The sequence below is a fragment of the Psittacula echo genome (assembly GCF_963264785.1).
Source record: "Psittacula echo genome assembly, chromosome: 1".
NCBI classification, from domain to species: Eukaryota; Metazoa; Chordata; class Aves; order Psittaciformes; family Psittacidae; genus Psittacula; species Psittacula echo.
This window is the reverse complement of record NC_137735.1, coordinates 57,842,966-57,915,054: the sequence shown is the minus strand read 5'-3', so window position 1 is coordinate 57,915,054 and position 72,089 is coordinate 57,842,966. Positions and strand designations below refer to the sequence as shown.

General features: G+C 40.8%; 1 protein-coding gene across 1 annotated transcript; it reads right to left on the bottom strand.

Annotated features, from left to right (window-relative positions):
• Positions 1-25,858: 25,858 nt before the first annotated feature.
• ENPEP (glutamyl aminopeptidase) lies at positions 25,859-59,976 on the bottom strand (the record flags this gene model as incomplete). Its single annotated transcript, XM_080626130.1, has 20 exons — positions 25,859-26,017; positions 26,258-26,336; positions 27,157-27,297; positions 28,146-28,316; positions 28,426-28,527; positions 28,644-28,717; positions 29,470-29,620; positions 30,409-30,464; positions 30,568-30,695; positions 31,753-31,832; positions 35,138-35,289; positions 36,763-36,828; positions 38,162-38,227; positions 42,480-42,614; positions 44,297-44,410; positions 45,025-45,179; positions 47,250-47,370; positions 51,544-51,675; positions 54,299-54,440; positions 59,363-59,976. 20 exons carry the CDS (start codon positions 59,974-59,976, stop codon positions 25,868-25,870), a joined length of 2,829 nt encoding a protein of 942 aa, XP_080482256.1. The 3' UTR covers positions 25,859-25,867.
• Between the last annotated feature and the right edge of the window lie 12,113 nt (positions 59,977-72,089).

Genomic DNA, 72,089 nt, shown 5'->3' with positions numbered 1-72,089 from the left:
ATCTTCCAGGGTGTTTCCTTTTAATTGTCGAGGGCACAGGGAATGTTGCATTTTTCTGTCTTCTTAACAAAAAGGCTTCTGAAACTGGAGCACAGATCTAACAATTCTCTCCATGACAATGGAGATGGCCAGGCATTGCCATTAGAGGCCACTCAAATCCCCTCTGGTGAAGCTGGCAATTCTGGGGACATAAATAATACAGCTTGGGAACCTTAATGAGCATTGTTTAAGTGGAAATATTAGGGACCTACACTGGTCAGTGTAGTGTTTTCCTCCTTTTGCTGGAAGAAGAAGCCATGACGTGCTCATTGATCCAATGGGGCATGTATGCATATGCTTAAATCCCATCAGCTTCCAAGGAAAAATTAGCACATACTCATCTTCATGATGAGTATGACTTCACGACCAGAAAATACTTAATCTCCTGCCACAGAAATCAGTCAGCTGTTTGAGACCAGGGTATGTCTGATGTTTAGGGAAATGGATGCATTAAAATTGGAGGAACTCTTCTGAAGGAGCTCTTTGAAGGCTTTTCATGGAGTGAGGAAGAGAACCTACAGCCCAGTCTACAAAGACCAAGCTGGCCTTGCCAGGACACTGTGGGCATGAGCAGGCACCACTGCAGTCTCCTGTTAGAAACGCATTGTATTAGAAATCACATCATTAGGGCAGTTCTTTCACTTTTCTCTTCTGGCTGGAGAAATGAAGCCAAAGAAGAAGAAAGAAGAAAAGATGGAGCAGGTTGAGAAGAAAAGAGATCTTATTTCTGGTTCCTGTGAGACACCTTGTGCAGAAACTGTCACAAGAATAAACCTTACTCAAATATAATGCCACCAAAGCCAATGTGTAGTCATATTAAGAGATGTCTATGTGCATTTTAGATCAGCTCAGGGGTGGTATGTTATAGGAGTGATAATTCTGAATTTTATTCTTTGGTTATGTTTCCCAAGCAATTATGTTTTACTGGTTTACTTTAATGGCACACTTTCACTTTCTTAAAAGAAACATAGTTGAAATAAGCTTGCAGAGGGAAAATGGGACAATTAAGTCAGTAATCTTGATGCAGTTTCTATAAAGGTAATGACGATTCTCATAATTTATTCTTTGTTATTCTTCACGGCATCTGATTAATTTCATTGCAAAATTTAGTTTACACATACATGCAAGCAAAGCACGTGGAGAGTTGTGGGCAGAATGCCCACCCTGATGATCCCAGAGGATTATGAATGCCAAGCTGTAACAAATAGAATAGCAGAGCTTAGCATAAGCCTTAAGAAGAAATCCACAGGTCCTGTCCTGCCACTGTTTCCATTGGAGGGAACTGTGGGGTGCTTCCTGTTGAGAAGGTACCTGCTTGAGTGCAGTAAAGTGTCTCAGCAGGGCAAAGAAACTCTTGCTGTGTCATTAGGAGATGCCTGATTTGAGGCTGTGAACATGGACTTTAGCCAAATGAGTGAAAAGTATAAAATCACAAAAAGCAGTTTTGATATCCTGGCAAGAAATCCAAGACTGCATCTGACACTCATCTATGCATAATGCTATGGTCCAACACTACTTAACTCTTAAGGGCATGACATTAGATACGTAATCCTGGCTCTGTGGCCTCTGTGATTAAAATGCTGTCATGCAATCTAGCTTAGTAACTGGTGCTGGAAATGCTTACAGTACCCCGAGGGGCTCTTCATGGTTTAGACTATAGCCAAAAGACTCCTGTGAGAGTTGCTGTGGACTGGAGATACTGTACTAACCAGTCTTTCAGATGCTTCCCACTCTCCCATTTGCCCTGTGAAGTGTGTATGGATGGGATCTCTCTTTTTTCAGAGACTGAACTTTTCTCTCCCAACTCCCACTGCCAGCAAACAATAAAACCCCAAGGGAGTTGGGGGCTAAGTTGGGTTTAGGCCCCCAGCACCAAGAGGATGAGGCTGTTGCTGGACACTATGCATGTGAGTGCAGAACAAACTTACGCCTTTAGCACAGAGGATCAGACAGACATACCATGTCTCCTCATCCTTTCTACACACAGGGCCCTGGGCTGTGGTGTTACCAACCCATCCTGCAAAATGGCAGCTCTCAAAGCTGAGCCTAGCTAACAAGGTGTCAAATTGGCCGTGCATCTGCTGAACTCAGCAAAATGCAGGACACTAGCGCTAGTTCATGTTTCAGGGACATGGACAAGGTCAAGCTGCTAAGACTCTGTTTAAACTGATGGATCTGGGATGTTTCCAGGCGTTCAGATCCAGGTGCATATCCTGGCAGTCTGGCTTGGTGTAAGGCTTTAAGCAGTGAAAATGATGTTGAAGAGTTAACCAGTTAACAGTTAAGGAAACCAGGCATGCAAGAGAGGTAAGAAGTGTTGTCAGGCCCTTGCTGTGTGCCAGAGGAGACAGGCACCTGGAAAGCCCTGTGCGTTTCATGTGCCATGCAGGCTTAGTTCAGACGTACTTTGTCAGGTACCACTTTCGGCTGCTCTTACCTGAACTACAGCAACAATTCTTTCCCCTTTGGTGTGAAGATAAAAACGTGTTGGTGGTTTTGAAAGACTCAGCTAACATGATGAGGAAGATCATTTCAGTATATGGACAGCAGACTAAATCCCTAACTTCTACCTAGCAATGAGTACTTACTGGGCATAATGCACACATTCATTTTTGTTATTATTATTTTATTTTCATATATAAGATTAGCAGTTCCAAATCCAGGCCTTTTATTCTGTGAAGAGAATAATCTTCACAAAAGTCTCTGGAGACAAAGCGGCTTGTTGGCCTATAAACTGGAAATAGCCTACCTCCACTGAGCGCCACAAAAGGTTTCAATCTAAGACAAGCGTAGCTACAAGAGAAACTGACTCAGAACGAAGCAGCCACCTCACTGCAACATCATTAAAGAAAGACTTTAATAGGCTGGGACAGATTTATAACAATTAATACAACTTGCCCATTATCTCAGACAAGACATCTATAGCACATAGCATGTCTCTGTGTGAAATTGTAGACTTATTTGCACAAGTGTGGGCTGATTACATTACACGTAAGTAGCGGAGTGAAGCAGGACATTTGGTCCAAATACACGTAAATAGAATACCTAATAGTTTAGAAAAAGTCATGTCATGGGTGATTTATACCTCCCTACTTTGTCAAATCCCTTTGGCTGTGTTAGACATCTTCATTTCATCTCCCCAGGGAAAAGAGCACAGCATTTTAGGGACTTGTCTCCAGAAAAAGTGCCACAGTGGTAGAGATGCCAAATTTTCATTTCCCTAGTGGGTGGTCTGCTGTGAAATCCCCAAAGGGTGAAGGATCTAGAGCTAGCCAGGGCCTCCCTTAAGCTGAAGCATTTAAGAGATTTTTATGTGTAATTTAAGATGTTTGCTGAGAAATAGAGACTCTGATTTAACTATTTGCAGCTTATGATTTTTCCATTAGAAAATATTAAGGAACCATCAGCACATTCCGCATTTGACTGACCACAAAATCACAATTTTTTCCCTCAAATCTGTTTTCCCACAGCAGTGCCCTTTGTTCTTCTCCTCCTCACTCATTTGGCTTATTTGGAAATTGTCGGAGAAGACACTCACTCACTGTTATTCACACTAAGCAATATGAGCCTCTAAAAAATTGCCACTGGCTTCTTTTGAGGCAATTTGCAAAGCAGATTTCATCTGGAAGGCTGGGTGGACTGACATTGCTGCTTAATGTTTAATGCAATTGTCCCAAACGTTCGCTCAGCCCTTTCTGTGCAGACGCCCCTCTTTAATACCCTGGGAGTTCAAACTGAGGAGAAGAGCTGTACACAGCATTCTCACATGTAAACCTCCCAGTCATCCTGAAGATGTTGAAGTTGCATTGCAACAGGCAAATGTAACTACATCTAATTGTCTCCCTTATTTAAGTGTTTTATTTTTTGGAGGAAATATATAACTTCTGTTTGACAGCGCAACAGGGTGGTCCTCTTTAAGTAGTCAGAAGAACCTGGAGCCAGTTTCCCCTCTAGTTCCCCTCCAGTAAGCTCTTTCTAGGGAAGTAGATGTGTGAAGGAGCGGCAGACAAGATAGAGACCAGAGCCAGATGTTCCTCCGAGAGCTGCCTCCTGACTGGGATAGAATCCCAGCTGTTTGCTGACTCAGGGGGATCCCAGGCAGAAAGCTCTGGGATTTGCCATGTGTGCAAGAAAGAAAAGCGCAGCCTGCGCTGCCCTATGCTCACTCTCGCCAGCTTGCAGATGCAGGAGACAAGCGTGTGCTTGGCTGGGGAAAGGATGCTGTGAAGATGGTGAGCTGAACAATCCTTTTGGGAGAAAGCCTCAGCTCCCAAAATCATGCCAAAGAGGTAGGTAGGCGCATTTCTCCTGGGACCTGCATTGAGAAACCCTGCTCTGTGAAGTGAACCACTGGTCATTTGTCTATTTTATAGAAAAAATGCTAAGGAAATGGCTCTGCTGTGGATGTGTTGCAGGCTGACAGCTTGCACCTGGCTTGTAAAATGTATTAGACATTTCTGAGCATATTTACAAACATCTCCTAGTTAGGATAATCAGCTACTTAGCCAAAGTCAACACAAGCTGCAGCACATATTATATCCCCAACCAAAACATACTTTCCATGCAAAAAATCGTGGTTCAGCCACAGAAAACCTCCCCACTCCAACCTGTGTTTAATGCTGTTTATTCTGGGGAAGGCAGTTTCTTTGCATCATTGGTCCATAGATCACAGCGTCTAACCAAGGGTCTGGCAGTATATGGCTCCATGGGCTGTACAGGTTACTTGCTCAGAGATGCTGACAGATAATGTGCCATGAAGGTGGAAGAAAAGCCTGTCCTTAGGGTGGTTTTATTTTATACTTTTTCCAGTCTTCAGGAACAGATGTCACACATGCAAATGCCTTCCTAGATGGGTATGTAAGACTATTGTATATAAATTCTGGAGAGGTCCTCTGTTATCCAGGACGCTGAAGGTGTGCAAGGCAACTCTTTGTACACTATGCCTGTTCTTATTCATGGTGTGTTCCATTATGAGACATGGCCACTGACAATTATTCACACCAGAAAAACTGAACACCAGGCATGCTTTTCAGCTGCGTCTAAACTACTTCCTTAGACACATAGGTCTTGGTGGGCTGCGAACCACTGGAGCTACCTGTCCTTTGTCACTTGAAGCTGGATGAGCAGGTAAAGGGAGAGAGGCTTGCTCTTTGTGGCTCAGCAGGGCCGTGTTGCCTGTGAGCCTGACCCTCCTTGGAGTTGGCCACTGCAGGCGGTACCCAGCTCCTGGAACAATGCATACTGCCAGCCTGGGTCTGCGAGTGTGGATGGCTGAGACCCAGCACCACAGCCAGAGGAAAACCTTGGCAGCTTCGCAGGCTCACTTTCACTCACAGCCAGGATTAGGAGCACCTCTCGTCCTCCTTGATAAAGCCCAGCATGGGAGCGGATTTGACCTGCTCCTAAGCCAAGTGTGGCTCAGCAGCCACAGCTCGGCCAGTTCTGCTTCACACTGCTGCACCCCACGTCTTCATGGTTTTGAGGCTTGGCTCCAGAAACTTGACTGTAAAGTGGCAGTGTTGGTGATGCTATGTCACAGCTTCAGCTTTCAGGTAGGAAGAGCAGCAGAAGTGAAGTACTGAAGACAGGGGCATTACTGCTCCTCTGGCTGCACTAAGATCCTCTGAAAATATAGCTTATTAGTATTTTATATCAATGCTTTTAATTGGTAATGTTACTTGCCAGCTTTGCAATACAATAATCCCAAGGAAGATGGGTTAGCATTCAGCTCAGCGCTGCTAGCTAACACAAGGTGAGAAATTCCCCGCTCAGAAAGGCTGCCATTTAAATAGATAAGGCAAACTGTAGGAGGAGAAACAGAGCTAGAGAAAAGTGAAAAGACTTGCTCAAGGTCACATGGCAGATCAGTGGCAGATCAACAAAACTGTCTGGTTGTCTGAACTGCCAGTCTACTGTCCTGACAAGTCTTTGCAAAAATGTCTCTAGTAGTTGTAGCTCTTCCCATGCCCATAGTCAGCCTTGGCAAATAATATACCGTAACTCAAACTCTGGCATCCCAGAAATAAGAATTCCATATTTTATGCACTCAGAATATGATCCCCTAAGGTGGCTAATTTGAAAGTGAAACAGTTCGTAGGATTGGTCATTTGTTTTTGAAAATTAACTTTTGGAAAGCATAGACTGAAGTCTATTTTTTTCTGTGGTAAGAGGAACACGCTGGTGACCATAATCTTGGCTAAAATATAGGATAAGGAACTCTTTGTCCTTCCCCTCATGTGCTATTTTGAGTTGGCATGTGTTTACAGAGATAACATTTGATGTCATAGTTGCCACATTTGACAGAGAAAAGCCTGAGAGAACCATTAACTTTAGGACAAGTCAGCAATCTATGGTATCTTTGTCCTTTGCTAAATGATTAGCTCAAAGTAATGTCTCTTCTGAAGTTTCCAGCCCAAGAAAATCCTACAAACAAACATTCTAATAGCTATTATAAAATAGAGGATCCTTTATACATAATAGAATTTTACAGCTGTGCAAAATCAACTGATCTTTATTGCCTACAAGAAAAAATATTTATTTGTATTAATTTCTAAATGCATTATAACAACGTTAACCACAGATTTGAAAGCATCAGTGAATGAGAGAATAGAAAGTAGAGACAAATATGGAGTCAGGATGCCAGATTTCTTTTTCTGCTCTAGCATTTGGTTGCTTTGTAACCCTGGGTATGTCACTTAATGTCCCAACCTCAGTGCAGCCATATGCAAAAAGCAGAAAGATGCTCTCCTTCTGCTGTAGACCCAGGCCCATTACCCTCCCAGGGATGTGCTTGTGAAGATTTTGGGAGAAGCTTTTTTCTTAGTGAATCTAGGTAATTCCCAATGAGCTGTGAATTCCATGTGATAATATTATTCAACAGATTAGACACTGCTGTCAAAAAGAACTGCATGGAAACTACATTCCTAGGACACTGTTGGTCACAGCTGCTTTGAAGGCCCTTGAGGGGGAGGACGATGCTGGTCCCATGGTGAAGCCCTAGACCACACTTTATTCTCTTAGACACATCCAAGCAAGCAGAGGAGCCACTGATATTTTGCCTGCAGCTCTGTATCTGGACTGTAAAACTCCCTTGCCACAATTGTGAGAAGGAGAAGATGGAAATAGGATAAGGACAGCTTAATTTGCCTCTGAAGGAGAGGGGAAGACAGCACATAGGAGGTCCTTTGGATAACAGGACCTAAGCAGCTTGGGGAAGATCCCATGCTGAAGCATACTTAATTTCACTGCTAATAGGTTAAGAAGAGTGGGATCATTTTTAACACTACTTGTGAAACATTTTTCCTGTTCCTTGAAGAAGTACTTTGGCAAAAGGCGTGGCAGAGATGTCTATAATAGTAAATGCTGCTATTAGGAAGCATGGCACTACATTTCATCCATAAAAATGTAAAATTGTCTTTTGTAAAAGACTATTTTAGGCACTTAATTTTTTTTCATACTTTCCTTCATACTAAAAACATCCATGAAGGACAAGTATCTTTGCTTGATGACTTGTTTGTTTTTTGGTTAAATATTCAGCACAAATGGCTAAGCCGGTATTTCCATGCATAATGAAATTAATCTGTCATTTGATTCATTTTCTAAAGAGAGAAAAACCCTTCCATCCCGCTGCAAAGCACTGGCTTGTATGCACTTGGGGAACAGGGATGCAAATTTGTTGACAGGGTTACTCTGATGTCAGGAACATGCCTTTCCTAAATAATATCAGCCAAATTTGTGAAATTCTAGTTTGGACATACTCTGGAGAGACTTGCTAGGGTTGTGCAGATAAATTCTCTGAAGCTTACACATGCTGTAGGCCCCGCCAGCTCTCATCAGACTATGGCTGCTGTAGGAAATGTGCATCAATGTGTTACAAAGCCAAAACACTGCAGCACTTCCCAGCTGGTTCCCTGCAATGATGGGAGGTAGGGGCTGCTGCTTGCTTCACTTTCCAGAACCAGCCAGTCATCTGCCAAGCAGACCCACAGGCTGGTTTTTTGAAGCCCAGCTCTCCAGGCCAGGCTTCACCAGGCTGAACAGGCTCGTCCTTGGCCAGCCTGAAAGATATGAAGGAGAGTTTGTGGCCAGGTGGTGGCTGGAATCACCATTTTTTGCAAAGCAGACTTGCCAAAAGAATTAAGTCATCCTGACTACACTGAAATTTAGGGAGGGATGAGCACTTTCTCTGATGGAAAGCTAAAGATTACGTGAGACAGAAGGGCATGACTAGCTGGAGGCCACGAGAGACAGAATGGACAAGGGTGCTGTGGCATTACGAAGAACTGCAATGGCTTGTATCCTCTCTGGAGTTTCCAAGTGTGGTCAGGGGGCAATTGACATGGATAAGGAAGGCGACAACAGTGGCTGGGGTTAGAGTTCATTATTGGCATGTTGAAGAGCATGCAGTGGAAAGCAGCTCAGCCTCCTGCCTGCTCACCTCTCCCATGGCCGTGCAAAGCCAGGTGGCTGCTGCTTCCACTGAGGAAGGGCTCAGGGCTAAGGTGGCAGCAGCTGAGGCTGGCAAGGAAGCAGGGCTGTCACCATCAGCCAGCCTGGGAGTGGCATGCCTCCATCCCCAGGATTTTGCACACAGGGACTCAGTTCCAGCCCATTCCATTTTCTCTTCCCTACATCTGGCAAAGTGGGCGGCCTCTGCCTTTGTTTTCTTAACCCAGGAGAAGAAACCAGTGGTTTGCTGCACAGCTGAAAAGCCTCAAGCTGAATCTTTACTCATAGATGGGGACAGGGGACCAAAAAGCAGGTCTGATGTGCAGCCTTCAGCTCCCAGGACAGTGCCTATGTGTTTGGGACTGGCAGCATTTCAGACTTCCACAGTGCATGTACATGTCCCAATGTCCCAAATGTCCTCAGCCCATGTCAGAGTAGGACCTTCCCGTGTAATATTCCCCACACCTGCCATAGAGCTGCAATAGGCCGCAGAATGGAGACCTGAGGGCACACAGTGGCTCTGCTGCATTGTCAGTTAGTAGCTTGTATCTATACATAAGCAGTTTTATGCTTATACATGGAGAGTTCTACTTGCTGTCATGATGGCTAGAGAAGGGAGATGGGGGGAGTAGGAGGTTATCAATCAGAAGTGTTTGCTCTAAGGTAACACTGAACAACACAATTTTCTGCACAATCCTTCTTCAAGCCGTATTCCGTCCAATGGAAATAATTGCTAGTCATGTTACAGGCAAATAAGGCCAGTGGGATTTGTACCATGTAATGGTGAGTACCTGAAGAATAAAGTGTCACCTCTGAGGTATCCCAGTTTTGTGGAAACATCTAGCCTCTCTGTGCTCATTTCACCATGCTAAATATGAGACTATACTTTTCCTTTTCATCTTCCCTAGGAAAATTTTATTCACCCTCGGGAAAATAGGGACAGGAACAAACGAAAAAAGGAAACACAAAATAAGCAAACATACGCAAACAGAATTAGATTGGTTTTTCCTTAAAAACTTTGAACATTTTAAAAACCAAACATTTTTCACAAAAGCCCCTCACATCTGTTATTTATAAAATTCAATTTTTATGTGATTTTTTTTTCCAACTGATTCCCATTCAGACGCCAACAAAGCAAATTAGACACATGTATTACATGTTGTACCAGTAAGTGCTGGAGTCCCTGGAAGAATATAGCAGTGATTATTTTTTTTTCCTAAAGATTTGGCAAGGGAGGTGTGTTTGGAGGAGAGATAGAAGAACAGAGGTAGCTTGAGAACAAAGAGAACGGTGATTAATAGAGTACAAACCTCTTTATCTTCTTTGTCACTAGATACCAAAAATATTCAGGTAAGTAAGGAAAATGGCAAGTGAGCTTTACATCCCTGATGAGAACCTCAGGCAAATGAAATGGACTTTCAGATAAATCCATTTTCTTCTTCAGATGAATATATTAAAAAAGGCACAAGCTTGTCAGCTTGGGCACTAGACTTATTTTTAAACGTTTATCTAGTCAGCATGCCAAGCTCCTAGATATGCTCACAAGCAAAATTCTTAAGCCCAGTGCTTTATAACTGCAGAATGGTGCTGTTGTCTTTCTTAGGAAACACATTATTTCAGCTAAGTCTGCACACAGAAGCTGTGCTGCTTCGACCACTCAGGCATAAGAACACCAATACAACCTTTCCTGTCTCCCCCATGTCGTGTCTGCCATTACACCAGTATAAAGACCCCATACTGATATTATTATTCCTTACTAGGAAAAGGAATGAATTGCAAGCACCATCCCACCCCTGTAAGTGAATTGATACCAGGAGCTGTAGATGCAGTTAAAAGACCTCCCTCGTGCTTCTCCCCTCAGGTCTCCCACACAACCGACACAGTTACACTTGTACAAAATCTAGCTATAGAGCAGGCTTTCATGGACCAGGAGTCTTTACCCTTTTTTAATCCACTTAGATTAACAGCAGTGCACTGCTAATTCACATGGCAAAGGGCAAAGTGCATTTTGCAAAGCACAACTTTTTCTTGTAGCAAAAATAGATGAACCCACTTTCCTCCAAAGAATTGATTACTGGATGCCTTTGTGGGTTTTGTACAGCACTCTGGTTGCATGAAGTAGGTGTAGTTTAGTGAATAAGAAAGCTTAACCCCCCTTCCTCCAGCCATATGTGGGGAAGGAATTTGTGTTTAAGTCTAGGATTGTAAAAAATACAACAGCTCTCTCTCTTTTTTTTTTTTTTAAACATAACATTTTTGGTTTTACATGTGATACCAAGCTTTTTAAAATAACTTCAGAGCCCTCTGAAGTTTTCCTAAAATGTCTGTTATGCTAAAAATCTCAATCTCTAGTAAACCAGCAACACATTTTAATGGGAAACAAAATCACAAATTTTTTATGTTAAAGGGCTAACTTTGTCCTCTTAACATCACTGCTAGGCCAAAGGAGCCTTTGTCCACAGAGAAGTTTCCTATGAGATGGACAACTCAATGTCATGGATTTATTAAATATAAATGGATTGCATACATTTTACATACATGACTTGTTTAGACTGGTTTTTAGGCTACTCAGGATTTTTGCTAATAGAAATCAAGCAATTCAGAATTGAGGCTATTGCTGCTGCCTCAGTTGAGCTAAGCTGCTAAAGGCATTTTTAGATATGACACTGTCTCCTATGTACTACATACCATTTGACCCAACATGATAAAGATAGGTGCTGCAAGAATTCTAAGAGAACAGAAATATATATACACATACAGAGGCAGGTGTCACCAGCCATGATTCTAAGCTGGAGGGGAGGCACAGGAAGGCAATTTGCACCGCTGTTAGTTTAATTTTTTAAATCTCCTTTAGTATTCAGAATTTTCTTTCCAGAAATTTTCTCAAAGCAGTGGGAGATCCCTCAGCAATTAAATGAACATGCAAATATTTTATGATTTCTAACACTGGATCTACTTATATGAACTCAGTCAGTGACATTATTCCCTTAGTTAAAGTTCGGCTTCTGCTTCACTACTTTGCTGAAAGAACCAAACAGTTTTTTTCCTGCTCGCTCAGCAAAGGAGTTACATTGGTGTTAACAAAAAGACTTTCTGTATGAACTGGTTATTAGTCACGTTCTCTTGGTCTGTCAGATTTTGCTTCTTGCCTCACACCACTTCTACTAAATCTCCATCCATCTATAAAGTAAGGAAAGTAGAATAAACCGGGACTTGATTTTTTTTTGCATAAAGTATTACTAGAAAATCTCAGTCTGGGAACAAAAATAAAAAGCCTGGTGGATTAGTAGAGATTAAAACTACAGAAAGTTATTTTCTTCCACTATTCAATCATGTTTGAGGGTAGTAGACCTAAATCTGCACTTGCTTGTGCTTGCTATTCTTTTAAAATCTTCTAGCAAAAATTGAGATTTGATTTCCTTGACAGTAAAATGTCAGCAGCAGCAGGAAAAGTCAGCAGCTGCAGGAAAAGAAAGGCTGTTCTTCCAGGCTGTGACAGAGATGAAGATTGCACGTCTCTTCTTTTCCTCTTCCCGTCCTCAGGCTCTGTTTCAGTTTCTCACCCTGTGATAAATGGTACTTAGATCCAGGTGGATCTTGCTGTATCGCAAGCACGGCTTTCTTAAACATAACACTGTGCTTTCTGTACCAGCATGTGGACAGAGCCGCGTAGTCTGTGTATGGAGCACATACCTCCATCCAGCCTCCTGAAATTACAGTGAGGATATGGGTGTAATCTGTCCTCTGTTAGGTCAGATCTGGAAAGTAAAACCTGATTTTTGTTTGTGTAAAGCACAGAGCCAACATTGTCACCCAACATGACTGTGATTCTGACAATTTCTGCTAATATCTGCTAATAACGATATCTTTTGTCTAATACATATCATGGGGTGCAGTGATGTTATCTTGCTTAATACCATTTAGACCTTTTCAGCTCCCTTTCTGCAAACTATATGATGCATTTAGAGCTCCATGGAGAGAAGGTTCCTCTTTAGTGGACCAGATGGCAGATTTAGGACTTTTAAAGTCTGTATCCAAAACCCACTGGAACAAACAGACTCGATCATTTTGCATCCAGCGACTCTTTGCTGAGCACATGAAACAAAGAGCTAGTTTCTGCATTCACAAAGATGCACAAAGCTGATCATTTCAGCTTTGTGAGGAGGGCTTAATTCCTGGTGGCTGTGTTTTGCCTGTGGGACAGGGGTGCTCCATGTTACCACACCCTGTGGAAGTCACTCTAGTTCCCTCCTAGCCCACAGATCCCCTTTCCTCTCTCCAGATTAGGCAGATGGCAAAGCAGAGGGATTGCATTTCCATATTTCACCCCAACACAGAGTCAAGACATAGCTGAGTTAGATGGCAAAACCTGGGAGCTAAGCAGTGCTCAGGGTCAGACTGCATAAATACAGTCAGTATTAAATTTGTATTATTTACTTTCACTGCAGTGCCTCGGGTCTCTGAGAACCTTCCTGTGCCAGGCACAGTACAAGTCCAGAACAAACTTATCCCGATATAGATTTGAATAAGGACAGTATTGAACCATGACAGATTTAGAACACAGCCTTTAAAGATATCATTAAAATATTTTAAAACACTGGGGGTTTTTTGAGCAACATCCTCCCCCACCCCTTTAGAGGGAAGACCTTGTAGGCACTAAATAAATGTTTACAGAAAGGTGTTTATGACTCAACATTAAATAATGATTTAAGGTGGAAATGTTGACAGAGCCTGAGTGCTAGCAGTATTTCTAAGAATCTCAATGCATCTGGGAATTTATTTCTTTTTACAGCCTATGATAAAGAATAGCTTTATCTATGTTTTAAAATAAAAGCAAAATTTCACATCAAGGGCCAACCAAAATGATCTATAATCTCTGGAAAAAAGGAACCTCTACTGGAAACAGGGGCAAAGTCTCTACTGTAGATGTTTTAGCAGGAAAAACAGCATAAAAAATCATCTCCATATGTCAAGTAATTGTTTCAGAAGTTCGGATTTTTAAGCAGTGCTGTCTTTTCATTTCTCTATTCCCTTTGTCTTTTTATCTTAAAATGTGTATTTGCTTCAGAAAGCCTTCTTAATTTTGACCCACTGGCGGCCTCGCTAAGCACTGAGCTAATATTGACCAATATTTCAAAATAAATTGCTCCCTCTAGTGAGATCACAGCAGTACTGATGTCTAGCAGATGTGACTGAAAACTGCTTGAATGTGTTTTTCTGCACCACTCGATTAAGTGGTTTGCTCATTATGAATTTGATTCTGCGTTCTTTACTCAATAAAAACTCTAGATGATCTCAAGGAGACTTGCCTGAGCAAGGAATGCATGATAAGGCCTTCTGCATTTAAGATAATATTATTTACAAAGGCTTATGCCTCCTATGCCATTAAAACCTTCCCTTAAACAACACGCCAATTAACCAGCAGACCTTTGGAGAAGCATGCTAGCTTGCAGAATGCTAAAGCCTTTGCTATGAATAGGTTTCATACAAACAGTACTGTTATCACTGTCTCCTTCATTTCTTTCAGCTCCACGTTGTTTGACAAAAAACCCCAAAACTAATTACAGGTAGACCTCACACCAAACATGAGTTGGATGCTTCAGGGTGCTCCTCTACATCCAGCAGGTTTTAAAGTAAAAAAGATATTAATATGACATATTTTGTGGTGTCTTCAAAAGGCTCCTGAGCAAAAAGACATTAAAAAGGAACAGCATTAGCATTCCTTTCAGCACCTTCTACCATGCTACTACTACTGGCATGGTAGAATCAGGACTAAAGCATTTCATAAGGAAATGGGTACCCTTTTTCTTTTTGACTAATAGGCCCACTCTGGGAATACTCAGTAATAACTCCTAGAGAGGAAAGGACTAGAGCCCTGGGATGTCTCTCTGCTAATTTGTGTCAGCTACTCTTTAGCAGCATTACCCTGAAGCTGGCTATGCAGTGACTACAAGTGCTGCAGACATCACCTCCCTCCCCAAGCCATGTACCACGCAGCCGTAGGAGGCCATCGCCCATGGAAGTCTCAGTGCAGGCAATGGACTTCTGTCCCCGCATATGTAGGCAGCAGCGTCCTGACCAAAACCGGCCCAGCAGAGAAGTGGAAAACCAGTAATCAGAGTCTTGTTACCAGCCATCCTACTCCCTGCTGTCTGTGGGGCCAGGCATAGGCTACTGCTTGTGGAGGGCTTGAGGTTGTCTTGCCATAGTGGCTGGTGCTGGACCTGGTGCCTCTCCCACCAGCCAGTATAGGGGCCTCTTGGCAGAGGTTACCTGCCAGCATTGCCAACCCGACACTGACAGCAGCAGCACTAAGAAGCAACGCTGGCTGCCGCAGGGTGATTTCATTAGCAGCACAGCCTGATTTCATTAGTGGGATGATTGGATTAGCGTAGATGAGTGGCTGTAACAAGAGTGGCCTCAGCCCTCACCTCTCACACGCCGGCAGTGGGGACACTTAACCTGCCCAAGGTTTGAGTGTTGCCAGCCTTGTGCAGAGAGGATGGGGTGCTGCAGACCACACAGAAGGCGGCAGGGTGTTTTTTCTTTCTTTTTCCATCTTGCAGCCCTGCCTGCTCTGTGGAGAAGATACAAACACTTGGCTGGCTCCTGGACCCCTGAGAGAGGTCACTCTCATGACGGTGGCCTCCAGACTGCCTGGAACATGTTGTGCTGGTAGGGGACATCACTACCCTTGAGCTGAGCTTGTCCCCAAGCACCACCACTATCTGCCTGAGGTGAGAATGCAGAGTGGGCAGTGAACGACACTGATGGGAGAGCCCACGAGGGGAGCTGTGGCAGTGGTGTGTTTGCCGGCTGTGAAGGAAGCTCAGTGCCCAGTGGCTGGCATGAGGTGAAGCCAGAGCTACCCTGGCCACCCGTGGGGGGACAGCTGCAGGAGGCTGCCATGCTGTGGAGGTCCAATGCAGCTGTCATTCAGAGCCCAGCAGCAGGGCAGAGCTCCCACACATGCTTTTAGGGACAGGCTTTTCAGTGGAAAAGGGAAAAATGTCGGCTCAGCTGGCATGAGCGTCTGGAAGAGGCCTCAGCCTCCTCATCTGCATGAGAGTAAGGCCACCCCACCGGAGGAGGCAGGTGTGAGGAGAGGCAGGAGACAAGCCAGAATACCTCGTGCTCCAAACTTCCTTCAGTCAGGGCAAACTTTGCCCCACCACTGGGCATGAGGCTTTGATCTCCATAGCCTGTGGATAATAGGCAACACCAGGGAGGCTTGCCCCTCTGGCAGCTTCTCCTCTTGGCCTGGCTGCCTGCGGGAGAGCGGCTGCACCGCCTGTGTCAGGTGCTGCCCTTCCAGGACAGATCCCCACCACCTGGCTGCTGTCCTGCCTAGGACGCCATTTCCTGGCCTTGCTCTTGCTCTCCAGCCTTCCTTTTTAACACCGTGAAAGTGCCACTGAATGACTGAGACTACAAACACAGCCATAACCACGAGCCCAGGTCCATTTTCTGTAAGCAAAGCTTGACTGGCCAGTGCAGCTCTCTGGAGGTCTGAGCAGACCCATGTGTGCAGGAGGTCAGCTGCCACAGGCAGCAGTGGATGATTCGTTCTTCTGTGAATGAAGTGATGACTTAAAGGCAGGTACTAAGGTTTCTTAAACAAATATTTCCTAACTTCTTTTCAGCGAGGAATAAAAGAGCATATGACTCCCAAAAGCAATGGATTAAAAAAACCAAACACAAGCCCATTTTGGAAATGTCGAGGGCTTTGTTGTGGGCTACTCGTAGGCCTGAGGGGAGAACTGCCTCTGGGGGGAAGCAGCTCTGCAGCAGCGGCCCTGCTGTTCCCTGCCACACCTCCGTCGGCGAGAGCTTGTTCCTGTCTGCAGCACGGGTCCTGCCATGGCCCCTCAGCATTCTGCTGAGCACAGCGAGTTGCTTGGCATGGTAACGGGCAGATGCTTGTTCCCACAACCCCTCAAAGCGCAAGTGTGTGTGTGTTCATAAAGAAAGGCAAGTTTCAAGAGGTAATATCTTTTTAATGCCTCGGTTGCTATAGGTTGAAAAAGCTAACAAATGCCTGGCTTCGGATAGTGTAAGGGAGTTTATGGGCATTTATGATTATTGCAAATTACACATGTCTGTTTTTGCTGGGGAAACTGGCATGTGTAATTTGCATTTTGCTGGGAAAACAGGCATGTGTAATATTTCTTTTAATTTCTAAACAACTGCTTGAGGTAACATAGCCATCACACCAGAGTCCAGTGTGCCTGTTGCATACAGGCATGTATACAAGCACTTCTCAACTGTCTCGAGTTCCGAATGTCTGGCTTCTTGGTCCTTCGTAGCAATGCCCACTGCTTTTTTAAATGTAACTTGCATTTCCAGCATTTTTTGATGCTGAGTGGCATTCCTCAGGGGTTAGTGTTGGGACTGATGCTGTTTAACATCTTTGTCGGCAGCATGGACGCTGGGATTGAGTGTGCCCTTAGCAAGTTTGCTGATGACACCAAGCTGTGTGGTTTGGTTGGTACACTGGAGGGAAGGAATGCCATCCAGAAGGACCTCGACACGCTTGTGAGGTGAAACAGTGCAAACCTGATGAAGTTCAACAAGACCAAGGGCAAGGTCCTGCACCTGGGTCAGGGCAGTCCCAAGCAGAACTATAGGCTGGGCAGAGAACGGGCTGAGAGAAGCCCTGAGGAGAAAGGCTTGGGGATGTTGGTTGATGAGAAGCTCAACATGAGCTGGCTTCAGTGTGTGCTCACAGCGCAGAAAGCCAGCTGTATGCTGGGGTGCATCAAAAGTATTGTGACTCAAAGGAGCTGATCCTGCCCTGCTGCCCCTGTGAGATTACACCTGAAATACTGCATCCAGTTCTGGGGCCCCCAATACAAGAAGGACGTGGACCTGTTGGAGCAATTCTGGATGAAGACAGGCTGAGACAGTTCGGATTCTTCATCCTCAAGAAGAGAAGGCTCTGGAGACGCCTTATAGCAGCCTTCAACTACCTGAAGGGGGCCTGCAAGGAATCTGGAGAGGGCCTTTTTACAAGGGCATGTAGTGACAGGACAAGATTAGACATTAGGAAGAAATTCTTCACTGTGATGGTCTTGAGGCACTGGAACAGGTTGCCCAGAGAAGTGTCCAAGGCCAGGTTGGATGGGGCTTTGAGCAACCTGCTCTAGTGGAAGCTGATCCTGCCTGTGACATGGGGGTTGGAACTAGATGATCTTTAAGATCCCTTCCGACCTAAGCCATGCTATGATTCTGCGACTCAAAGGGTTAAATTTAATTTTCAAAAGTGACATAGAAGCTTATTTTATGGGTTGGATTGTTTTGGTTTTTTTCATGCCAACAAATTTTAGCCTTAATGATTGCCATGGTTAAGTAGTCTTACTCACTGTTACTTAGAAGCACTCTTTATGCTTAGAAGCGTAAAGCTTAATGACTGGTGCTGTCATAGGATCTTTAAGGCAAGATATATTACAAACAGTTAAGGAAGTTTTTCCGTAAGCATGCTTGCTGTGTTAAAAGCTTGTACAATTACATGTAATGGCTACCAACTGTCACTAGAGGCTGCTCTTAATACACTGTGGAGAAATAAAACCGGGAAAACTTCGCTGCAGGTACTCCATCTCCCATAAAGGAGACTTTTCTTTCCTTCTTTCTTGTACGAGAGGAAAGTAAGTTAATCACCATGATGCATCTGCATGGTTATCCTATTTGCTTCCATTGGTAAAGCATTCGTTTAACTGTAAAATCATTCTAGCTATTACAACCCTTTGAGATTAGGCAATATGTGGACAAACCACGTTTCCCAGACCACCAATATTCATTGCTTTCTAGTGCACACAGAAAATACATCATTTTTTTTGAATTACATTTTAAGAAGTATCTGAGCAATAAGTCCTAATTATAGTAGGATGTTTTACTTTAACATATGTTTTTGAAGTAATACATTTCCCATAGTAAAATCTTTTCTGATGCTTGTTGTCTTCTGTCCTTAATCTTCCCCATCTGCTTGTCCTTGACAAACTTCATTCATCTCCTATGTAAGGACTCCTAGCTAAAATAATAAATATCCTTTCAATATTTTTCAAAGAACTCTTAAAAACTCTGTGCAGAATTGTTAGCATTTAAATCAGGTGTGTTTAAATAAACAAAACACAGGCTGTTTGTGTCACTAAGACATGGATGTCAACCTGCTTTTGGCAACTCAACTTCCTCTGTATTCCCCTGTCCCACACATTGTTTCTATGTTCATTTGGACAGCCTGGAAGGTACACCAAAGATGTATTTTTCTTGAATAAACCCACCCACCCATCGTATCAGAATGAACAGTTTGTTTTGGCCAAATAAGGTGTTCTCTGTTATTTCAAAATGCAAAGGTGGTCAAACATTTATTGCCCTTCTCTGTTTTCCTCTAGCCGTGCATCTGCAGACATGAGTAGGGGATGTGGGGAGCAGTCTGACTGGGGGTCAGGGCAGAGCACAAGGCACCGTATCAGCATGTTAGCATAGCATCATGCTTGCATGAATAATGTCCTTCATCCTAGCTCTGGCTTTTCTGACTGGACCACTCTACTTCCAGCAAAGACATGTGATACATGATGTTTGGCATCGTACCTGGGTTTCCCCTCCTGCAATCCAACCTTAGTCGTAGCTGACCTTCCCCTCCATCACGTTGTTTCAATGCTAATTACGCATTCTTGGCTCTGCTGGCTGTTCTGTTTTTGTAATGCGAGGTGACTGCCTCAGTGTTCATTAAAACCAGTCCCTGCTTGCATCAGCCTTTCTCAAATTGTGCAACCATGCTTCTGTTTTGTGGCTAAAGTAATACCTGAGGGTGTAGTTTGCTCTCATTCACCTCCTAGTTTGTACTGGTTCACTTTCATGCCTGGAACTTGTCTTTCCTCTGTTGCAGTCTGGTGGGGAGCTCAGCAGCCCTATGTGAAGCCAACAGTCGTGTTATTTTGGGGCATTTGCTGTGGGGGCACATTTTTGTTTGTTTGTTTTTCTCCTGAACTAGAGAGGAGGGGAGTGAGTCTGTACAGCTCAGAATGAAGCTTTGTTTTCTGCTGAGGAAATGAAAAGCTGAAATCTTGTCTCGCCTGACACAGAAATGTTCCGTTTCACAGGTCTGAGATTTTTGGTTTGGAGTCCATGAGGTGATAAAGTAAAAGAAGGGCTGCATTTACAAGAGCACTGGAGGAGAGGAATGCCTCTTATGTACAGTGGTTGGAGACCTTGTGCAGGAGGTTGAAGACTTGGTGAGTTATTGTTTCTGCTGCAGGGAATTTTAAACCACATGTCTGCCCTTTCAGGCTATCACTCAAACCACTGTACTATGCAGTGGTGCTCCTCTACATTTCTAGTTACTTAGGGCCTATTAATGCAGATCTCAGCTTATTATCATTTATTATCAGCTTATTATTATTATTAAAAACACCCATCTTTACTTAAAGTAGTAATAAAATATAAGGGTCTGTCGATCATGTTCTCAGGTGCTCATGTAAAGTACCCAAACTAGAAAGTTACTAATTTGTCTGGCTATTATTTAAGTACAATGGTAGAATTTGGAAGACAAGGCCCAGTACAGTCATGTGGAAGAGTTCACATGCATTTCTGTGGAGGAGGCAGAACAGAGCCTTGGTCTGCTTGCCCAAGAAAAAGTGGGGGTGATGACTCTTCATCAGTGGTTTTGTAACTTCAGGTCTGTAGTGTTTTCTCCAGCTGAAAATGCTTAACGAACCTGGGTGGGCTATAATTTCAGTTTGCTGAAAGCGACTACTTGCTAAAATAAATGGATTAAATCAGGTTTTGCCTGCCCAACATACACGTGGAAAATCTGCTTCTCAGACTGCCGCAGCAACTCTTTTGGCTCATAAGAACCTGACCTATGGCTTAACACCTTTTTTGCCCTAGCATTGTGTGATTTTTGCTCTGGCTTCTGCTCTGGAGCCTCTTGGAGAGGTTTCTTCTCTGACCTCTGGTACATGAATGCATTTGACAGCAGGCAGTACAGAATGGGAACTCTGGAATGACAGAACCTCATGATCTGTGCTTGGCCTTGCACTCCTTGGAAGAAATCATGTCAGTGACCAGTCTCTTGTTTGCTGCAAACAGTTAAAAAATTCGAGTGCTGGGAAGGGTATCTTTCCAACCATCTTTCATCCATCTGCAAAGGAAAACTAACAATGATGATTTAAGCTAGGGTGAAGGTTGCATAGTGGGTATCACATATATAGCTGCAACATCCATTTCGAATTAACTTTTGATTCTTACTAAGAACAATGACTCTGTATCACAAGCCTTCCTTTTGAAGAGTTAGGCTCCAGTCCTCTCTCGTGCCTGGATCTCTTTTCCCTGACCTCCCGGTTCTTGAGGCCATCCGTAGACATTGTTTCAGCATCATTAAACCACCAGCAAGCAGATGTCTGTTTGGTAACAATTTCTGGATGTCAACTAGTGAAGAAGCGAGGATTAATATGGAAAAGTTTTCTGCAGGTGAGGAATTACTGGAACAAATAGTGGGTGCTACTTAAGCACAGTGTCTCTCAGATACTATGTCATGGTCATATTTTTCAGGATTTGCTCTTCTCTCACAACTCTTAAAAATATACACTGAGAAGTCAGAAAACTCTCAGACTTATCTGAACCAAATACATTTCTGATGCTTTTATAAAGAATTTGTTTGTTTTTCTGAAGCTCATCTTGGAAAAGTTCAGACATCTGGGCAGCCATATGAACCACTGTAATACCTGTGAGCTGGAAAACATTTCCTTAGTCTCATGTAGCTGTACCAGTTTTCTACATACAGGCATACATTTAGCTGCCGTAAGTATGAATGGGAAGTTGGACTACCTCCAGGTCAGCTGGCTTTTGCCTAAACATTCAGGAAAGCAAAGACAACCTTGTTTGACTAACTTTCATAACTGGTTACATATAACACAAGATGAAGTTTTAATCTGGCAGTATGGTATTGCTATGACAATATAGCAACAGGATAAAGTCCTATCCTTCTGACCTCTTTCAGGTAGTCTCTCCTGTGCCCATTACAAGCTAGCTTTTTCCCTTTTACCTTGAGTCCCAAAAGCTGCTGGAAGATGCCATCACCCAAAATGATTCTAGCCAAGAAATGGCACTGGTCATTGTAGGAAGACTGGAGGAATACTTTCTTATCATATTCTCTTTTGACAGTGAGACATACCATATGTATATGGTAATTTTTTTTTTATGTCTGCATACTTTGTAGCGATCTTAACTGCTGTTTTAGAAACTGACTCATTTGGGGAGTTGTAGATGCCTTGGTATTTGCATTGGTGCTATTCATTTTTTTGGTTCTGTGCAGTAATACAATGTTTTCAGTTGTTTCTTTACCTGAATCATCAAGATAAAGCGTTTTCATGCCTATCAGGCTTACAGCCTCCTGGGGCCCATGGGCTAAGGCTCTATGGGATGCACAGCTGTAGCTGATATGAGAAGGATTTACAGAGCTAGTGTAAGGCAACACTGCAACGGTCACAAGTGGCCCCTCTTTAACTCCACATCTCACTTCGATTACTCAAAGTGTTTCTCTACCTCACTGCGCGCAATAGCTTTTTCTGTGGTACAGTAGGAACTGCAGAGCCTCAAAAAGCTGTGTGGATCTAAGGGGCCAGCTGGGTCTGCACTCCCTCACTTGGCTTTATCAGTGGAAATTCCTTCCTTGCTGATCGAATGACCCAGGGAAAATTATCTCTTTTTAAAACAGTTCACATTTCTTTGGGTTCAGTTTCAAATTGGCATTCTTAAGCTTATCACAGACCATTTGTAAATGCACTAGTTCCTGACTGAAAGATTTAGCATGTACCAGATTTGTTATCCATCTAGGACAAACAGTCTGAAAGAGGCACATGCCATACAGTACATTCTCCATGAGCTGTTTAAAGGTAGCAAGAACATTGCATAATCTAGAGAACATTATTTAAAATTGACAGAGCATTTAGCCTATCATAAAAGCAGTCACCTTCTAGGGCTTTTGAATATACTTCCATGTTCACCTACCCACTTAAAATCACTGTAGAAATTCAGCTAACCTTTCTGTAATAACAGAAGTATCCAGGCACCAGCCAAATGTCTCTCTAATCCAGTGTGGCTCAGACACAAAAGTTTGCATGTGGTCCCATCTCCCTGAACAGAGAGAGAATCAAATGACGAGCAGCAATTGCTTCTTTTACTCTTTAAATCCACTTCTCTTCTCCATTCACTCAGGGTCGTGAGCTCAGTAGTTGTTCAGGCTTGTCCTTCGCTTCTTGGTTTCTCTTTGCCTTAGTGATATTTTTTTGTTGTCTCTCTCTGATTGACCTTTTAAATTTTTTCTACTACAGGGATACACAATGCTACCAATACGTGCTTTGTCTTGGAACAGTGGCATGTCTGTGTGATTTGGATGGAGGCTGGTTTTGCTATAGCTTTCCAGCACCATAGAAAATCTTCATTACTTGTTACATTTTCCTTGATGAAAGCCTTGATGAAAGCCTTGATGAAAGCCTACTGCTGTAGCTGATAATGCTGCCCAGCCTGATCCCACTCAGTGACAGTAGGGGCTACATGTAACAAAAGATAGAAATATCTTAAAGTAGCTGCTTAATTTTGTATCATTCTCATAGTACTCATGTTCTTCTTTCTACAGCACGTTGTGGCAGAAGTGTATGAACAGCTAGAGAATCAGTTCTTTCTGCCAAATTTCATTAAATCTTTTCTGAAAAGGAAACTGACTGAGCTGTGTGCTTGAACATCTTCACATCAGTTTTGCATTGTTGCACATCGTGGCCAGCTGGAGTTAAAAACTCTCAATTAAAACATACAGCATCAGCAGTGCACAGAAAATTTTTCTGAGCTGATCTTCCTATTGGATAGTCACAGTGATAAAAACATGTTGATAGTACTGCAGTGTGATCCTACCAAACCAATTTGTGACCTTGAAACCAAGAAAGGAGGTTTTGGCTTCTGCCCCTTCAGTTCACTCATCAAAACTGTAAAATTGTGAAGGGTGAGTTGGCATGTGTTCTACTGAGCAGGCAGCTGCCCGAGGACAGCCTGCTCTCCATGTGCGGAGCTGCTGGGAGTCTGGGTGAGGGGCTTTCACTGTCCTCTCTGTGTGAATTGGAGCAAGAAATAAAAATGGAAGAAACCGCCTGGCCTCTTGCCACCTCTTTACCTTAAAGAGCAGCTGGTATTTGTAGCAAGTTGTTACCACTCTTAGTCAAAATCCTGTCATGCTTTGTTTGCAGGAGGCAAATGACTGACATTTTCATTTGACATATGTCTTTGACATGATTTAACCCCAGCTGGCAACTAAGCCCCACACAGCCCCTGGCTCACTCCCCCCTAGTGGGATAGGGAAGAGAATTGGAAGGGTAAAAGTGAGAAAACACATGAGTTGAGTTTAACAGGTAAAGAACGCCTTGCACCCAAGCAAAGCAAAACAAGGAATTTATTCCCACTTCCCATTGGCAGGCAGGTATTCAGTCATCTCCAGGAAAGCAGGGCTACATCACATGTAATGGTTATATGGGAAGACAAAACCCTGTAACTCTGAATGACCTCCCCGTCTTCCTTCTTTTCCCTCCAGCTTTTATGATGTTGTATGGTATGGAATATCCCTTGGGTCAGTTGGGGTCAGCTGTGCCAAATGTGTCTGCTGCCAACTTCTTGTGCACCCCTAGCCTGCTCACTGTAAGGAAAACATCCCTGAATTATCAAATCTGTTTCCAGCACAAATACAAAATATAGCCCATACTAGCTACTATGAAGAAAATTAACTCTATCGCAGCCAAAACACAACAACTGACTTGGTCATCAGATTTGTCTGGGCTTGTTGCAGCTGTTTGGGTGTCTAGGGACAGGTCCAAAACAGTTCCAGCCCTGAATCTCCTGGGAGAACAGGGTAAAGTGTTTCCATCTGGAACTGTATAAGCTTCTCTGTGCTGTACCAAGGTCCAGAGGCAGGCAGAGCCTTTACCCTGGGAATTCTGTACATTAGAGCCGTCTCCTCAATGTCTCTAGCTTTCTCTTTGAATAGCACTGCAGAAAGAAGGAAAGTGCTTTTCCATGCTTCTGTCCTCCCATCCAGCTGCAGAATTTCCCAACAGCTGTGCCTAATCTCTCCAAGGGCTACCTACTGTGAGATGCTCTGTGGTCCTGCTCCCAGGGCATCTGGACCGGGACTGGCTCCCTTCTGGTGTGCCTTTCTGCTACAAGACCTGGGAGAAGGTAAGGAGGGTGGGGCCAGTGCTCATGTTTGCTGCTTTAACAGTGTCAGGACACAGCCCATGGAAACCTGGTAGCTCCAAGACATCCCGACATCTCGGCCTGAGAGGGCAGGCAGTGGCCCCACTGTCCTCTCCAGCATCATAGTGGCAGAAGGCCTTGGGACCAAGAGTTGTTTATTTGCTGCTTATACTTCTGCAGTAGGCTGAATTGCAGCAGTGGGACTCATCTGCCCCTCTACTTGAATTTGACAATTCTTTTAGTGTTTTCTCAGAGGAGATAATATATTTGCCTCCCTCAAAAGCCACTGAAGGTGTATATACAGCACAGCTGGGCTGTGCAACAGCTGCTTTTCTTATATGCCAGGCAGATTTAGCACTTTATTAGGAACAGACTGAGATTTCCAGGTAGAGTTTAAATTTTATTTTTACATAAGAAAAGAGATAGTAAGTACCATATGTCTTCGTTGCAGTAACGGCTGCCACAAGCTCTTCTTTTCAGAAAATTTAGAAATAAGACAAAAAATAACCAAGACAACCCCTCCTCCAAGCTACAGAATCCCAACTAGTAATATTGAAAAAGAAGCTGATAGTATTGATCCCTTATGCACTGGTAGTTAAACTTCAAAAATCAATGGAGAGGGAAGCTTAAATGGCCTTTCTGTAGTATCAGAATGCAAAGCTAAATCCCAAACGGAGATTTTTTAGCAGCTATGAATATAGGAGATGATTTTCAGATAATGCTAAAATTACTGCTTAATACCCTTTCCTTCAGGAGAAAGCTCCTGTGAGGTGCACGTGGAAAGGAATCCCTGAGTTTACTATGTTGGTTCTGTGCCAACCGAGAAGTAGCTTTCAGAGTGGTGTGAGGAAGGAGTGAGACCAGCTTGATCAGTGAGTACTCCAGTTCTGCCATCCCTTCTGCCTTGAGTAACTTTAAATGTTTGTCTTGTTTGTTCAGGCAAATTCACCTCTCAGAATGTAAAGCTATTCCTGCTCAGCAACTGCAGAAATGTTGCTCTGGCAAAGGTCTCACAAGTGTTTGTAGAAAAAATATTAGGCCTTGGTCCTCTAAGGTATCTAAGTGAGAAACCCACACTGCTAAATATCTCTGATGATCTGAGTGCCCAGAATGAGTGACTGGTATTTTTAACAGAGTATAACTTTTAACGGCCTAGCTGTTCCTCAAGCCACATTTGTATTTCCTCCTTGTTTGCTTTTAGCCATTCAATGTTGCTCTTCACCTGTTCAATTGACTGACTCCTGGGTGATTCTCCTGCCCCAGCATTTGGATATTTCTCAAAGAAATTTTCCATCTGGAAAAGAGAGAGAAAAATAATTGACACGAAGCAAACTTTGGGCAAATGGCTTTCTGCAGCGATCTGGTTGAGGGCAGTTTTGGCAGGGAGAGATATTTAAGCTCACTCTAGCAGCACTGGGATAGTTTTGCAGTAACTCATGCTGCTTTACACATTTAGAGGACAAAAATCAAGTTCCCTGGCCAGTAGATTGTTAAATATATTGACTTAAAACCAGTATAAGTGCTGTCACCATACCTGCCAAAGCTGGAGCTCAGTGTGGAAAGTTTGGGTAATAGTCACTATTCGACCAAGGTATCTGTCATTGATAGTGAATCTAGAAAAACAATTTAATAAATGAAGCTTTATGCAAAACTATCAAAAAAAAAAAAAAAAGGCACAAGTAATTACCTGAAACTTAAACTTCTAACTGCGCTATGATAAAACAGATGCACTCTGATTTCAGCTGTTTTTAAAATACTTGAAAAGTAATACTTCTATACAGTATCTGTGCTGTTCTCAAATATATTTACTAATGGAGTGATCTCTTCTGGGGGATTTTTTAACCTTTTAATTAGTGACTTTTTGTCTCATACTGGAAATCAAGTGTATTGCTGACAAATGCTGTCCAGTTCACAGCTCTAGGCTTGCAGGTGTGCTTTGCTTCTGTGCCCTCTTCAAGCACTTAGAAAGGAGAAGGAAGGAGAGAGAAGTCACTCAAATAGGGAGGAGCAAAGCTAAAAGATTTGCTATTACTGCCACTGCTCATCTGCACATCTGCTCCTTGTTGTAACCACCAGAAGAAGTTAAAAAAAAAATCTATACAGTCTTCTTGTTATGATGTCAGTAGAAAAAACAGAGACATGACTGACTAATTTCCAGGCAATAATCATATTTCTATATCCTTGGGAGAACTTTCTGTACTTTTTAATTACCATTTTTGGGTAGTGATCATTTAGGGAATGAATGGTTTTCAAGTTGACAGCAAAGCACTTTTTTGTAGCAGGTGGATAGGATTGTGTTAAATATGCTTTCAGTTTTCATTAGTAAAGAGCCAGTGATTAAGGCTGTATAGTGGAAACATAGAAAAGCATGGCATATAACAAGATATATAAACGGATGTAGACCTGAAGTTTTCAATGAGTTCTTTAGTGTACCTGTCGACTAAGTATTCCCAGTTAAGTCGTATCCAGTCCCAGGTCATTGTTTTCCCATAGGTGTTATATGAGATGTATCTCAGGACTGTGAACACATCTTGGCTTTTGATGAGGCTGGTGTTGTAAATATATTTCAGATACCTAAGGGAAATTTCATAAAAATCAGAAAGACCACAGAAACCAAGCATAAGTTAACACTTGTAGACTTAACTGATGATGATGAGAAATAATGCAATTCTAACGTCTATATTTCTCAAGTATTTGTCACCACAGTCTACAGCCAGTTTCCAGGCAGGGTTATTATTTTTGCCTACAGTATTTTAAAGGTGAAGTACACTGATCTAAAACATAAGTTGAAAACTGGGTCAAGAGATAATTGTATTGAGAGAAATCTAAGCAGTTAGGCATTTCTTTAGAAAATAAATAGGGTTTATGTCTCTAGGTTTCTCGAAAGCAGTGAAAAAAACATTATTATTCCTGTGCTTTAGTAAAATAGTGAAAACAAGATTGGTTCAGTCAATAGTCCAGCCTGTTTGTGTAGCCAAGCAACAAAAAACTCCCTTTACTGCTCTCGAATAACCAGTACTCTGGAGGTCTTGCCTCCTTTCACTGCTTACAAAGGAAACATAAACAATTAATTTTTATTATTAGACAGCTAAAATTATACAGGGTGAAGGCACTGTTGGAAAAGCTGAAGGCTGTTGAATGTGTGAAGAAACTACTATGTGTTCAATATCTTTCCACTAAAGGAGCAAGGCTTTTTTCTCTTACAGTACAATCTTGGGGGGAGGGAGGGTAGGTGTTAGACAACTGGTCTTGAAAATGCGTTGCATTCGCCACACTGTAATCTGAAAAAGCGACAGCATGGGAGAGAGGAGAGGGGAATAAGCAAACAGTGACCAGTTGTTTCTGTAGAGGAAGAAAAATCTTGGTTTAATCATTAATTAAAATTAAATTTAATCATTAATCAAAAATCTTGTTTAAATCACCTGTCCAAAAGGGTGATGTCCTTTACTGATGCCAGGCCATACAACAGCTTTTCTTTTTCTTGCGCTAATGAAGTTTCTTGGTATTTCTCGAACATGTAATCCCACGATGTCTCATTGCCTGAGTTCTGCATCCCATACTGATATACTAGGAGTCGGAGATTTGCAGGAATACTAAAATAAAGAAACAGTATCTGAATATTCTTCCCCCTTTCCTGCTTGAGTTCTGTGACCAAGTCACATGCTGTATTCTTCACCAGCAACAAAACCTGTGATCACTCACGTTTGTCCTTGAAGCCATTGATTGAATAGTTGAGAAGCGTAGTTCAAAGATTCTGTGTCACCCATACTGCAGGCAAAGTCTAGAACAGACGTACGAAGGAGCCTTTAAAAGAGAGAGAGAGAGGGATTTTCCTACTGCTCAGTGTTCTTGGAATCCATCAATAATATGAGGAATAAAACCCTTAATAACATGAGAAGGGGAAAAAAAGCTTGTTTAACCTCTCCAAATGGCCTCCAACATCATTCCAGTGCAGCTGATCCACAATGGGTTTTACCAGCTGGCGAAAATATTCCTGAGGTAGAAAAAGGGGATTGGTTACTAGTGTAGATTTAAATAATAATATATTTGTGTTCATAGCTTATTCTGCTTCATTTTTTCCCAGAACTAGCATCTCTTAAACAAAAAATAATACAAACACACACTATCTTTCCAGATCACCACAGCCTGCAACTCTGAATGCCTGCAATACTGATCTGCATCTAGGACAAAGGCAACCTGCTTCTCTCCAGCCTTGCCTGTCCTCCCGAATGAAGGTTGGGGTACAGCAAGAACACACTGCCACAACTGTTTTCCATAGATAATGCTGAGTTCAGGACATACTTATTTGAGTGACCATTAACTCATATTCAGCACGTTAGGTCGACCAACAAACCTGCTCGCTGCCACAATGAGATATAGCCACCCTTCGTGCTAAGGACAGGTGTCAGAGATTTTGCTGCCCTATACATATTTCTTTATTGGATGCAGGACAGCCTTGACTAACAAATGTCTGTACTGTGACTTATGGTGATGGATTATAAGAATAACTAGGCATATTTTTCTCCTCCAGGTGTGTAGTCCTGACTTGAGAATCCAAGTAATTCAGAGAACAGTACTAAGCAGTTCTCAGCACTTTCTTTTTCAAGTACAGTAAAAAAAGTAAATGCTGATGGCTCAGCAACATTGAAAATGACTTGAACTTCAATATTATTGCTGTTGCAGATCTTGAGCTGTCAGATCCAGTGGTGCCATGAAGAAATGTTTGAGTTTTTTTTGCTTCGTCACCTGAAACCTGGGGTAGAGATTTGTATCATCTCCAAGCATGTTTGTGAGGTAAGTTACAGATGATATAACTCTATGCCATGGTAAATAGTCTGTTTCATTTATTAAGTATTTCGTGAGCTCCAGAGGAACAGAGTAATTCACTAGTCCAGATCTGTGGAAGGAGAAAACATAATTTCTATTATTTTAGTCAACTTGAAGAACTTGCTTCTTTGAAGATATTAGAACACTGTTTCCTTTAGAAGGTCTGAAATAAATTCTGGGAGGGGTAAAATAATCTCAAATGTAACTTGGGAGGTGTTTTTGAAAGAGATCACTGAGGATCACTGTTGATCAGTGCTGTGAGAAGGCTGCTCACACTGTGCAGCAGGCCAGTGTGCCCAGAAGCGAGTAACCATCAACTGACTATGGCAGCTCCTGTCACACAAAAAGGAATTGCTAGATCTGGAGACATCCTGAAAGGCTGAGGCAGTTCAGACTCACAGGCTGTCTCACAAGGTCATCTAAAGTTTTTCTGTATCAGCATGGCTGGGTAAAAGAGCTAGAAGTTTCCAAGCAGACTTCTAAACAAGATAGCTGAGGTGGTAATTTCTTAATGCCGTGCTATGCATTGTAGAAGTGCTTCTGATTTTCTGGACATCTTCTGGACTGCTTCTATTCATGTTACTTACAAGGTAAAAACACCCCTTTCTAAGATCTGTGCAATTAAAGACCTCTTTCTTTTTTCCTCCACTGAACAGAAAGGTAGCATTTCCCTTGGCTGTATGGGTATTGCAAGTTGACAGTGCATACTTGAATTTGTCCATCTTGAAGACAACACAAGCCAATAAACAATCGTGATGTAACAAATTCTGAAGCTTTCAACCACCTGAGTTACTTCTAATTAATAGTCAATGTAAAGTAAAGAGCTTGTGTTGAAATCTCAGCAGGAAATCAGTTTACCTTGCTAAAGAAAAGGCATCATCCAAAATCCCTGCTCGGTCAGCAGCTGAAAAAATCTGTGTGAAAAGAAGAAAAGAGTGATCAAAAATATGATCAAAAAACAGCTTCAAAAGGCCTCTATAAGAGACCCACTGGTCAGGTTAATGTTATTACACTCACTTTATGGTTGCTGACCAGAAGAGTGCTTAAACTGGCCCAGTTATGATTATTATAATTCACCCGATAGAATCCAATGTGGTCTGGATTAATGTTCACAAAAGTATTGGGAGGTGATGGTATTGCAATTCCTGCAAAACAAACAGTGATCAGTTTGTGCATCTTACATGACACAGAACTCACTGGAGATTCTGTAACTCCAAAAGTAATATTTAGTTTTGATGAATATTGAAATGAGATACAAACCTTCACTTTATTTTTTTTAATGGCTGTGAGTAAAGATGCGTTATTATAGACTTTGATGAGTGCCAGCACTTGTCTTAGAATACTGAATTATGGTAATTACTTGGGCAAGCTTGTTTGTTAAATTTAAAATGGAGGTCACTGTGACTAGGGGGAGGGTGGTGAAAACTGGTATCATTGTAAAAAGTAAAAAATTACAAAGAAGAAATTCTTGCAAATATTTCTAAAGGTTTTTCACCCTCATGTTTCCTATTCTAACGTTCTCATATTTTATCCTCAACTAATTTAATTTTTCAGTTTATGTCAACTAACTTTTTAAGGGTACATGAAGAGAAGAGCTGATTGTGATATTTCTGAAATTCTGACGTGATGAAATTTAAAAACTCCCCTCCCCCCATTTTTTCCCTTTTTTGGCCACTGGAATTATAATGATTTCAAATTTGACTGCATCAACAATCATCAAAAATACCCATGTAGGCATTTCATCGTTCCTGAAATCAGCATTAGAAAATGTGTTTAAAACATATGTAGCTCTTTTTCTTTAACTGAACTCAGATTGTCGGTTTACCATGCCACAGGTGTGTTCACCAGCCTACTACTTCACCTCTTTTCTTGGGCTTGAAAATGGGCATATCAAAGTCCTGCTGGTTTTAGTACATCATAATTAAGAATATGCTTAGATGCTTCCTTGAATAGGACTGGATTTAAACATATGCTTAAGCACTTTACTGAATTAAGCCTAAATTGACATAATGTGTGTATTGTATTGACATAATGTATCATCTTACTGCAGATATAACTACTAACTTCAGCCCAACAAAGCTCTGTGCTGGTTCCTGGATCTGAACTGTAAAGCATGAAAGTTAATTCTGTATTTTATTTCTTGTTAAAGACATTAAAAAACTTTATCCATTCATTACTCTTAAAAGAGAAAGGTAAGTTTACCTGCAGAATCTGATAGGTTGTAGAAAGTATAGTTTGTTGAACTTCCAAGTCTCCATTTCACTGGTATATTCCATTTGTAACTGAAATTATTTAAAGGGAAAAAGAATCAAATGACATTTGAAAGCAAATGCTAAAAATAAAATGCCAATATATCTTTTTAATTTGTTTTAATGCTTAAATCTTGTTTTGTGAAGCTGTGTGCTTATGTACACATACATTTACCAAATACCCCTGGTAACAGGACAAGGGGTAATGGGTTCAAACTTAAACAGGGGAAGTTTAGATTGGATATAAGGAAGAAATTCTTTACTGAGAGGGTGGTGAGGCACTGGAATGGGTTGCCCAGGGCGGTTGTGAATGCTCCATCCTTGACGGTGTTCAAGGCCAGGTTGGATGAGGCCTTGGGTGGCATGGTTTAGTGTGAGGTGTCCCTGCCCATAGCACGGGGGTTGGAACTAGATGATCTTAAGGTCCTTTCCAACCCTAACTATTCTATGATTCTAACAAAACTCAGTTTTTTACCAATAGCTGTTGTTTGTGTTGTAAAAATGTTTCTGTGCTATGATACTCTATTCAGGCAACAAAATGTCAGATATTGATGTGGTATGATTGGGGCAGTTACATTCCCTGAAAAGGAAAATAAAAAGCATGAAGTGTCTGAGATGGGAATAACAGTATCTTGTCTTAATACTTGGTATTTATCAACAGTTCTCAAAATGATCTGGTGAACTGAGCAAGGGATGGGATAAGACTTTGTCCACTGTCTGATGCTGATGTTTTAAACAAGTTAATATGCTACTGTGCAAATTACATGCCTAAAGTTAAAGCTGAAAGCTGCACAATTTATTTTTTAAAATCAATGGAACTGCTGGGGCCATGTCCTTCTGAATGCAATCTTCACCTCTTGATGACTCTGTGTATGCTGGATAGAGTAACAATTACCCATAATCAGAGAGAGATTAAATGAATGAATTTCCATTGTGCTATACTTTGTATTTTATTGCTACAGCTTTGGAACATGAAGTCCATTAAGCAGTATCTTCATATTATGTCTGATAATAATCTAGCAGGGTACAAAGCAATTAATTCAGTAAAAGATGACTATATGTGGATAGTTGATGCAGGGCTTTATGCAGACACCAGTTAATCTTTGCAATGCTGACTTGAAATAAGTGGATAGGTATTATTAAACCTTTTTTTTACAGATGGGAAAACTGAATGAGCTTAAGCAACCACTGCAATACAGTCAGTAGGACCTCTTGCCTTTTCCAGACTATTTTCCTTCTCCAAGAGAACCCTAATTCTTCCAAAAGTGAGGCACTGGATGGAAAGGAGCCACAGCACAGCCTGATCAAGACTGTGACCAGATAGTCAGGGAAGCAGGATGGCAGAACATGACATGAGCATACCTGCACAGCCACCTGCATAGAGCTGCTAAAATTATTAAGCCATTTTAAGCAGTCAGCTGCTGTTCCATGTTAGCATATTACAGTCCATCTCAGCACCAGTTTTTGAATTTCGGTTTCTTTTAAGTGCCAGCATTCAGGAGAGGACTCTTTCAAGCCAAACAATTTGAAACAAACAGCTCAGGAGACTATCCTTGCAGGATTCTTGAGTTTTTTTAAGGCCTGGAGTTTTCACTGCTTAAATCAAAACCCTGAACCTGGAAATTAATTAGGCCATTCCCATCTGGGGTAGGATCACTTCAGGAGTCTCCTCATCTGTGAGAGTGGAAGGAGGAAGTATTGATTTTCAGTGTATTGACTTTTAGGCAAGCGAGAAAGTCTGTCCTAAGATAGATAATATCAACATTATAATATATATTACTGCATTTTATTTCTAAGTAATTTATGAAATCTACATATTCAGAAACAAATTCCCCTTTCATTTTGGGAATAGCAGAAGCAGTACACAGTTCAGCTTCTTGACAGATTAAGGTAGGAACAGCACTGGGATTTCTACTCAAGAAATGACAAATGGCAGTGTACTGTAAGTCTTGAAGTCAAGCAAAAGCATGATTCCTGAGTCTGCTACCTGAGAGCATAGTGCAATAAGTCAAAATATTTAACACAAACAGGTATTTTTTTCCTAAATAGTGTGTAGAACCAGCCTTCAGATGGCACAGTGCTGTAGTTTGCAGCTAGAGTTGCTTCAAAACCCTTCAAGCTTTTCTGCTTATATTGGGAGAATTGCAACATTGCAAATACACAGGTAATTATCTCATCCCAGCTCTTTTGCTGCCTATCCAAAATTGCCAATACCATGGGACTTGTCATTGCTCAAGTTTTTTCTTTTGAATCACAATGAAATTAAGCGCCACAACTGTTTCTCCTTGTTCTTGCTCTTTGTATTACAATAACTAGTATAAGCTGATGGAAAATTGCATTTGGGTAGATTTAGTTCTGGTTCATACAGGCAAGTTTTACTGGTTTAGTTGACTGGGATAGTTCAAGGAATGAAAACTTCCTAAAGGGGTTAATTTGAATCTTTTTCACTGAAATCTTAGCAAAGTTGTAATGCCTCAAAATTGGGCCTGGCTAAGAATATACACAATGCCAGCTCTGAACATTCATTCAGCTGGTTGATGCCATGGTGCAGCCAAGACAGTTTTCTGTGCAGGTCCACCAACCTGCAGATAGGGTTCATCTCCTTTCAGGCTAGTCATCTGTTAATTGACAAATATGCTCCTATAAAGAATCTCACCTACCTTGAATAGAGTAGGTGAATGTCTGCAGCTGGCTGACTGCCACATAAGAGTCCAAGATGGCTAACTTTGACTAGATAGCTATCTTTTAAATGGGTAAAATTATGCAATACTGCCCTGAGTTAAGTAAGAAAAAAAATAGCTCTTGAGGGGGATTAGTAACATTTATACATGACTAGCTATTTCACAATAACTCATATTTTTAAGATGTATAAAGAAGACCCTATATGGTGTGGGAAGACCCTATGATGTGTTACAGATCCTATATCATATAAGAAAAGGAATAAACTATCATGGTATAAAATATCTGGGTCATGGTATCTGGTTTCTGGACAGAGACAATTTTGTGTCGGTTTTCCTTAGTCTGTCAGATTATAGTTTGCAGTGGTTCAACAGATGGCTTGCAATCATCTGAGTTACCTGTGTGTGGAAATAAATTTTCTGAGAGACTCTGTCCAAATTTACTCTGCTGTGTTTGAGAGAGAAACCCTGAAGCAAAGGGCTGGTGATGTCCTAAATTTAAAATATTTGTATCTAATTTCTGGTTTCTTTTTAAAAACAAATGCTGAGAGAAAATTTGGCAAGAATGGGTATAACAATGCCTGTGTGTATGTCAGTTGAAGAAAGCATCTGTACAGTATTTCTGCCTGTTTTGGATAGACATTTACAGCAGGAACTTACCCAAGATCAGAAGGAGGATAAGAAGCATCTGCATTGGGATCCAAGAGAAAACGGTTTTGTGTGAATACTGAATTACTTCCCATCTCCAAAACAGGATAGCCCATCTGCCTAGTCCATGTGTCCATGACTTCTTTCACAGGTATATCACTTGCCTATGAATGATGGGAGAAGGTTGCAGTGAAAAAGGAAATTCAGTCCAAAGTGGAAAAAAGAAAATATCTCTGATACTGAGAGAAAGAAGAGCAGAAAGAGGAAGAGGAAAGAGTATGTTCACTACAAAAAATACTCTATTAAATCGTTTTGTGGTGCCTGTCACTGACAGAAGAAATGATCTGGAAACTTGGACAGTGACAAAGAAAATCAGAAGTATTTGGGTAGAAGACTGGCTAGTAACATGGACAAGAAATACTAAGGAAACTTTGAGGCCCCTTGCATGTTCTAAGAGTATTCCATTTTTTCTGAGGAAACAACTGACCAGGACAGAAAGTACATAAAGAGATTTTTCAAATCCAGAAGTCCCCTTGCAGTATAAGTGCACTTATGAGTGTGAAGCCAGTAATAAACATTAGCAGCTGCACTAATGTAAAATGTGATCCATTCTGTGGACTGTGAACTTCTGTCCTAGAGCCTGGTGCTGCAGAAAGCTGCCACTGCCTCCCAGGGTGCCATCTGTGAGGGAAGGGAGCTAAAGGTCACTGTTTGATGATGTGAAGATGCAGAGTGCCAGACAGAGAGCAGGAAGAAGTCTGGTCTGAGGAGAAGATGGAAACTTGAAAGAAGACACAAAAGCACAAGTTGGGCTGTGTGAATGTCCACAGTGGTGGAAGGAAAGACAGTACCGCTGGGGAGAAACCTGGCAGTATGCATGTGGGCTTCTGGGGGTAATGAGATAGATAGCAAGAGACAGGCAAGCCTTAATGAAAGATCAGAAAATTATGGGACAGAGAATGACCCAACTTAGAAGGGAAAGAGGGTATATTTAGATTACACATTAGGAAGAAATTCCACCACTATGAGAGTGGTGAAGCACTGGCACAAGTTGTCCAGAGAAGCTGTGGCTGCCCCATCCCTGGCAGTGTTCAAGGCCAGGTTGGATGGGGCTTGGGACAAGCTGGTCTCGTGGAAGGTATCTCTGCCCATGACAGGGGGTTGGAACTGAATGATCTTTAAGGACTTCTCCAAAGCTATTCTATGATTCTGTGACTCAGAAGCTAGAGACTGAGATAAGCAGCAGACTTACTTGGGAATGGATACTGTTGAGAGCTTTCAAACAGCTGAATCTGGTTAGAGATAACAGAGAGTATGAGATGCATGTGTGTGGTGGATGAGGAGTGTTTTCGTCCATGAGGTGAGTTTGAGTTGTGGGGGAAATGTTTCCGTAGCAGGCTGTTTATTAGCAAGGTGTCCTTTCTTGTTTCTTATTCCACTCCCACAGTCTTATAAAAAAAAAATAATGAGGAAATAATATATTTGCTAGAAATAAGTTGTGTTGGGATATGCTGCAAGGCTGCCTAGCTTGTGATCTCTCATTAGTAGAAGAGCTACAAAATATAAAAAGTTTGGGAAATCAATGGGTGAGATATGACACATTTATTAGTAAGGTTTTTGGTTGTTGCAAAACATACTTCCTCCAGAGCTTCCCAAAATTGATCTGTCTTGGCGTTCTGGAAATGATGTTTCTTCAAATATATCTAGAAAGAAGTAGAAGACTGTGAAAATACTACCAGGTCTTTCTTTGCCTATGAAAACAGTACACATATTCAGTTGTATAGAGATATAGAGAGTACAGAAAGCATGATTTGTAGTATTAGGAGTTGGAGGTTGAACGGATAAATATTCAGCTGATGAAGTTCATGTGCTTTCCAATGCCTCCTGTAATGCTGAAAGTCAGCATTTTCCGATGTGACTTGTTAGTACAAAACTAATTTGTACTTGAAGAATTATTTTTATTTTGTTTGAATGGACATCAGCATACCCTGTATGAGGAAGCTGTTTCAGGAGGTTTCACTAGCTGTGGACTCAGAGTGGAAGGAGCAAAGTCTGTTCACCTCTAAACTGTGATCAAAATGATTGTTACGAGGAATAATGGTATTCAGGCAAGTGTTGGCACCTTCTAAACACTCTTCCTGTTCTGTGTCTAACCTGGCTGCTTCACAAGTGTTTTCCTGCCATTATCTGGATCCTGGTGATGTTTAGTCAGTAGATGGTGCTACTTGTTTCACTGTTAGCTACCACTACCTATTTTAATGGTCTTGAAGGGCCTGTGTGGAGGGGAAGTGTTAATCTCTCGTGGACAAGGTGGCTGTATTTCCCCATCTTGTGGAACTATCCTGATTGAATATATGAAAGGAAAAATAAAGGAAAATACTACTGTCTTGTAGCATCCCACAAATGTGCTCTCCAGGAGGGAGGGAGGTAAGAACAAATGTGGTAACCTGTGCTATAACACTTCAAAGACGACAGATGTCAGTTCAGAGTAAAACGCAGATAATCTTCCTCTTTTTGGAAGGGCTCCTTTCTCCAATTTTTTCTTTGCATAATATTGTAGCATCACGCTTTCTCTTCCATGAGAAAGGACTATGAAATGTGCAATATCTCCCCTTTTACCTTGATAAATTTCTAGGGATGGGTGCCCCTGCAATAGGGCAGGGATGAGCTTATGCCTGTGAAAGTGCCCCTGCATAGCAGGCTTGGGTGGTTTGGAGGACCGTGGTGATATGAAGCTGCAGATGGGAAAGCTGACAACAGGAAAACAGTGGGGTGGAGGAGGTTTCTCCACTAAAAGGAGTTATGAATTTTTGTCCTCATTGACAGGCTAGCAAATCTTAATGCAGTTCATATACCTTCTTCTATGGGAGCATGGAACTTCTTCCCCTTGATGTTGTCCACTCAGTACTGAATTGCATTAAATACTTTTGCTACTAATAGCAGGATCTCTGATCTTATTTTTTTTTTTAATAATGATTTTGCTACTGTCACATGAGGATAAGCTGTATTTCTGGCATGTTTTGGTGCCACCTTTACCTGACAGCCTTTCTGGAAGAGGTCTGGTGTCATCCAGTCTTGAAGCATTCTGAGGACTGATGCACCCTGAGGACAAAGGGAAAGGGTTAGGTCCTTCTACAGGTCATTCTGAAGGTAATTCTGTGTGTAGAAGGTCATTCTACACAGCTTTAACACTAAATTTCCATTAATCTTAAAAGCAACATGTGAATGAATATTTTATAAGGCAGAAATAGAAACTATCCATCTGACAAAAGAAGTGTTTTTTCCGATTCCATCATGGCATGACATGCCTGTCTGCTGGAGCTTAATTCTGGATGTGAGAATGGGTCTCTAACTGTGATCAGACATGCATTTCCACATTCAGCTGTGCTAGCAGAAGGGCTCCCGAGCCCTGCTGCTGGGGGATTACTGTCCTGCCACTCTACCACTTTGTGTGAGCAGGGCTCCCTGTTTCACTATGAAGAGGACAGGGGTGAAAGCAGCTGGGAACTAGCCCTGTCCAGCAGCACAGCCTGATAGAGGAAGTGACTTCAGTTGAACACACAGCAGGGAGGAAACTCCGAAAATGCTGTAAGTCTGGGCCTATCCATGTTGCAGATGTCATCTCAACATTCAGAATGAGAATTTCTGAGGACTGGTATAAGAGCTTTGGCCTCTGAAGCAGGGTAGAATTTGGATCAGAGAACCTACTTACTTGGGCCTCAGAGAGAAACAACAACTAGGACCTTGAAAGAAGAAAGAAACAAAGGGAAGATAGGAGAGAGAAGCAGAAGAGTCACATGGAACAGAGTGGGGCACCAAATGATGAAAAACAAAAGCAGTGCAAACCCAATCTAAAATGCAAAATACGATTTTAGGATTATCGTATCTTCATTTTCTCAACTAAATCAAAGGGCAGCTGAGAGCCCAATGCCATGAATGGTTTAAAAATCCAGTTGTCCCATGAAAACAAGAATGTTATCTGAATTCTCAGTAAATCCTGTCTCCTCTATTTAAGTGTTTGAGAATAACAACTTGATTGCACAAGATATGGCAGAGGGAGTGTTTGAAGAGATATGCCCCAGACTGCTTTTCAGACTATTGTTGCAGAGTCAAGGTGGTTAGCAGATGACTCTTTTCTGATACAGTAATTTAGTGTGCTTGCCATGAAATATTTTCAAAAATGATTCAGTAAAATTTAGAACAGATATCCATCATAAAGCTGTTTATGATTACTATAATAATACATGTAAGGCCATGTGTATGCACTAGAGTAGCTCAGTCGCTCAACTTTGTCTATCAGCCACCTACCTGATATCACCTCTCACAGACCAATCCCTCCCATTTATATTAAAAGTGAGAGTAGAAATATGCATTTATGCATGCATTTGGGAATAGTGAAGATTTCTTTTGCTTTAAATTGCAGTGTCTAGTTAGCCCCTTGCATCTTCTCCTGCTGTTTTTCAGTCTCTTTCCCCTGCTTTTGTTATTCCTCTGTAGTCTATGGTGAAGTGCATTTGAGAATAACTCAGATGCTCCTATAACTGGTTTAATAATTTTCCTTTCTTTCAACTATTTGGGGAGGTTCAGGGAAGTGACCCCGGTTTGAATGGCTCACCTTGTCTGATGGGGATGTGGGGGGGAGTCTTTTATCAACACCCACATAACTTCTTCTAAAGAGTTGTAGCAATTGCCAAGTATATGACAAGATTGTATACAGCAGAAATGTGGAACATTTAATCCTAAACTTCTTTAGCTGGGAGGTTCCAAAAGTGTGGGGGTCTAAGAGCAAACTTCTAGCAGAACTTAAATTTAAGTATCTGTTTTTCTGAAAAGGTAGTCAAGGTTTGAACTCCAAAGACAAAAAAATCTCATTGTTATGTTAATAGAATCTTTCAAACTAAGAAAGAGGATTAAACTGGAAAAGAGGTGAGACGCAGTTACTTTTTAAGAGCAGATTAAACAAATTTATATGCATTAATTGTGTAGTCACCGACTCAAGTTTAGTAGAGCTTTCCTAGGCACATAATGCCCTACTGATCATACAGCAGTTAAATGTTCGCTTACAAAATATACTGCAATGACTCCTCAGACCCTTAGGCAATTCATTAGAGTTTTAGGATTGTATAAGCCCTATAATTGCTCTGGTAAAACTAACAGAGAGCATTCCAAAACATGCTTTATTTGTTTAGTGATGAATATGATTGTGAGGATATTGTTTTTATAAAAAAAAAATGCAAAAGAGAAGCCAAAATAAAGCCAAAAAGGAACAAGTTAATTTTTGTCACGCATTTATATGTAAATACCAACAGAAATTTGAGCTAAATCTACATGAAGACTTTCTCATTCAAGCCAAATTATATCCCAAGCCAAATTATATCCCAAGCAGACTGTTCCCAAACAATGCATGAATCCTCAAATGTTTTCATTTAAAAAAGAAAAAAAATGAGTTCATGTAGCAATTATCTAGGCACAAAGAGATGAGTAAAAGCTAGGGTTTTTTTTCTCCATTGTTTGTTCAGACCATGCAAAAGTATGTCTCTTGCTTAGATCACCACTAAAATACATTTTGATCCAGAGTATTTGATTTAGCTCTGTATGTTTCTTGACTTTTTGTTAGTTTGATTTAAGAACAGTGTTACACAATGCAGGTTTTCACAGAGTTTATAATTTGACTGTGAGGTATTTATGATGCAATAAATACTGGTTGTATTGTTGGATAGAGGATCTAACAATTGAAAACAGAAAAGTGATGGAAATGGATGGAACAAGTCTAGCTAATTAAAGTAATATCTACAGCTACAGACTAGCACAGCTAAAGCTAAAGTCAATGCAATACATCCTTTGTGTTTAGCCAATAATGGGAGCTTGGTAGGAAAGCAACAAGCAGTATTTAATAATGGTGGATTTTGTGTGTTTAGTGGAAACTTGTTATGGCATCAGATAGGAAACACTGACCGAGTCATACGAGAAGCTGTCAACACAAACATGGTGTATGAGGCTCAGAAGCAACATGGGAGTTAGCTGGTTGAGGAGAGAGTGAGCAGAGTCTCAGCTCCTTCCTCATCTTGGTGGCATATATGGGGGTGAGAGGGAAGAGAGACAGGGATATTTTCTCCTGTGCTTCTTCAGACTTGTCTTTCAATGCGCTGAAAAAGAATAACTAGAAGCAAGTGTTGTCAGTGCACTTGAGTCAAGGGACTCCCTGGATAGATATCAGATAGATAGGGAGTTTGGGGGACACGTGCTTTGTTCCATGTCTAGGGTTGTCTAAGGACAAAATGGCTTTCGCTATATCTGATATGGAGGAAGACAAGCTGGCTTCAGCCTCCTAGTCTGGATCCTAGCTGATCACATCAAAGTGGTGATCTTCAGCATGGCAGCTGGCCTCTCTAATGCTCTGGACCTCAAAACAGTTTTCTGTAAGTGCTGAGCTCCTGGCTGTTGTCCCATACAGCTAGTACTACTAGAGGCTGTGGGTGCAAGGAGCCCTCTGTGTGCCCTGGTCACAGCAGCAGTTGGATTGTACCAACATCCTAATATCTGGCTGCTCAGAAAAACCCAGTGTATTCTTCCAGTCAGTTCCAGCTGGCTCCTGAGAGAGCCTTTATGGGCACAGGTCCCCACCATCACTGACAGGGACATCCCCAGGATGAGCATAAAGTTTGTCAAATACCTAATGGCGTGTCCTCTACCATCTCCTGGCCTACAGACTACTGTACACCAGGTCAGTCCTGAGCTCCACAATTGTTAGTGAAACGTGGAGCTAACTAATCTCCCAGTCTAGGGCCAAAGCCGGTAGAGGCTGCTGTAGTTCATCTTTGGTAAGGCTTCTAGAGTGGCTGGGATACTGTGAGCAGTATGAGACAGAAAGTTACTTTCCTGTTTTCGCTGCTTGGTTATACTGCCCCGAAGGTGAAATGGGAAAGTGAGAGAGAGGACACCTGGACATCTGCCCTTGCATCATCTACCCTTGCATAAGATTGTGAGACTTGACATAACTGGGCTGCATCATCACATGAGGTAGTGGGAGAAGGATGTGCTTAGTATATAGTTTTGGATAATTTTAAACTCAAAAACTCCAGTGGCAGAACCTGCTGACACTGTGATTTCCCTGCATGTCGGTGTGCAGGTTTGGTGCACAGTGGCTGATCGAGGTTCTGGCTGTGCTGCTTCTCTCACAGGTGCTTTTGACTGAATCACCACTGACAACAGTCAGAAATGTCCTAGGAAAAATATCCACACAGACACAGCCCAAGTGGGTTAGGAGCTATTATTATAAGCTCCCCTGAGTTTTATCTCCCCTCCCAAGCCCCATTTTCTTTGCATCCAAAGTCACATCAGGAGGATACTCTACCTTACTGTAGGATATCCCATCAAACACAGAGGTGATTTCAGCTGTAGATGACACATCCACCACAATTGGATGGGAAGACTGCAAAGAGTCATCCATCATTACAGGAAGCACATCATCAATTAAAACCTGTTCAAGCTGAGAAAGAGAAGGTGTTAGAATGGAAACAAACGCAGGAGTATATGACTAACTTCACAAAATAAGTAGCTTGAATTGCAGCTTCTCTAGGGAGAGGCAGTAGGAAAATGGAATGAAATTTTACCTCCCTTAAAGAAGGACTTGCAAACTTCTGCTTTATGTCTGAGCGGGGAGGGGTAAATTTTTTCCTTAACTAAGATAAATTGCCTTTTGAAAATCCTGCTTTCCCATGTGTATCATAACATAAAAACCCACACACTAGGCAAAAAAATGGAATTGTATTACCAATTTCAGCAATGTGACAATATCTGCAAAGCGTTATGGGTTCCTCTTGTAGAAATGGAGCTCATAAGGAAGAGAAAGAGGGAGGAAGGATGCAGATTCCCCATCCCAAGGTTTATGATTTTTTAGAAGAAATTATAATTATTAATTTTTTAAATGAAGTTGCCTGCAGTCAAAATCCCCTTACTTCCTAGTCAATATTGACTGAAAAAGACTAATTCTCTATTTAGTTTTCCTCTTCTACTCACTAGGATGCTAACACTGAAATGGCTTTAGATCTTAAATGAGCATGGTATCTAGATACAAAAAGATATTTTAAATTTTAGGCTCATTAATTACTTTTTTTTTTTTTTTTTTCCTAATGTAGTTACCACAACAGATCCTCTACTTCAAATTGTAAAAGGAGTGACCCAGGAATAATTTTATTCTCAGCCTCACATAATGTGGATCAGAAGAGATATTTATGGGGAGCAGGAAGGAAAGCTGGGGAAGCACCAAATAAACAATGCCCGCTTTTGAAGTCACTAGGTGAAGGGGTGAGTAGGTTTTGACAACAGGGTCAACCTCTGCAAACCTACCCTGCTTCCTTTCACTGGCATGTTATATATATTCTAGTAGCCAGAATCTCGTTACATTTGTACAGCTGAGGGAAACATTGCATGTGATGTGCGATTGCATCTGTTTGGGAGGGGAGGAAGGAGAGAGCAAGCCTCCCTTTATCCACATGCTGTTATCATTCCTCGGAGTATAATGCATATTTACAGCTACCCTTTCATTGCAACCCCCTTAAAGTGACTGGAGTTTGTTTTGCTGAACAGCCAGTGCTGTGGGCCATTCTCTATCACTAGCTTTTTTTGCAATGTGTGTACTAGAGGTTGTCTGAACTAGGGCATTTGCAATGACACTTAAAGTGCAGGCAGCAGCTGAATGAAGGATCTGATATTTTCCTTAACAAACAGCCCAAACTGTGAAGGCAGGCCCAGGTTCCCAACCCTTAGACAAGTCCCATGAAGAGACACTACAGCCCAACTAAATAAATAAAAGAGAAACTCCATCTTCCAGTGTTAGACCTTCCAACAACCTTGCAAAATTGCTAAAGTTCTGTCCAGGATCCACCAAGTATTACTTGCCATAATAATAACAAGACACTTGACCTACTTTGCTAAAAAGAATGACTTTTCCATGCAGACTAATACTTTACAAAGTTTTGTTTGACTAGTCTCAGACTATAACACAGGTAGGTAGAGAAGCTTAAAATAACTTTTTCTTTTATGTTGCATTGCACTATGTTAGTTTTCTAAAAACATACTTTAAGTCTTCATCATCCTTGTCTAATTTTTACTCCTTTCCAAAATGCTCCCCTCAGCCCTGCCAACCCTCCACAAGACAGAAATAATTACCATTTGCCAATCTGGTTCTGTAGCATTTACTCCCAGGAACTCAAAATAACTGGCAAATCCTTCGTTTAACCACAAGTCATCCCACCAATCCATGGTCACAATATTTCCAAACCACTACAATTATAAACATCGTTTATGTTAGTGTTAGCTAAATGGTAAATGTACATTTTAGTATCTCACATCTCCACATATAACATTAATTTGTTCACTTTTCTTCCTGTTGCCAGATGAAAATTACTATAATTCTGGGGTTTAAGTAGGAATTCAGGCTTCGCTTTGTGTTAAAACTTCACTTGTATTATAAAATTGCATATTACTGGGGAGATTGATAATGATTCATGAGCTAATGAAAAATTTTAGTTTCTTCCTCTTGATTTGATGATTTGTGCTTGTAAGGATATGTTTTCAGACAGCTTTTACAGTGTATAGTTGTCCTTGTTTGTTTGCTCGAAAGAGACATCTGCACATGCAAATTAGTTCCTAAAAGACATTTCAGAGAGATTTTCATAAACTGGCTCACCATCTGGACCTGAGCATCTAACTTCCAGAGAAGGATTCAAAGGCAGTAGGTAAAGCTCTAATGGGGAACTGTTTTAACATGAACTTTTGCAATCAAACTGTGAGCACACATAGAAGATCCTGCGATGGAGTTAAGAACAGTATTTGTGAGATTAAAATGTTGGGAGTACACTTTTGAAGCACTGTAAAAATGAATCATAAAAATGTACCTGATGAACAAGCTCATGGGCTATCACAGCAGCTACTCTCTGTTTGTTGGAAGTGGCTGACTCATTGGGATCATACAGCAGGTTTGTTTCTCTGTATGTGATCAGCCCCCAGTTCTCCATAGCACCTGTCCCGAAATCTGGAATAGCTATTTTATCTACATTGAAAGAAAGAGAACATGATTACCACTGTATCCTTTATGCCACTTAGCTGGTCCTCTTTCTGTGTGTTCACAGCCTGTTTTGCTTACCATCTGTGGTTCTGGCTTAGTACTGTGGACTGCAGTCTGTAACCTGTGTTTGAGAAGCTGGGAACTGGCCTAGAGCAGCTGATAGCAAGGCTCCGCTGAGATTAACAGAGCTAGCATCAGTTGCACTACTGAGGATCTGTCCTGTGAGGTGATGGTATGCCACCTCCTGGGAGAATGCATATCATACATTATTTAATTTTGGCTCCAGAAATTAATAGTATTGTCTGGGGATGTGTTGTAGGCCGTAAACCTGAAACTATCCACAGCATAATGAGGCATGTCATTGTTTGTCACACTGTTGCATTCAAACTATTTATTGACATGTTAATTGAAGTAAATCTCCCATGTTGTGAACAACATCTGCTTCTATTCCTGGCAATTTGTGGGGGTCAATACTGGTTTAAATCAAAATTGTGAGTTCAGTTGGCCTGGCATTTTCTTCTGCAAATAATGACCACATTGTTTGGGGTTACTGAAAAAGTGCAGGTGGATTTAAAACTGAATAGAACAAACAACCTCACCCCACCCTAACAGAAGATAGGAATTTCTTATTTTAATTTAAACAATTTGATTACAGAATCAAATCTGATAGTCTGCCAAGGGCTTCACTGACAGTCAAAATGAGAATCACAAAGAGAATGTCCATGCCAGAAGCCATAAATCAACATGAAACACAGTATTTAAACAAACCATTATGCATAAACATATTTGATTCATCAGGGTTGATCTAGATGACTTCTTATACAGAGAGAACAACATAATAAGTAAAGATCTGTTATCCAACAAATAGACATTCTGAGAGGAACAGTATAAAATCTACAAAAGCATCTACCATCTGATACTGCTGACCTGGGATTACCAGTCCACCCTGTACTGGAGACAGGCCCCTATCCATACTCTGAAGAAGGTTTGAATATGGAGCATAGGTGAGATATAATCTCAATTATTACTGGGTTACCAGTGTATGAAAGAACTGGTTTCCCTAATTCAGTTGTCATGCAAACAGATTTTTGCAGTAAACTCAGATGATGTTTCTTGAAAGGAAGAAGTAAAAATCTGTTGTTTAAGTAACAGAGGTTAGCCTAATAGTACATACATGTACATGTATGAACAGCCAGTAGAAGGTTTGCATACCACTGTTAATTATCTTTGTAGTTGTTGTTTTTCCCCATTACATTTGCTTAACTTGTTTATAGTTAATATTTTTCTACCCTTTTAAGTTCATGAACCTAGCTGAATTACCTCTTTGGAGGTCTCAGGAGGGGGCATTTCCAAAACACTGATTACATTCTCTACTTTATTAGTTCAAACTGCATAAATCAGATCCAGAGTCCAAATAGCCAAGCTAGAGGACACCCAACTACATTACTTTTTCTTTGCTTGTTTTGTAACCATGGGCAAAATTTGATTGTGTGCCCAGTCTTGTTTAGCTTTGGGTCTTTATTTAGCCCAGCAGTAGAAACAACAAGTTATATGCTGGACCATGCTCATTCTAAGAAGTGGATACACGCCCACTTTGCACTAAGGTTAATAAATAGTATGACATTTTCTCTGGCAGTTTGCATCCTTACTTATCTCACTGCTGACTTTTGTCCAGAAGTTCCCATGGAAGTGGTACATATTTTTCTCAAATTTCTTCTGGCTCTACTTTAGCTCACGTTGTTCCTTTGCTGATGACACCAATGCTTCCTTGATTTTTCACAAGACACTTGACAAGAGAGAGTCTGGGACTGGTGCTTCAGTTCAGCAAACTGAACTGTGAGAACTGGTAACAAAACTGTTACTGAGGCCAACTCTCATGACATTTAAGAACATCTTGAATGACATGGTATGGTTTTAAAACATCCTGACATCATAGCAGCCGCTAGCAACTAAATGCTTTTGTGCTATTTTCCACCAAAGCAGAGAGACCTTAAGGAGAAATATAACTGTTACAGTGGATTAACACAATGATAAAATGTAAGTATTAATAATCACCTAGTTTTGGAAGAGAATAGCTCACATTAAAGTACTCTTCAAAGAAGTCGAATACAGTTTTTGTTACATTTGCTGCATATTCTGCTGTGTGTATTTGCAGTGGCTGGGCGTAAATTCTCAGCTGTAAAACACAGAGTGACAAGTCTTCAGTTAGAAGAAGTTAGAAGATGGCAAGCATTGAAAAGTCATTTAACATACATACCTATAATGCTGCAGGTTTTCCTAAGAGACTGGCCTGAATAATGAATTCTGTTCCATTACACACTGATTCCATAAAGGTTTTCAAATATTGTATGTAAGGGAGACCAAGTCAACATAATCTGTGCACTCTTTCCACAGTATGCTTAAATTGTAAAATGGCAAAACCCATGCTCAGAAGCTCATAGAGGCCAAGCTTGGAGCAATGCCTTGGTACATACTAGCCCTTCCTTCCCCAAGGTCTGGTTTTGTCAAGATGGAAGCCTGGGTAAGCACAATTGAAGGGAATCCACTTGTTCTGAGCAGTTCATTGGTCTGAAACGATCCCATCAGATTGATCTTTAGGAGCACAGCTATCCTGAAATCTGTCTGAAGCCCATAACACCTTATTTTCTTCAATTTCTGTCTACCTTTTCTACCTACTATCATCACAATTTCCTCTTGTCCTTTTATGCTTGAAGATCTCGGACCCTTTGAAGTTAGTGTGTTTATCAGATCTGTAAGTCTTCCTTGGCATACTGGCCCATGCAGGTTGAGTGGCTGGTTGCCTGGGACCTCAGGCCATACAGCCACGTGGTCACAGTTATGGTGCCTGCTGGGCTGCTGCACTTCTGGAAATACCAGGCAAAAATCAACTCTCTGGCTCTCCTCCAACCAGGCAGATGCAGGAAAACTGGCATGTTTGGTAGCTCTGTGTGTGACCATTTTTCTGCTCCTTTTGCATATCTGAGCGTTCTTTTTTTCCCTGAACACAAAAATTAGTGTGTTGAGTGCTGCCCTTTCCATCTCTGTGGCTTGGTGCCTGTACTGCTTTGGGTATTACTGTCAAGCAGTAGGAAACCTCATGCCCTGGAGGACTAGAGCCCTTATGGCACCCATAAGGATGAGGAAGCCTGAAAAAACTTTTTGGGATGTTACCTCCACATCATGAAGACAAAGTTCCACTTCAGAATTTATGGAGTCTTTTAAGGGTCTTCCCCTCAAACTTTTTATCCCAAAGCTCACAGAGGTCTCTGCCCCAGGGCAGAGCCATAGCACTGGAGTGTCCACTGGCAGGAGCTATAAGGTGTTCTCTTCACTGTCCCCCACAATCTTCAGTGTGGAAAGTAAGAGATATTTATTTGGAGTGAAGTTTCTGGCCTCAGGAAAATGGACCCATATAATTTTGCAGGCTCTGTGACTCTCATGAATGGGTCACATTCTTCTGGCTGTGTTGGTGTGGCTTGTTTACTCCTCGGTGCTGTCTTACAGCCAGGAGTTTAGGGTCTAAATGGAGCAAAGCAGCTGGCCTACTCTAGAAGCCCTCTTAGAGCCTGACAATACATTGATTTCGATACCATGAAATTACACTCTCTCCAGCGAGAGGAGAGGATGGGTCAGTGGTCAGAAATAAAGTTGGAATGAAAAAAACAAAACCAAAAAAAGCTTATGAAATTCAATTGGGAATTCATTCCAAGGCCAGGGATTTCCCTCAGGGTCAGTTTGCAATTACAGTTTGCAATTTCCACTTCAGTAAGCTCTTTACCCAATTTAGCAGTCTTTGGTCCTCTAGCTTATCCATGTTAATGGTTTCCAAAACCTTCAGCATGCACTAGAACTGACTTTGGGTTTCATTTGTATAATCTCCTCTGTGATTTTCCAAACCAGACATTTGGTACCTGACAGGTAATCAGCTCAGGAGCATTGTTTTCAGCTGTAAGCTCATTTCCTACCACTGATTCCATTAATATCTCTGTTAGGGCAATGGCTTTCAGAGAGAATGGCAGAGTTTTTAAATAATTTACTGTGCCATGTGAGCTGTATGCTGTTGCTGTTGTTTATGAAAGCAATATATGGATCACATGGATTCTTTCTGTTGGATGAGGGATTTATAGCTAGCAATTTATACAGAAAACTGGAATGTTTTTTTTCAGCAGTCTGTGAATCTAAATACCTCATTGCTCAGCTGGGCTTCAAAGTTTTTGGAAAGAAACACTTTCGTCAGGAGAAGGACTTTCTAAATATCTGATTAAAAAACTCCAAAGGTAGCCTGGTTTTCCTGGAGAAAAGGTAATTTTTAGTTACGGAGGTTAAATGGCTCCCTTAATTAAGAACATTCTTACACATATACTTTATATTGGTAAAGCTAAAGTCCGTGGGAAGAGAAAGGAAATGGTTATGAATTTAACCTCACTTAAAAACCCAAGTGTGGGCAACTCAAGTGCAGGCAAGCCCTCAGACATTGTTTAGTGAATAGCATTAATAAAATATGTAGTAAGCAAGGCTTGAATTAGAAGATGTTTCTTCAGGCAACCTCTGTACTGACATGAACACTGCTGCTTCTACACACACACGCTTTAATTACCACGTTTCAGTGAACACTCCCTTTTATTTAGAAAAGTTATAACCAGTCAGGAACATTGTGGCTTTACTGTTTTGCTTGGAGGGAAAAAAAGTAAATATTGACCTCAGATCCATATTCTAGAGCATGGCATGGATAAGCAGAGAATGCTAACTTTTGCATCTAGGAAATAAATAGTTTTACATGCCTCCCCAACTGTATTATATTGTACAAATCTGCATAAATTCTGATTATTAAATTAACTTAACTGTAGAAAATATCTATCAAGGCCAAATAATCAAAGTCCTGTCTCTGATAGTGAATGGAGCAGCCACTCTGAAGAGCTTCTGGTTAACAAAGTTGTGTGACTGGGTGGCCTTAAACATTTTCCTGTTTTACAAATTACTAAGCCAAAAACAGGGATCTAAGAATATTGTGTTGCTATCTCAAACCAGGCTCTGTTTGCTTGGCTAAGTGTAATTTAGCCTTTGCTATTTGTCAAGAAATAATATAAACATAGCACATGATGCTAGCGAGGGTGTAGAGGAGGGAGGCCTCAGCACAGTGCTGTGCCAGAAAGTCTTTGCTAAGAACTGGATCAGCACTTTGGAGATTTATACAAGGCAGATTTTCACATCAGTAGACAGCCTTAAGTAGGGAAGGATTTGTTGAGCTTTTTCAGATAGAGAAGCTCAGAAAGAGCTTCCTTGCTAGGGGAACAGTGGTCTGGCTCTGGCTTTGCTCTAGATTACTTGTCCATCAGTGTCACTTGCCTCCAGAAGAGGAGGAAAGCACTGCCAGCTCAGCTGAACTGCAAGACCATGTACTACATCCCTAAGGCAAAAGAAAGGGGAAGCAGCAAGAGCATACAGTCCTGAGATCATCATCTGTCTCAGATTAAAATAAGATGGAAACCAATAATTAGTTAACAGTGGTTTGAGTATCTCAGACTAGGTGTAGGCTAAATGAGGAGTTTATGTTGAGAGGCAAATTGTATTTAGGTTTTCAGGTTGTGATTCAATGTAATGTCTTGTGATCTCCTTAAGCCTCATCACCTGCACCTTCAGGAGATTTCAATCCAAGTGAGAGCTGGATTGTACTGCCTGTTGCATCTAAATAAAGGTGCTATTTTGATTTAATGGATTCAGATTCAAACATATTCACTTCATTAGGGCACCTACCAAATATCCAGCAGTGCAGGCAGGCACTGACGCTGCTCATTTATTGCTGCTTCAATACTTATTTGTAAAGAACTTACACTGGGCGGCTACCTTTAGACACTTGTAAAATAAAGAATATTAAAGCCAATACATAATGGAACATAGCATTGTAATCCTATGTCTCCATGACAGTAAATAGGAGGACATCAAGTGCATAGCTTCACACCTTTCAATCCACAGAAAACTGTAAAGTATTTGTATCTATGGCCATGAATGTCTTGTACCCCTGAACTTGTGCATTCCCTCAAACTCAAAACCAGGGAGGAGGTTGGAGAAATAGTGCTCTTTCCTCACCCGTGTGCCTGTATGTGAGATACTGACTGGAATCTCACTAAAATGGAAGACAGGGAAAGACTGCAAAACACTGTATGTAGTCAAAGTCAGAAGGACCACTGTGAACACCTAACCTAATAAAACAGGCTGCATAACACAGATATAGGCAAGGGGAAAAAATGTTCCTGTTTGTATCATAAAAAGAGATGTTTGGTGGTTTTTTTAAATGCAAATCCCAGTACATCTGTCATCTGAACCATGTTCAGGAGGCAACAGGACTTACAGGTTTTCCACTAGCCGATATTTTTTCTATCCACTGAAACTGGTGCACCGCAAAGCATACCAAGTATGTGCTCATGGGAACTGATTTTTCAAAAGTTGTCCGATTCCAGTTATTGCCCAGCTGTACAGTTTGCTGCAGAAATGGAAAAATAATTAATTTGATTTTTGGAATTGCAAACACATGCAGAATAGGGTACAATACATCTTAAAAGGCTGAAACCGCATAGGAATCATAAATCACCTCTCCAGATTCACCTCTTCTGGCATCCCAGTGCTGATGGCATGAGAACAGATAAAATGCTTTTTTTTTTTTTTTTCTGCAATACTGCAATTCATGAAATAGAACTTTGTTTTTCTGCACTAAAAAACTTTACCTGGTTCTAATTTTCATCAAGAATTTGAAATCATTCAGATGCATAGGCATTTTGCCAGCAGGAGTTTTCCAGTGTATGCTAGTGTGTTTTGTTCTTGAAATAGTTGTATAAAACAACATCACTTTGGACAGGTTAGAGAAGAGGCTGGATTCTCTGCTCTCTTAGATACATGCATCATGTAGGAGGCAGGGATTACAGAGATGCTACTTAAGATAAAGACAAGTCTAATGAATATATTCTGAACTCATTCAGATACAAATTAGCACTGCTAGTTGGTGGATTGTTTAACTGTACATAAGGTTTAGTGCTGATCATAGTTTTTATATTTTAAATACCATTCCTGATTTTCCCAAATATCCTTAACTCTCAACTGAACTCTACGACCAAACCTGCAACCTGTTCTATGTGATTCATCCTCTAAATATTTACTTCTGCTGTTCATTATCTGCTGTTGCAGGTCTTGTAATTTTTTTGTGGTTCTGACTGGATGACTAACTTAAACAGGATAAAAGCAAACAAAATATTAAAGATACTAACCTTCTACTAGATGCAATACTTCATGAGATGTGATTATTGTAAATACAATGTAAATAAAGCACAGATAATGAATGTTAGAGGTAATATGAGCCTGACTCCATAAGCAAAAAAATACTAACCTTTTTCACAAATTTATTTTTTTCACAGAGATATTCATAATCTACTTTTCCATTATTTGACTCATTTTGACTCTATTTTGATATATTTTGTTCTTTCAACAAAGTCAGAACTTCACTAAAAAAATAAAATTTAACTCCATTGAGAAATGCAAATGAAATATACGAGTTTCTGAATTTGCTGAGTTGATTTTGCTGTGCTGATTATAAAGCTCCACACCATCAAAACTGCTGCAGGACGTGTCACATACAGCGTGTGTGCATTTACAAACGATTACATTTCCACCCATTTAAAGGATTTCCCAACAAGCTTTCACTGCTAAGAACAGAGCTACTGACCTCGTGAGCACACCACGTGAAAAAATGCCCTGCTATCATCTGTTAGTCAAACCTGAGTATGAACCCAGTATAATATACATTTTGCTGCTTGTACTTGGATTTTAGAAGATTAGTTAACAAGTGGTAGCTAGCCCTTTGAATTTGAAAGCTTATTTTTGTATGTCCATATTAGAAGCAAGGGGCGCATGTAAAGATGTAAAGTAAATCTCAAAACTGACTAAATCTCCACAACATCTAGCCTTACCCCCTCACTTTCCTTGCCAGTACTCTCACTTATCTGAGGTCTGCAAGGAAAGGTACAGCAAATATTCTCCTTTCATTTGTTGTTCATCAAAGTGCCTGGTGCTCTATCATAGAAAGATTTTTAATAACAGTAGGTCAGACCTTTAAGTTTGCAAAGGGTCTGGGAGGCAGCTGTAGCAGATTGGCAATAGTTCTGTCAGCTGCATTGCTAAGGGATAGTTAAGGTTTGAGGGACTCTTTAAATAAAGCTGTACACATTAAAGCAGACCTTTGTTTTCTGGGTGAGGGAGCGATTTGGAAGACACAAATGTCAACAGCCTGGAGGCTGGAAGCTCTTTATTTATTTCTTCCTTTATTTATTTTTTTTTTTACTTGGCATTTTATTTCCCACTTCAGAACATATTTATTAGAAATTATACATTGGACTACACATTCAGTTAAGCTATTCATTAGAAACTCTCTCAGATGAAAGCCATTCAATCTTCTTCCAGAAGGCCTAGAGGTAAATAATTGATGCCATTGAATTTCATAAAAAACTTGGAATTTGAACCACCAGGTCCAGAAATAGATTAGTTAGGAAATTATATTCATGGTGGACTGACAAATGTCCACACCCATGATCTGACAGATGAGATTTTAATTTCTGTATTATTAAAAATAATCCTGGACTTTCTTGCTAGAAGGATCCTTTGCCATCAGATTATGATCAGCAGACCCTCGCTTTGGATTGTTATGTTGTTTCAGTGAATATTTTGGAATTCCCATCTGGGAAGCAACTGTCTTCCAGAGCATTCCTTCTCAGAGTCCACTTGGTTTGACTGAAGAACCTGCCATTACCTATTTATAGTTAGTGAGGGATGCTTATCTAGAATATCTGAACAGAGGGCCAGCTAGCAGAAGACAGAAGAGATGTTTTGTTTCTGCTTTGAATTTGGCTGTGTGTTGCCATGTTGTGTGCGTGTGGACCACTGGGATTCCTAACTAGCCATCCAGTTCTGTTTTATGGAATATTTATTAACCATTCACTTTACAGTGTCTGGATACTAGAATCTGTGACTATGCAAGGACCTTGAGATCCATGTTACCTTTCCAGTACCTTTACAATAGGAACCATTCCACTTAAGCAGCAGAGCTGGGAAATACATACCTGTACTGGCATGTTTGATAGTGCTTGGTATGTGTCTTGATGGATGATAGATATGTTGTAAGTCGCCTTTTTGTTGGGCTCGTCAAAGCAAGGAAAAGATTTCCGTGCATCTGTCGGCTCATGATCTGTAGCTGCAATGCTCCTTAAACAAACAACACATTGGCAAGCCTTCATTACATATCTTTTAAATCCTATCTGAAATTTCTAAGCACAATTTTAGCAATTTCATAAACTAAAGTCAACTACAAATATTTGTGTCCATTCATAAAAGCAGGGTACATCAGAAATGCAGAAGCTGGCATTATAAAGGCATGTGTAACATGTATACCCCGAAGTCTGTCATCAACATTCTCTAGGTTTCAGAGCAAAAGCTAAAATCTGTTGCTTATCATCAAAAATTTTTAGGAGCCAGGCAATAAGTTAGGAATGACCCCTCATGAATGGTAAAAATTTTGCTCACCTTCCTCTTGAGTTTTGCCATTGATTTATGTGTCTAAAAATAAACTACTGATGTTATAATCTGAAAGAAAATTAAGGTCATGGTATAGGGATGTTTACTTTAGTCACTTCATATGACTTAAGTCTTTTGCCCACTAGAGCAGATGTTGGGATTGGAGTCCTGAGCATCTCCTGAGAAGACACTTTGGAATTGCATAAATGCCCCTAAAATCTCATCCTATTTGTGTGTTTCTTTTTTCTGCAGTTACCAATTACAGTTTTCTGCTGGTGTTTCCCTGATTCCATTGATGAAACTGCTGGAGGAAGCATGTAAAGTTCAGCTGAACATCATAGTATGCAACTGATGCTATGCTAGCTGTGTTGGGGGGGGGGTTTAGAAAGTCATTTCAGTTATTCAAAAATAACTGGAGAAGCTAGACAATAAGGGTCACATAAAAAATAAGGTGAAATTTAAGAACATTCATATCATGTGATTACTTCTCACAGTGACATCAGGCTCCCACATACAGTAGCAGAGCATATTCTCCAGTGATTGATGGTGAAAGGGATCACAGATGCTTCTTCAATTAATCTGGAATGTTGAGCATTTTCTGACAGCACTTCTACAGCTGCTCTACCAATATTAAGGTAGTTTTTCTTTCCAAAAAGTAATTAAAAGCGCACATCGTAAATTACTGATCTGCAGCAATCCTACAAGCTCACTTGACAAACAATTTTTCAATGTTTCTGTTGCCCTTGGCATTTCCCTGTGACAGTTAAATACTAAACTGGTCTTTAGGAACTTGTAGCAGCAAGGGTCATTTACAAGCCTGATAGAGGTAATATGTCTGGGTTCTTTCTATTCATGTTCATAGGAATAGTAACTCAAAAGTTCATGGGCAGAAAGCACAATGAACATTCACCTTAACATAACTTCAGGCTCAACAGAGTTTCTTTTTTTTTGCTTGGTATTTTTTTTTCTTTATGTCACTTTCTACTTTCTGTAGCATTTGAAAGCTATTTCACAATTAAGTTAACTTCAAGTCCCCAGGGCAATGCTTCACAGCTATTGCTTAAAAAATTGGCTCTATGTTTTGACACATTTATATCTTGTTCCTTCAGACTGATAACACTGTGATATCTCTGTTGATTTATAAGGTGATAATCCATCTATCCTCATATATTTGTGGAGGCAGACAGCCTCCACATTTGCTGGTTTGTGCATCAGCAGTGCAAAACCTTAGCACTATGGGACAAATGGTAAGTCCAGGCTATGTCATGCATAGAAATGGCACTAGAAACATAAAATGCCATTTCCTTTCATGCTGTATAATATAGTTTTTGGATAAGATTTTCTTCATTGCTTGGTGGCTTCTGCCCTTCTTCTTGCTGTTAATATCCAGACCTTTAAATGTGAACTGGAGGTGACAGTTGTAAATATAATAGTAATAAGGAATGAAAATCTGGCTGAGACTACATCCAGCTGTTGTTCCCAAAATAAAACAGTGCTGCATTTAGAACCATGATGAGCTTCCACCACCACCCCTTCTTTATTATTTCCAAAGCAGAAAGAGTTGTGCAAAAACTCTTCCTCTTGGGATAATTAAGGCATTTTTCTCCTAGTCTTTCCTAAAATTCAGATTCACTGCTTCTTCTGAGAAAATTTTCTCCTTGAAGAAGAAATCCAGAAGTGATAGTTCTGTATGCTAAAGAGTGTTCTGCCTTTCCCTGATCAATCAAACCCTAAATTCAAGTCTCTCTGTTAGACATGTGCCCAGCTGAGTTTATTTTTTAAGCCTCTTGTTTTCCTCTTATGGAGGACAGGGGGAATTCCTATAAAAGAGAAGCCATACCTTGTCACTAATAGTAATGCAAAATAAAAAAATAATCAGCTGTTGTGACATTTTTTTATTATCTGTAATATTAACAAAATTAAAGGGGGGTTTAGTACATTCCTTGAGAGTTAAAAGAACCCATTACATCCAGTAAGCACTGCTGTTGTGCTCCTTTCTGTAAAATATTTGAGAATAATATATTTATGCTCACTGCATCATGCAAAGTAGGGAAGAACTGTTGTTCCCCTTTTATCAAAGGGGAAATGATATGCATAGAGTAGTAGCTTTGCAAAAGGACTTTAGTTCTTATAGCTGGAACTGGGCACCCGCAGGAGGATCTAAGTAGGTGTAATATAAAATCTGCATTCTCAAATTTTGTGCTTCCCTGCTCCCTACCCACATGTGCACATCAATTTAAATAATTGTGTTCCCAAGGTATCTCAAGATCCACTTCTGAGCATGTCCAAAAGCACCTTTGTCCTAATGGGGATTGTGTGATCTGTTTGAACAGGATTCCCAAACGAGGCATTCTTGTCCCTAAGCCTCACAAGGTTACCAGACTTGCAGGCGTGTTCATCACATGTCTACCTGTTTTCAATGACATCTGTTGGGACATTTGAATCTAAGCAAAAGCAGAGCCTGGACATATGCCCAGTTTGTAAACAAAAGGCAAACCTTTGCCTTCACAGGTAGACAGCTGGAGAGCAGTTCAGCCCTGGGATCTGACTTTCCAGTATTATAAATCTTTTCAAAAAGTCCCACTGCTTCTAACACTGCCCAGAAGGGAGGCGAGTAGGTTAATTATATGTTGGCTCTCATTTTCACCTCAGCGTCCTTCTCTCTAACATCCACTGTTAATAGACTTGCTTGACTTTTGCTATTACCCAATCTGATATGTACTTACTTATAACATGACAAAAAAGGAACTATTTGGGTTGAAATTTTCCAAGGTTGATGTCTGCCTCAGGCAAAGCTGAAGTAAAAAAAGCTAATTCTAGTCAGCATTGTTTTTTAAGCAGAAAGCCAGGGGAAAATGCAGTTTCAGTAAGTAATAAAATCCTTCTCTTGCCATCCTTCTTCACCTCATCCTATCACCTACCCTCAATCCGCATAGCAGCAACTTGGCTGGTGGTTGCTTTCATTTCAAAGCTGTACTTATCACTATCATATACGTTGCTTCTGCCCAAACATAACCACGTGGAAAGCATTACAGAAATCACCATTCACTCATTCTTACAAAAGCCCTTCTCAAGCTTAACAAACAAACACACACACTCAAGTTCCTTTTTGTATTGAGTGTGTCAGGCTGCTGGCTAAGATCATCCTTGCAGTTGTAACTTTCAGCATTCAAATCAAGAAGTAGGAAACCTCTGAAAGTGAGCTCACATTTTATGCTTTCTGTAGTTTATGAAGTTATCTTTTCTTCCTAACGTCAGATGCTTAGTCCTTGTCTTCCTATACTGTCTGGATTTGAAGGAAGGTCACTCACCCTCTTCTGCTATGTGACTCAGGAGACCTGCATTCTGATTCTGCTGTTCTGATGGTGTGACAGACCTGGGGCAATTCACTTAATATTTAGGTATCCCTCACTAATACAAAGGAAGTAACACACCTCAACTTAGGAAGATGCTAACAGGTTACACTTTAAAATTCTGCAGGTATGTCAGATACTCAAAGCATAAAACCAAAGCACCTTCCAAGTCAGAGCAATACAAAGGTGGAATTTGGAGGAAAACAATAGGGAAAGAGCTGTTTGGGGTCCAAGCTGTTCTTTACATGGCTTCTTCCCAGATCAGATAAATATGTATTAATAATAAGTATGAGCAATTAATGTTTGCTTTTTATCTCTGCTTCTTGGATTTTCTGCTTCTGGTGCCTGTCACTGCTGCTACTCCTGGCATTGCCTGCCAGCAGCTGAGTTGGAGCTGATGAGACTCTCACTCATGACAACATTATCCCGGGGGGGGCAAACAAGTGAAAACACACCAGTGTTTGTCTCCATGTTCTGCTACAGGGCCTTGGAAAAATCTATCCAAGTTTATCTTCTAGACATAAAGGCTGTAATGAGTTACTTCAGAAATGTAAATATTGGAAAAAAAATGAAAGTTCTCTCTATATGTTAACTGCAAAGATGCCTCTGAGCAGTGCGCAGTGGCTTTTTCAAGCTTCCACCTGAAAATAGTGAAAACGTGGGAAGTGGAATGGGTTAAGTGAACTGGCAGAGGCTTTGTAATCTTTCAATAGCTATTGATACGTTAAAAAGGAAGAGCTGGAGCACAAGAAAAATCCAAGTCAAAGATAACCTTAATCATTTGGACTTTCCTACCCATAATTTGAAGCAGCTGCAGAGGGGAGAGGGAAGTCCTCAGGCTTACAACATCAAGGAGGCATGATGTCAGGAAAACTATCACAAGAACATTTTACACTAAACCTGTTACGTTGGGGAGTGACAGAAGACAGCTGTATGCTCTTTATAAAAACAGGCCTCAATCCCTCCAGCTCTTTGAGAGAACCATTTGTAAAGCTCAAAGGCAACCTGGGACCAGTAGAGTCTGAAAAAGTTTTTCAGAATAATAATAACAAACCCCTCATCTCTCCAGCCCACACTCAGTTGTCAGCAGCCAAAGAGTTTTGAATACAGCATCTTCCTTTGGGGAATGAGAAAACTAAAGAACAGCCCAGAAATGTCAGCAAATTGGTGAGAGACAAGACTGAGAAGCTGAAATAGGAATAGAGCATGCCTGAAGAAGTAGAGAAGAAAGTGTAATAAATAAAAGAAAAACTGCTTTACTTGATAAGTCCGTTCTCAGTGTAGGTGGTCCTATAAAACCCAACCAGGGAACCATTCAGCCAGCCTTGAAACTTCAGGGTGAGTATGTAGGGATCACTTTCATCAGTGACAGAGAGCTCTGTTCCTGCCTTCATCACTATGTATTCTTGTGGCTCATAACCAAAGCAGTCATTCACAGCAATCTGCTGTCCTGAAGATTTCTGGAGTGTCGGCATTTCTGTAATCTTGGTCTCTCGCAGGTGGAGCCACAGGTAGCTGGTAGATTTTTCCAAAGCAATAGAAATACTGACTGTCCCAGTGTAAGTGTCTGTCTCCATTTCAGGCTTCACTTCCAGATCGTAGTGGATAGGCTTGACATAAGTGGGCAGTCTAAAATTGGTCCAGTCTCCAGTCTCATCATTTCTAGAAGGACAGGGACTCAAGTCCACTGAGGGAGGAGGGTTTGTTGGCTGATCTGTTTCCCCTGAATGTTGCTGAGATTTAGGTCTGCTCAATCCCACGCCAAGCCCCACGGCAAGACCTACAATGACCACGACACCACAGATGATAGCCACATGCTTTGTCTTCATGCAGTACCTCTTGGACTTCTCATCCTCAAAATCCATGCCTTCCATCTCTGGTCCTGGGTCTGTCCTCAGAGGAAAACATTAACTGTAAAAAATCTTATTAGTCACTTCAGCACTTGCATTCAGTAAACTCAGCAGACTTGGTTTGTATTTTAATAGTGTAGCTATAGCTGTTCTCTGCCCATCTCCCCCACCTCGCTTTCCATGAGACACTCAATTAATTAATGACAACATGCATTTGGAGGAAATGTGAATGATCAAAAGGAGTGCAGCTGGGCTGGGAGATGGAGGGACCCAACACAGAAGAACATTGTTCCTGCCGTGTTCCCCTTATAAGCAGTGCAACCCCACCCCCAGCCCCTCCTGCTCTGGCCTGAGTTAAATATAAAACAGTGCTATGTTAATCAGCAGTCAGGAGATGATTAGATGCCAAAGCTCTGTCAGCAGCTTTCAGGAAAGGTTTGCAGATAGAGGTGTAAGTGCTCCAAACCCTCAACCTTTGCCACTATCTCTTCCTTTTTTTCCCCTGCTGCATATTGTTTGGGTTTTCAAGGTTTCGGTTTTTTTTGCTTTTTCCTCTTACTAGTGAAGATTTTCTTGAACTTCCACCCTATAGTTTGGGAAATGACATCTCTGAAGGCTCAAAAATCCAGCAAAAAATCACATACATCTTTCAAAGCCTTTTCAAATGTTTCCCCTCTTTTCTAGGCTCATTTACCTTTACCGAGTAATTCGAGGCAGTCACAGCCTGAAGAATGCACAGAGGAACAATAAATTTTGATCACTGACTTCAAACTTTAAAATATGTTAAATTCCTCTTCCCCTCTCATAGGGCCAGTTTTCAGGAGATTGCTCATAACACACGTGCAATCTGGTAGCCTGGGATTGCATTGCTTTGTTGGTCTGCACAATTACAGAGCAGACTGAACTCTTGCTGTGAGGGACACTTCTAAATATGCAGTTATGTGATTTATATACTAAAGATCTAATTTAGTATTTGCTGCATGTCATCACAATGTGGCGCTCCCTCAAAACAAATTAATTGAATAAAGCCTGATTCTGCTTAGTGGAACTTATTGTAAGTAAGGTCTTGCTAAGCCTGGAAGCAAGATGTTGTTAATGCGGTATGAAACTGAGTAAAGCAGTAGTCATTACCTTATTTGAAACTGAACTAAAGGAAAACTGTGTAGACTGGAAACCTCAGTCCCTTGATCTCTTAACCCTTTCTCTCCATTTATGGAGCCCATTTGAGTAGATTTTTAATCAGGCATATCAGTTTGGCTTCATGCCTCCTGTTTTAGTTTATTAGGAGACAGATTAACATCACTCTTCACATCAGTTACAAATTCTGACTACTGCCTCTTTTTCTTTTGAGATGGATGAAGTTTCACCTGGATGGGTTGACTTAAGCCCTAGCATCAGTCAACATGTGCTCTGAGGGAGATGCATTGAGCCAGGGAAGGAGCTTTTCCAGGATAGACTTATCCAGTCTGTTTAGAAATGGATCTGCTCACAAATTTTATAAGTCTCCCTCTGAAATGTCACCAGCCATGGGGAACTTTAGCCACTCAGTCAGCATCAGCACTCTTATAGCACGCTACTATTTGGATAGTATTTTGTTTTAAAGGCAAGATTTTCCAACAGGAACTGAGAAAATAAAAGGTCTTTTTCTTGCAGAGCATCAAGTCTTATGCAGATATTTTCAAAAGTGAAAAAACAATGAAAAAAAACCCCATCAAGCAGAAAGCAAAAAATCTGTTTCACATTATGCCTGTTTTTATTGTTTCTCATTTCTTTGCTATGATCAAAACTAGATATGACATGGGAAACCAGTGCCCTTTAATGGATTGGGTAAGAATTTAACTTCTAGCAACAGAGCCAGCATTGAAGATCATGGTTTTAACATTTAAAACTATTTCAGCTTTCCGCTTGTTCTGATTGGACAGTGCATGGAAAATAGCATGAATAGATTTGAAATAGGACATTTTAAACCAGAGCAGACCATAAGTGACAAGATAGTGAGTGTGTCTTAATTTCAGGCATGTTTTCTACATCTGTCCCATTTTCATTCTCAGCCATAAGATTTTCTGCTACATTTTTCATCTGAAAACTAAAAATGCTGTTTGAGCTTATGGACTGCAGAGCAGGTTGTTTAATGTGATTATGATGAGACTTGCAGATTTCCTCACTGGTAACAAGTACCTCCTTCAGGAAGAGCTAGAAATGATGAGCTGGTCCTAACCAGCAAAAATATATGTGTTTCTTATCCTAAGCTTTAAAACAACACTAGCAGTAAAAACCATTACAAGCTAATGAGAAGTGACAAACAAATTAGCTGAACAAGTAGCAGAGATAATAATCTCCAATAGGTTTCTTCTGCCAGTCAAGAGCAGAAGTGCAGTTATGCACAAGCTCTAGCATTGATCTTCTCTTTATAAGGTTCAAGCCTAGTTGAAGCCAAAAATAGGTATATTTCTGGTAGTGGTAGTTATGAGCAAAGTTATCCCTCCCATATCAGAAATATGCTTTGTTCCTAGCTGATATCACTGGGGTCAGATAGCAGTGCTAAGAAGCTGCCTAGCTGCACTGACCTAATATACATGTTCAAGGATAAGACAGGGCTCAAACTGTTAATTCCTCTACACAGCAGCAATAAAGGAGGGCAGAGCTCCCAAAGACAATGCCAATGCTTTCCCTGCTCAGCTGTCTCCAGGTAGACAGGGGCAAAGAACAAGATCTGCCTTCTCAGAGAAGATAGATACTTTGTCTACCCTCTCACCTCATAGGCATAAGATAATGAATCCTCATATGGGAAGTGGAAGAAAGCTCACACCAAGCTGCTCCAGCCTAAACCGCAAGTACGACTGCAGGCAAGAGTTAGCCAAACTTGGTCAAGTTTAAATTGCTTTAGTTTAATTTCTGGAAAAATGAAAACAGATTATAACAATCTTATCAGTCACTTGGGCAATGCTAACATCTGCTATCGTTTGTTTGGTGTTGATTTGTAATTGAAGCAATTTCATCTGAAGTTGGGTTTAGTTCTCAGTCTGCACCAGAATTATCACACTAGCTTTTTTAGGTAGTCCATTTAGCTACCTAAAATGGATGTGGGTATGAAGTCACCCTGCTCTGTCATGAAATTGCTGGTGGGGACATGTACATGCCCCTAGGAGAAACGTCCAGCGATCTTTTCAGACAACTACCAGGAATATAAATGAATTTTAATTTCTAGGCCCAACTTGACAGCCATTCATTTTCAATACAATATCCAATTTTAAGTTTGGAAAATGGAATTAAATTTTTACAAGTGACAGCCAGGATCAGCACTAGCAGAGGCCTGCTGTAAGCATTCAGGAAAAAGTCACATAGTCTTAGGAAATCCTTAATTGAAGATGACAATGAGAAAAAGAGCTGCTCTGGAAAGCATCAAAGATGTGGAAATGGATGAAGTATATTAAAAAAGAAAAAAAAAAATTCTCCACTGCAACTCACAAATGAAACTCCAAGTTCCATCCTTGAAATAACCTGAAACACTTACTGAACCTATGCCAAGGAAGTCTTTGGATCCCTGTTTAAAGGGACATTAAGGCAACATAAGGGCAGCAAGAGTCTAAGGACCTCTGATTTTCTTCTGTTCCCTAAGCTGCTCCTGCTACAAGATTTAGCAATAATAAATGGAGCCTCTCTGCCTCCATCAGGAGGAATTTGGCTCTCTTTATGCTAAACACTCCTGATTAGATTTGTCATTGCAAAAAGAGAAGGCATGAAACAATCTGCTGTAGTGACTGCTTTCTGGCAGAGCTGCACTTCACTTCTCCCTGTGGCCTTCCAGCAAAAAAAAATATTAAAATGTTTAGGACATTAATTTGAGAAATGTGAAGCTGGTTGAGCTCTTCCCCCAGATCACAAATGAACTGTGTCAGAAATAATTCCCTTGTCCACCGTTTTCCTATACGTGTTATGACTGATTGTGTCTCCATCTTTGGCTTTGAACACCCTCTAGCAATAATTAACCCCCTAGAATTTGCAAGTCTTAGTAATTACTAGCTTGCAGTGGTCCTTGTTCCACTCACAATCTTTTTTATGACAGTTTTGAACTACAAACCAAGTCCTTTTGGGTTTGTGTTACGTGGAGGTACGAATGTTTCAAAGTGATTTGAGAATGACAGTCAGGATTTCTTCAGTCATAACTGGTTCCCCAGTTAGATCTTTGAAATCTGGCCCAGCTGTGTGGTACTGTTGGCTGCAGTGCCTTAAGAGGACTGTGTTATTTCCTGCTGCAGACTGAAGAGCTCCATATATAACATGCTGGATGGAAGTGCAGTGCAGTCCCACCACCTAATTTGAGTTCTGCAGTATTTCCCAGCAGGTCAGTGTTAGATATTTTATCTCTAGGGTCAAGGCTGAAGGGAGTTACCTCAAAGCCCCTTCACAAGGAACTATGGGAGTTACCTTTAGTAGAGACTTTGTTTCCTTCCTTTCCTTTTTTCCTGTTACAAATTCCAGAACATAGATTCTTTGCCTTGAAATGTGAATGTCATCTTATACTATTTGTGTAAACAAAGCAATTCAAACTGTATTCGTTTGCTTTGCTATATCATGTCATGTCATATATCATATCATGTCACATCATCATTTAATCTTCCATTTCATTGCTACCAAGATGTGCTTGATTTTAATCATTAATCTCTAATTAATAAATTTTTAATCATTAATCTCTAATACAAAACCAGAATAGTCTGGATCCTGGGAATACATTTCCAACTTTCCAATTCTGACATATTTTATTGTTTTTACATCTTAGTACCTTCTTTCTTGTCAACACTGGTCATTAAAATAATTACAGTTTATTGCTCTGCACTTCAAAGAGCAGAGCTTCCAATGTGAAATTTCCTTCTTGTCTTTAAAAACATGCCTGAGGAGGGTTCTACTGTATGAACAAAATACAATTTAACTTATACGGACATTTTCTCAAATTCAGTCAACATACATTTTACTTATCAACTTCCTAAGCAAAAGTGAGCAGAGCAACAAGCTTTTACAAGGAAACCTCTAGATATGCTGGGCTACCAGCAGGCCCACAGGAAAACAAATACTGCAGTTTATAAATTCAGTGGGAAATTCTTTGATGAGCTCTTGGGGGCATTTTATCCTCTTAAAATGAAAAACTTACTTTCCACTCTCTTCACTTTTTTTTTGAGAGTGAGGGACGATAGCCTAGAAAGCCTCCTCTCTCCACTTGCCATCCAACAACCTTTCATCTGTCTAAGTTGCAGTTCCCTGAGGTGTCACCTCTGCCCTTGAACACTGTTGTGTCATTTGGTGCAGTTATATTAATCCGTTTCTATGTCTAGATAGCAGGGCATAAGAAGAAAAGGATTTTGATGGAGAAGTGTAAAATTTCCTTCTTACCTTGACTGGCCCCAACCTGAAACTGTTAACCTTCAGGGCAGGCTTATTTGTACTGCTTTTCCCTTCAGAAGCAGGGGTAAGTTCACGGAATGAATAAATGAAAACAAAGCATTGGTCAGCCCAGTAATGATGTCTGCTCAGTGTACAGCGACAGTACTAAATCCAAGTATGAACCTAGCTTCATTGAGCATTACTCTGGAAAACAATATTTTCAGTTGAAGGCATGCTTTCACTTACAGTAAATTGTTGGTTTCTCATTTTACTGAAAAAATCTATAGTGGGAATAAAAGAAGGCATTAAACTAACTGACACAACAAACAGAATGGAAGGATCAATTGTCCTTTTAATCACTAACAGAGATTGAGACCCTGAATCTTGCTCTATTACAATGGTGTGCACTGAGAGCAATACCGTAACAGTCAATAGCAAAGTGCTTGAGAATCTGAAAAAAGAGTGATAAGATATGATAACAGTGCAAAAATAATGAGTAGCTTAGATTAAGCTATTTACCTATGCCATAATATAATACTAAGGAAACTCATAGAGCTTTAAGAGGTAGTAAATTTGACCCAGGCTAGAGGAAAGCCTTTCAAGTTTCTCTCACACATATTTCTTTCATAGCGGCATCCATAGTGAGTGGCCATAGATGCTGTTCATGAAGCATCTAATGCAAGCCACTGAGAAGCAGAGCAGTGGACTGAGGCTTCTGCCCTGTTCTGCTATGTAAATTCATGTAGTCCTTTGCTACTTAAGATGCCTCAGAAATTATGCCAAGTCACACAAAAATAATTGCTTGCATGATTTCCAGCACTAAAGAAGTTAATAATTTAATTTCATAAATGAAACCAAGTTAATGGAAGAGGAGATGACACAGTTAAGCATTAAGCATTTTTGCCCAGTTGGAGATGTAATCTCAGGGGAATTGTCTGTCAACATGTATTTAGGTTACTTCCAAGCCTGCTACCTGTTCCATTTTCTTGGCCAGGGTGATGAAGCTGATAAAACAGTTGCAGTGGCAAAAAAATGTTTCATTTACTATTATGTAAAAAAAAGGAAAAAATCATTTTTTTCCCTTTGTAAACAGGATTGTAGTTATATTAAGGCATTTGAGAATTAATCAAGAGATTGGGGGATGAAAGAAAGTTGACAATTATAGATCTAGCTTCCTCCCTTCTGCCCCACCCCTTCCCCCAGAAGGAAAAAAGTTTGAGTACTGCTGGATTACAGGATAAGCTACAGAATGGGATATTGTGCAGCCAGATATTTCCTGTAGAGCCTTTTTTCCCTTCTAGCTTTAATTCACTTTTTTCTTTTCCTCAAACCTCAATGATAAACTTTAGCAGGAATCTTTCTTTACTAAAAGGAACTTCCTTCCGATAACTTCTGGTAATAGAAGCCATGAAAATACCAACAAACCTAATAAAAGGAAATGGACATAAAAGACAACTTTTCAGCCTCTGTCCTAATTCTTTTAGAAAAACGTACAACTACTTCTATATGCTGTTTTCAGGCTATTTCTGGTTCCTTCTGAAGTCGGTAATAATGTTTCCATTCACTTAAGAGAGATCAAGAAGTAGGGAAGAGAAGTGCAGGCCTACATTTATTGCTATATCTGAGGGGAGCATTTAGACATAGGGTATCTGATGCTTCTTCCTCACAGAACTTTTTTTTTATTTATATACTTACATTCAAGAGCAGTCTAATGCTTTTAGATGGAGTAGAGACTTTGTCCTTGCCCAGAGAGTACATCTACTGGCATGAGACATGAGAAAAAAGTAGGGCACTAAAAAGTGGAGAGGGAGAATGAAATGAAGTCATAGGACGAGTATATCGGCATAGCCATGTAGGCAAATAGGTATGTACTATTCATCTTGACTTTTTGTAATCCAACATACGCAATTCATATTTCATGTAATTCACATTACATGGTAGTCTTTCATTCTATTGGCTTGATTCTCATGATGATACAGGACTTTATTTAAAGTTCTTCAAATTAAATAGCTCCATTAAGATATCTACTCAGTAGAGAAGAATACTTACTGGACTCTAGGACAAAGCAATTGCCAGCTGAATTATCAGAACTCATATCTATGGTGCAATCAACGGTGTTCTTCAATGCTTGTGTGTCAGTCTAAAGATTAAAAAGTCAAAGGACAAACTGTTCAGCATAGTTTTACGATGATCATACCTTATTTTGCCAAGAAAAGGAGGTTGTTTCTGAAGCATATTCTTAGGGTAACAAATGAAGCAAGGTGCAATCTACTTAACTCCTCACACCTTAAAGTTCCACATGATTTTTATAATGGAAATAACATTTTCTTTCTTTGAGAAAGATACACTACTACAACAATACACAGCAACAAAAAAGCTCTCTCAGAGACAGAACTTTAATAATTTTCTTATTTTTTTGTAAAAATCTGTGCACCAAGTTAACAATGACATAAGGGCTTGTTTGTACAAGAGCTGAGTCTGTCTATCCCAGCTGGAGGGTCAGCCTGTTTTTTTCACAAAAGCTATGTCCCTTCCATGTTGTTTGGTCTGTAATACCTCTATTATTGACAGAGATGTTAGAATTTTCAGTCTGTCCATACTATCTGCTAATCAAGTCGCTGGGGAAAAATGGGAAAAGACACTAAAGCTAATCACAAGTTACAGAGAGGCTTAAACAATACTGTCTTTGTAGTTAACTACGAAGTTGTTAATGTAAAAGGATACCTATTTCCATCCCTCAGTCCTTCCTTATTACTATTCTAATTGTCCATTGTCCCATACCAGGACAGATACCTGAATTGCTGATATTTGGGGATATTTTGCTTAGATTACAAAGGAATGCTTCTGACTGTGTAACATTTAAGAGTGCTGTTTTAACAATAGTAGGTAAAAACCCTGAAATGTTCCAGATAGAGAAATAGAAAGGCTCTTTCTGCTTTGCCTTCGGTTTTCTTAATTCTTATTTTCCTCTAAGTGGTAGCTGCACATTTAGCGACACAGGAAAAGCAGAGTTCATACCCTTGCCTTCAGGCAGACTCACTACAGTTTAACATGCTGCACAAGCTGTTTCTTATTGTCCTGTTGCAATATTTTGGCACACACTCGACTGAGACTCCCAGCTCCACATGAAGCAATTGAACAAGTGGCCCAGTTTTTCAAGTGCTTCCTAGTGAACGTAACCATCCAATCTAATGCTTAATCTTCAGAATAATGAAATAAATTAAAAAAAGGAATTGCCAAAATTGTAATCTATTTTGATATTTTTGCGAAGGAAAAAGCAAAAAAGAAGATATGTAGGAAACAAAAGTCAACACCTGTTTTCCAAGGTTATCCTGAAAGCTTATATGTATTATGTGCTGCAGCTCTGTGTTCCTGGAATCCTATCAAAACCAGTGTTATACCCTTGGCTATATGTAGATTTGCAGACAGATATACTGCCTCATTTTAACAAAAAGATGAGTTCTGGTTATGCTTGTGTGATCATTTGGATTATTGCCATTGCCACATTGAGCTGCGTGTCTGTGCTCACGTTGTGCCAGCCCTTCCCTGCAGTACAGGAAGACTTAGGACTTTTTGTCTCTGGAAATATACTGAAAAACTCCTACAGACAGGGAAGTTGATACATTGCTTTAGGTCACACACGTGACCAGTAGCAGTGTCCAAGTGAATTCTCTATATGGCCTCTTAGCGCCTTTTACCTGATGACTCAGCGCAGGACTCAGATGAGGACTCTGCTGTCTGGCTCTGTCAGGAAAAAAATCCAGCACTAATCCCACAGCCTCATCCAGGACAGAAGACCCAGCGTAGTAAGGATTAGAGTGATCCTCCTGAGTGGTGCTGACCCCATATTCAGCCTGAATCACAGCCACTATTAGTAGCCAAGTGTAATACCGTGTCCCAACAAGGAATACTGTCTGTCCATACTGTCTGCTTACCAAGTCGTTGGCAACTAGTTCAGTTCAGACAGACCATCATTTCTACAGCCTCTGGTTAATTTCTGCAACCCTAAGTACCGTGTCACCTCAAAGCCTTTGTATTCCTCCTTGGGGGTCAGTAAAGACCCTCACCCATTAATGCCTTTTGAAGAGGGAAAATTCTAGAATTCAGTTCCTCAGGTGTTTTCCAGCATACATTCACAGATTTAGGAGTGTCAGAAATTGTAACAAAGCAAAGAAAGTGCTTTTATGCAGCAAAATCACTAAAGCCGCCTCCCCCCCTGGGAACAACATGAACTAGTCTCTTAAATACAGTTCCAAATCCCTTGATCTGCTAGGATTTACAGCCTCACCTGGAAAGCAAGTGGTGAAGCCAGGCAATGACCAGTGGAGCGGAGGGAATGGCGTTAACTGCTCTGAACAAAAGAGCTGGGAAGAAAGTGGTCAAAGGAGGTGGTGACTGAAGGAATTTGCTTTCTGAGGTGATGACTGGCTGAGATTTCTGTATATCTGCTGTAGAGGATGATTATATGTAAAAATATATTTCCCTGGATGCGCAGTTAATGAGGCAACCCAGTTGGTTTTGGTTGGTTTATTTTTGGCACTTGTGTGACTCAATGACAGATGTGTGGCACTTCAGATTCAATTCTCTTGTGCTAACATTATATTCACAGGCTCTTATGTTCACCTCCCATAAACATAAGAACAGCCAAGACCAGACCGGTGTTTATGCCTGTTCCCAAAGCTGTGTGATTATTTCTATACTTCAGATAACCAAGTTACAAAAGTTATGAGCTAAGTGACCCAGCAGAGATGGAAATGTGGCTCTGAGGGATTTTTGTATCAGTTTATGATTTACTTTCCTGTTCCAGCAAGTGGAAACCCATGCTGTTTTCCTGAGCTGTGTATCTTGAAAAGGTACTTTTGCTACTCTCATGAGGACAGACTTCCATTATCTCACCCTGTGGCAACTTCATTGCTCATTTATAAATAGGAACAGATGTTTCACTCACATACCAATGAAGAACAGGTGTGGAGAATAACATTATTTCCTCCCGATTTAGTATTGTTTCTCTTTCTTCACACTAGTTTCTCTGTGAAGATAATCCACTCCTGTTGGCCAGCCACTCAGGCTGGAGTGGAAGAGCCAGGTTGTGCTCCCTCCTATGCATGCTGCCCTGAAAACATCTGGATTTAACATTCCTTTTCTCTTCAATACCCAGAAGTACAAAACAGATTACTTTCTGTGGCTGTATGAAGGTGGCAGTGAGGGAACCTGAATCATATTTATTCAAGTTTGCCTGGTTATGCAAATGGTGTGAAGGTACTGTCCTGTTTTGGACTCCTGCTGATAGATTTGCAGTATTTTGAGCTTAGGTAGCCACAGCTGTTGGCTCTAAGAACAGCATGTTGCTTAAATGGAAACCAGGTATTCATTTTCAGAGGAATTCCTGTTCTATAGTAGTGCAATTAGTCTCCTAGTTTAACAGGTTAATAGTTTACTCAGGATTCACCAGTATGTTTTGAAACGCTAGAAATGGTTCTATCTTACTGCATGCAATTGGACTTTATTCTTTCATCAGGAGTGGCTTTAACAGTTGCAAATTACACAGAAATAGCCTTAGTGTCCTCACATATAGAAAGTGGAGCAAGTGTAAAACATAAACTGATATGAATGTTTATTACCACAGAAAGAACTTCAGCTAAATAACCTCAAAGTTGTATGATAAAGGTCCTGTGTTTCAAATGCTGTTTTGTTCGGGAGATTACCCTCATGTGATGGTTAACTCCCATGTTTTAGCCACATAGAAGCATAGAATCATAGAATAATTAGGGTTGGAAAGGACCTTAAGATCATCTAGTTCCAACCCCCGTGCCATGGGCAGGGACACCTCACACTAAACCATGCCACCCAAGGCCTCATCCAACCTGGCCTTGAACACTGCCAGGGATGGAGCATTCACAACCTCCCTGGGCAACCCATTCCAGTGCCTCACCACCCTCTCAGTAAAGAATTTCTTCCTTATATCCAATCTAAACTTCCCCTGTTTAAGTTTTAACCTGTTACCCCTTGTCCTGTCACTACAGTCCCTGATGAATAGTCCTTCCCCAGCATCCTTGTAGGCCCCCTTCAGATACTGGAAGGCTGCTATGAGGTCTCCACGCAGCCTTCTCTTCTCCAGGCTGAACAGCCCCAACTTTCTCAGCCTGTCTTCTTACAGGAGGTGCTCCAGTCCCCTGATCATCCTCGTGGCCCTCCTCTGGACTTGTTCCAACAGTTCCATGTCCTTTTTATGTTGAGGACACCAGGACTGTACACAATACTCCAAGTGAGGTCTCATGAGAGCAGAGGGGCATCCTTCAGTGATAGCTTTTGCCAGAAAGAAACCAACAGGCTAAAAGGACAGGCTCTTTCTGCATCTATGTGATGTCCTTCTATTCATGTAAACAGCAGAATAATGTTTCCCTGCCATGTCATTCTGAAGTTAGATGTTTAATATTGCTAATGCTTAAGGTGCACTTGGTCACTCCAGTTCTGAAATGTGCTTTCTTTGAACTGTGCTACTATCATTTTTACAACTTAAATGTTTTTAGAGCCAGACTTCAACATTTCGTTACAATATAACTTGAACTGCACCGTTGCTTGAGCCCAATAGATGTAAGTTACTTCTCTGGAATGAAAAAGGAACCTACTCCATTAAAATGCTCAAAGTCCTAACGTTCACTGGATTCATTTGCAAGGCAATACACAGGCACCTGGAAGTTTACATGTTCAGATCCTTCATGCTAATTCTGGTGCCATCCAAGAGAAATGCTGTATTT